Here is a 72089-nt window from a genome sequence, read left to right on the forward strand (position 1 = left end):
TTCACGGCTTTCGGGTACATAGTAATATATCTCTGACCAGGCAAGAAGACCGTTTTTTTGTAGAGCCGCGATACAGGCAAACGTGCTATTTATAATTTTTCCGACCGTGTTCCAAAAAATGGCGACGCATCAAACCTATATATATGGAAAGCCAGGAAAATTCTCCATAAGTCGTTCATAATTCAAAAGTGTACATGGCTTTCGGGTACATAGTAATATGCCTCAGACCAGGCCAGGGGACCGTTATTTTATAGATCTGCAGTACAGGCAAACGTGCCTTTTATAATTTTTCCGACCGTGTTCCGGAAGGTGGCGACGCATCAAACCTATATATTTGGAAAGCCAGAAAAATTCTCTATAAGTCGATCATAGTTAAAAAGTGTACACGGTTTTCGGGTACATAGTTATATGCTTCGTACCAGGCCAGGGGACCGTATTTTCGTAGATCCGCGGTACAGGCAAACGTGCCTTTTATAATTTTTCCGACCGTGTTCCGGAAGGTGGCGACGCATCAAACCTATATATTCGGAAAGCTAAGAAAATTCTCCATAAGTCGTTCATAGTTCAGAAGTGTACATGGCTTTCGGGTACATAGTAATATGCCTCAGACCAGGCCAGGGGACCGTTTTTTTATAGAGCTGCGGTACAGGGAAACGTATCGTTTAAAATTTTCTGACCGTGTTCTGGAAGGTGGCGACGCATCAAACCTATATATATGGAAAGCCAGGAAAATTCTCCATAAGTCGTTCATAATTCAAAAGTATACATGGCTTCCGGGTACATAGTAATATGCCTCAGACCAGGCCATGGGACTGTTATTTTTATAGAGTTGCGGTACAGGGAAACGTATTGTTTATCATTTTTCCGACCGTGTTCAAGAAGGTGGCGACACATTAAACATATATATTCAGAAAGTAAAGAAAATTCTCCATAAGTTGTTCGTAGTTCAGGAGTGTACACGGCTTTCGGGGACATAGTAATATGCCTCAGACCAGGCCAGGGGACCGTTATTTTATAGATCTGCAGTACAGGGAAACGTATCGTTTATAATTTTTCTGACCGTGTGCCGGAAAATGTCGACGCATCAAACCTATATATTTGGAAAGCCAGAAAAATTTTCCATAAGTCGTTCATGTTCAAAAGTGTTCATGGCTTTCGGGTACATAGTAATATTTCTCGGACCAGGCCAGGGGACCGTTTTTTTGTAGAGCCGTGGTACAGACAAACGTTCCATTTATAATTTATCTGACCGTGTTTTGGAAGGTGGCCACGCACCAAACCTCTATATTTGGAAAGCCAGAAAAATTCTCCATATGGCGCTCATAATTCAAAAGTGTTCACGGCTTTCGGGTACATAGTAATATGCCTCGGACCAGGCCAGGGGACAGTTTTTTTGTAGAGCCGCGGTACAGGCAAACGTGCAATTTATAATTTTTCCGACCGCGTTCCGGAAGGTGGCGACGCATCAACATATACAATTGGAAAGCCAGGAAAATTCTCTATAAGCCGATCATAGTTCAATAGTGTACAAGGCTTTCGGTGGCATAGTACTATGCGTCAGACCATGCCAGGGGACCGTTTTTTTTGTAGAGCCGCGGTACAGGCAAACGTGCCTTTTATAATTTTTCCGACCGTGTTCCGGAAGGTGGCGACGCATCAAACCTATATATTTGGAAAGCCAGAAAAATTCTCTATAAGTCGATCATAGTTAAAAAGTGTACACGGTTTTCGGGTACATAGTTATATGCTTCGTACCAGGCCAGGGGACCGTATTTTCGTAGATCCGCGGTACAGGCAAACGTGCCTTTTATAATTTTTCCGACCGTGTTCCGGAAGGTGGCGACGCATCAAACCTATATATTCGGAAAGCTAAGAAAATTCTCCATAAGTCGTTCATAGTTCAGAAGTGTACATGGCTTTCGGGTACATAGTAATATGCCTCAGACCAGGCCAGGGGACCGTTTTTTCGTAGATCCTCTTGTACAGACAAACGTGCTATTTATAATTTTTCCAACCGTGTTCCGGAAGTTTGTGACGCATTAAGCCTATATATTCGGAAAATTAGGCAAGTTCTCTATAAGTCGACCATAGTTCAAAAGTGTACAAGGCTTTCGGGGACATAGTAATATGTCTCAGACCATGCCAGGGGACTGTTTTTTTCATTAAGCTGCGGTACAGGGAAACGTATCGTTTATAATTTTTCTGACCAAGTTCCGGAAAGTGGCGACGCATTAAACCTATATATTCAGAAAGTAAAGAAAATTCTCCATAAGTTGTTCATAGTTTAGGAGTGTACACGGCTTTCGGGGACATAGTAATATGCCTCAGACCAGGCCAGGGGACCGTTATTTTATAGATCTGCGGTACAGGGAAACGTATCGTTTATAATTTTTCTGACCGTGTGCCGGAAATTGTCGACGCATTAAACCTATATATTTGGAAAGCCAGAAAAATTTTCCATAAGTCGTTCATTTTCAAAAGTGTTCATGGCTTTCGGGTACATAGTAATATATCTCGGACCAGGCCAGGGGACCGTTTTTTTTGTAGAGCCGTGGTACAGGCAAACGTGCCATTTATAAATTTTCTGACCGTGTTTTGGAAAATGGCGACGCATCAAACCTATATATTCGATAAGCCAGGAAAATTCTCCATAAGTCGTTCATAGTTTAAAAGTGTACACGGCTTTCGAAGACATAGTTATATGCCTCAGACCAGGCCAGGGGACCGTTTTTTCGTAGATCCTCTTGTACAGACAAACGTGCCATTTATAATTATTCCAACCGTGTTCCGGAAGGTTGTGACGCATTAAGCCTATATATTCGGAAAATTAGGCAAGTCCTCTATAAGACATTCATAGTTCAAAAGTGTTCACGGCTTTCGGGTACATAGTAATATACCTCAGACCAGGCAAGGGGACCGTTTTTTCGTAGATCCTCTTGTACAGACAAACGTGCCATTTATAATTATTCCAACCGTGTTCCGGAAGGTTGTGACGCATTAAGCCTATATATTCGGAAAATTAGGCAAGTTCTCTATAAGACGTTCATAGTTCAAAAGTGTTCACGGCTTTCGGGTACATAGTAATATATCTCTGACCAGGCAAGAAGACCGTTTTTTTTGTAGAGCCGCGATACAGGCAAACGTGCTATTTATAATTTTTCCGACCGTGTTCCAAAAAATGGCGACGCATCAAACCTATATATATGGAAAGCCAGGAAAATTCTCCATAAGTCGTTCATAATTCAAAAGTGTACATGGCTTTCGGGTACATAGTAATATGCCTCAGACCAGGCCAGGGGACCGTTATTTTATAGATCTGCAGTACAGGCAAACGTGCCTTTTATAATTTTTCCGACCGTGTTCCGGAAGGTGGCGACGCATCAAACCTATATATTTGGAAAGCCAGAAAAATTCTCTATAAGTCGATCATAGTTAAAAAGTGTACACGGTTTTCGGGTACATAGTTATATGCTTCGTACCAGGCCAGGGGACCGTATTTTCGTAGATCCGCGGTACAGGCAAACGTGCCTTTTATAATTTTTCCGACCGTGTTCCGGAAGGTGGCGACGCATCAAACCTATATATTCGGAAAGCTAAGAAAATTCTCCATAAGTCGTTCATAGTTCAGAAGTGTACATGGCTTTCGGGTACATAGTAATATGCCTCAGACCAGGCCAGGGGACCGTTTTTTTATAGAGCTGCGGTACAGGGAAACGTATCGTTTAAAATTTTCTGACCGTGTTCTGGAAGGTGGCGACGCATCAAACCTATATATATGGAAAGCCAGGAAAATTCTCCATAAGTCGTTCATAATTCAAAAGTATACATGGCTTCCGGGTACATAGTAATATGCCTCAGACCAGGCCATGGGACTGTTATTTTTATAGAGTTGCGGTACAGGGAAACGTATTGTTTATCATTTTTCCGACCGTGTTCAAGAAGGTGGCGACACATTAAACATATATATTCAGAAAGTAAAGAAAATTCTCCATAAGTTGTTCGTAGTTCAGGAGTGTACACGGCTTTCGGGGACATAGTAATATGCCTCAGACCAGGCCAGGGGACCGTTATTTTATAGATCTGCAGTACAGGGAAACGTATCGTTTATAATTTTTCTGACCGTGTGCCGGAAAATGTCGACGCATCAAACCTATATATTTGGAAAGCCAGAAAAATTTTCCATAAGTCGTTCATGTTCAAAAGTGTTCATGGCTTTCGGGTACATAGTAATATTTCTCGGACCAGGCCAGGGGACCGTTTTTTTGTAGAGCCGTGGTACAGACAAACGTTCCATTTATAATTTATCTGACCGTGTTTTGGAAGGTGGCCACGCACCAAACCTCTATATTTGGAAAGCCAGAAAAATTCTCCATATGGCGCTCATAATTCAAAAGTGTTCACGGCTTTCGGGTACATAGTAATATGCCTCGGACCAGGCCAGGGGACAGTTTTTTTGTAGAGCCGCGGTACAGGCAAACGTGCAATTTATAATTTTTCCGACCGCGTTCCGGAAGGTGGCGACGCATCAACATATACAATTGGAAAGCCAGGAAAATTCTCTATAAGCCGATCATAGTTCAATAGTGTACAAGGCTTTCGGTGGCATAGTACTATGCGTCAGACCATGCCAGGGGACCGTTTTTTTGTAGAGCCGCGGTACAGGCAAACGTGCCTTTTATAATTTTTCCGACCGTGTTCCGGAAGGTGGCGACGCATCAAACCTATATATTTGGAAAGCCAGAAAAATTCTCTATAAGTCGATCATAGTTAAAAAGTGTACACGGTTTTCGGGTACATAGTTATATGCTTCGTACCAGGCCAGGGGACCGTATTTTCGTAGATCCGCGGTACAGGCAAACGTGCCTTTTATAATTTTTCCGACCGTGTTCCGGAAGGTGGCGACGCATCAAACCTATATATTCGGAAAGCTAAGAAAATTCTCCATAAGTCGTTCATAGTTCAGAAGTGTACATGGCTTTCGGGTACATAGTAATATGCCTCAGACCAGGCCAGGGGACCGTTTTTTCGTAGATCCTCTTGTACAGACAAACGTGCTATTTATAATTTTTCCAACCGTGTTCCGGAAGTTTGTGACGCATTAAGCCTATATATTCGGAAAATTAGGCAAGTTCTCTATAAGTCGTCCATAGTTCAAAAGTTTACAAGGCTTTCGGGGACATAGTAATATGTCTCAGACCATGCCAGGGGACTGTTTTTTTCATTAAGCTGCGGTACAGGGAAACGTATCGTTTATAATTTTTCTGACCAAGTTCCGGAAAGTGGCGACGCATTAAACCTATATATTTGGAAAGCCAGGAAAATTCTCTATAAGCCGATCATAGTTCAATAGTGTACAAGGCTTTCGGTGGCATAGTACTATGCGTCAGACCATGCCAGGGGACCGTTTTTTTGTAGAGCCACGGTACAGGCAAACGTGCCTTTTATAATTTTTCTGACCGTGTTCCGGAAGTTTGTGACAAATTAAGCCTATATATTCGGAAAATTAGGCAAGTTCTCCATAAGTCGTTCATAGTTTAAAAGTGTACACGGCTTTCTGAGACATAGTTATATGCCTCAGACCAGGCCAGGGGACCGTTTTTTCGTAGATCCTCTTGTACAGACAAACGTGCCATTTATAATTTTTCCGACCGCGTTCCGGAAGGTGGCGACGCATCAAACCTATATATTCGGAAAGCTAAGAAAATTCTCCATAAGTCGTTCATAGTTCAGAAGTGTACATGGCTTTCGGGTACATAGTAATATGCCTCAGACCAGGCCAGGGGACCGTTTTTTTATAGAGCTGCGGTACTGGGAAACGTATCGTTTAAAATTTTCTGACCGTGTTCTGGAAGGTGGCGACGCATCAAACCTATATATATGGAAAGCCAGGAAAATTCTCCATAAGTCGTTCATAATTCAAAAGTGTACATGGCTTTCGGGTACATAGTAATATGCCTCAGACCAGGCCATGGGACTGTTATTTTTATAGAGTTGCGGTACAGGGAAACGTATTGTTTATCATTTTTCCGACCGTGTTCAAGAAGGTGGCGACACATTAAACATATATATTCAGAAAGTAAAGAAAATTCTCCATAAGTTGTTCGTAGTTCAGGAGTGTACACGGCTTTCGGGGACATAGTAATATGCCTCGGACCAGGCCAGGGGACAGTTTTTTTGTAGAGCCGCGGTACAGGCAAACGTGCAATTTATAATTTTTCCGACCGCGTTCCGGAAGGTGGCGGCGCATCAACATATACAATTGGAAAGCCAGGAAAATTCTCTATAAGCCGATCATAGTTCAATAGTGTACAAGGCTTTCGGTGGCATAGTACTATGCGTCAGACCATGCCAGGGGACCGTTTTTTTGTAGAGCCGCGGTACAGGCAAACGTGCCTTTTATAATTTTTCCGACCGTGTTCCGGAAGGTGGCGACGCATCAAACCTATATATTTGGAAAGCCAGAAAAATTCTCTATAAGTCGATCATAGTTAAAAAGTGTACACGGTTTTCGGGTACATAGTTATATGCTTCGTACCAGGCCAGGGGACCGTATTTTCGTAGATCCGCGGTACAGGCAAACGTGCCTTTTATAATTTTTCCGACCGTGTTCCGGAAGGTGGCGACGCATCAAACCTATATATTCGGAAAGCTAAGAAAATTCTCCATAAGTCGTTCATAGTTCAGAAGTGTACATGGCTTTCGGGTACATAGTAATATGCCTCAGACCAGGCCAGGGGACCGTTTTTTCGTAGATCCTCTTGTACAGACAAACGTGCTATTTATAATTTTTCCAACCGTGTTCCGGAAGTTTGTGACGCATTAAGCCTATATATTCGGAAAATTAGGCAAGTTCTCTATAAGTCGACCATAGTTCAAAAGTGTACAAGGCTTTCGGGGACATAGTAATATGTCTCAGACCATGCCAGGGGACTGTTTTTTTCATTAAGCTGCGGTACAGGGAAACGTATCGTTTATAATTTTTCTGACCAAGTTCCGGAAAGTGGCGACGCATTAAACCTATATATTCAGAAAGTAAAGAAAATTCTCCATAAGTTGTTCATAGTTTAGGAGTGTACACGGCTTTCGGGGACATAGTAATATGCCTCAGACCAGGCCAGGGGACCGTTATTTTATAGATCTGCGGTACAGGGAAACGTATCGTTTATAATTTTTCTGACCGTGTGCCGGAAATTGTCGACGCATTAAACCTATATATTTGGAAAGCCAGAAAAATTTTCCATAAGTCGTTCATTTTCAAAAGTGTTCATGGCTTTCGGGTACATAGTAATATATCTCGGACCAGGCCAGGGGACCGTTTTTTTGTAGAGCCGTGGTACAGGCAAACGTGCCATTTATAAATTTTCTGACCGTGTTTTGGAAAATGGCGACGCATCAAACCTATATATTCGATAAGCCAGGAAAATTCTCCATAAGTCGTTCATAGTTTAAAAGTGTACACGGCTTTCGAAGACATAGTTATATGCCTCAGACCAGGCCAGGGGACCGTTTTTTCGTAGATCCTCTTGTACAGACAAACGTGCCATTTATAATTATTCCAACCGTGTTCCGGAAGGTTGTGACGCATTAAGCCTATATATTCGGAAAATTAGGCAAGTCCTCTATAAGACATTCATAGTTCAAAAGTGTTCACGGCTTTCGGGTACATAGTAATATACCTCAGACCAGGCAAGGGGACCGTTTTTTCGTAGATCCTCTTGTACAGACAAACGTGCCATTTATAATTATTCCAACCGTGTTCCGGAAGGTTGTGACGCATTAAGCCTATATATTCGGAAAATTAGGCAAGTTCTCTATAAGACGTTCATAGTTCAAAAGTGTTCACGGCTTTCGGGTACATAGTAATATATCTCTGACCAGGCAAGAAGACCGTTTTTTTGTAGAGCCGCGATACAGGCAAACGTGCTATTTATAATTTTTCCGACCGTGTTCCAAAAAATGGCGACGCATCAAACCTATATATATGGAAAGCCAGGAAAATTCTCCATAAGTCGTTCATAATTCAAAAGTGTACATGGCTTTCGGGTACATAGTAATATGCCTCAGACCAGGCCAGGGGACCGTTATTTTATAGATCTGCAGTACAGGCAAACGTGCCTTTTATAATTTTTCCGACCGTGTTCCGGAAGGTGGCGACGCATCAAACCTATATATTTGGAAAGCCAGAAAAATTCTCTATAAGTCGATCATAGTTAAAAAGTGTACACGGTTTTCGGGTACATAGTTATATGCTTCGTACCAGGCCAGGGGACCGTATTTTCGTAGATCCGCGGTACAGGCAAACGTGCCTTTTATAATTTTTTCCGACCGTGTTCCGGAAGGTGGCGACGCATCAAACCTATATATTCGGAAAGCTAAGAAAATTCTCCATAAGTCGTTCATAGTTCAGAAGTGTACATGGCTTTCGGGTACATAGTAATATGCCTCAGACCAGGCCAGGGGACCGTTTTTTTATAGAGCTGCGGTACAGGGAAACGTATCGTTTAAAATTTTCTGACCGTGTTCTGGAAGGTGGCGACGCATCAAACCTATATATATGGAAAGCCAGGAAAATTCTCCATAAGTCGTTCATAATTCAAAAGTATACATGGCTTCCGGGTACATAGTAATATGCCTCAGACCAGGCCATGGGACTGTTATTTTTATAGAGTTGCGGTACAGGGAAACGTATTGTTTATCATTTTTCCGACCGTGTTCAAGAAGGTGGCGACACATTAAACATATATATTCAGAAAGTAAAGAAAATTCTCCATAAGTTGTTCGTAGTTCAGGAGTGTACACGGCTTTCGGGGACATAGTAATATGCCTCAGACCAGGCCAGGGGACCGTTATTTTATAGATCTGCAGTACAGGGAAACGTATCGTTTATAATTTTTCTGACCGTGTGCCGGAAAATGTCGACGCATCAAACCTATATATTTGGAAAGCCAGAAAAATTTTCCATAAGTCGTTCATGTTCAAAAGTGTTCATGGCTTTCGGGTACATAGTAATATTTCTCGGACCAGGCCAGGGGACCGTTTTTTTGTAGAGCCGTGGTACAGACAAACGTTCCATTTATAATTTATCTGACCGTGTTTTGGAAGGTGGCCACGCACCAAACCTCTATATTTGGAAAGCCAGAAAAATTCTCCATATGGCGCTCATAATTCAAAAGTGTTCACGGCTTTCGGGTACATAGTAATATGCCTCGGACCAGGCCAGGGGACAGTTTTTTTGTAGAGCCGCGGTACAGGCAAACGTGCAATTTATAATTTTTCCGACCGCGTTCCGGAAGGTGGCGACGCATCAACATATACAATTGGAAAGCCAGGAAAATTCTCTATAAGCCGATCATAGTTCAATAGTGTACAAGGCTTTCGGTGGCATAGTACTATGCGTCAGACCATGCCAGGGGACCGTTTTTTTGTAGAGCCGCGGTACAGGCAAACGTGCCTTTTATAATTTTTCCGACCGTGTTCCGGAAGGTGGCGACGCATCAAACCTATATATTTGGAAAGCCAGAAAAATTCTCTATAAGTCGATCATAGTTAAAAAGTGTACACGGTTTTCGGGTACATAGTTATATGCTTCGTACCAGGCCAGGGGACCGTATTTTCGTAGATCCGCGGTACAGGCAAACGTGCCTTTTATAATTTTTCCGACCGTGTTCCGGAAGGTGGCGACGCATCAAACCTATATATTCGGAAAGCTAAGAAAATTCTCCATAAGTCGTTCATAGTTCAGAAGTGTACATGGCTTTCGGGTACATAGTAATATGCCTCAGACCAGGCCAGGGGACCGTTTTTTCGTAGATCCTCTTGTACAGACAAACGTGCTATTTATAATTTTTCCAACCGTGTTCCGGAAGTTTGTGACGCATTAAGCCTATATATTCGGAAAATTAGGCAAGTTCTCTATAAGTCGTCCATAGTTCAAAAGTTTACAAGGCTTTCGGGGACATAGTAATATGTCTCAGACCATGCCAGGGGACTGTTTTTTTCATTAAGCTGCGGTACAGGGAAACGTATCGTTTATAATTTTTCTGACCAAGTTCCGGAAAGTGGCGACGCATTAAACCTATATATTTGGAAAGCCAGGAAAATTCTCTATAAGCCGATCATAGTTCAATAGTGTACAAGGCTTTCGGTGGCATAGTACTATGCGTCAGACCATGCCAGGGGACCGTTTTTTTGTAGAGCCACGGTACAGGCAAACGTGCCTTTTATAATTTTTCTGACCGTGTTCCGGAAGTTTGTGACAAATTAAGCCTATATATTCGGAAAATTAGGCAAGTTCTCCATAAGTCGTTCATAGTTTAAAAGTGTACACGGCTTTCTGAGACATAGTTATATGCCTCAGACCAGGCCAGGGGACCGTTTTTTCGTAGATCCTCTTGTACAGACAAACGTGCCATTTATAATTTTTCCGACCGCGTTCCGGAAGGTGGCGACGCATCAAACCTATATATTCGGAAAGCTAAGAAAATTCTCCATAAGTCGTTCATAGTTCAGAAGTGTACATGGCTTTCGGGTACATAGTAATATGCCTCAGACCAGGCCAGGGGACCGTTTTTTTATAGAGCTGCGGTACTGGGAAACGTATCGTTTAAAATTTTCTGACCGTGTTCTGGAAGGTGGCGACGCATCAAACCTATATATATGGAAAGCCAGGAAAATTCTCCATAAGTCGTTCATAATTCAAAAGTGTACATGGCTTTCGGGTACATAGTAATATGCCTCAGACCAGGCCATGGGACTGTTATTTTTATAGAGTTGCGGTACAGGGAAACGTATTGTTTATCATTTTTCCGACCGTGTTCAAGAAGGTGGCGACACATTAAACATATATATTCAGAAAGTAAAGAAAATTCTCCATAAGTTGTTCGTAGTTCAGGAGTGTACACGGCTTTCGGGGACATAGTAATATGCCTCGGACCAGGCCAGGGGACAGTTTTTTTGTAGAGCCGCGGTACAGGCAAACGTGCAATTTATAATTTTTCCGACCGCGTTCCGGAAGGTGGCGGCGCATCAACATATACAATTGGAAAGCCAGGAAAATTCTCTATAAGCCGATCATAGTTCAATAGTGTACAAGGCTTTCGGTGGCATAGTACTATGCGTCAGACCATGCCAGGGGACCGTTTTTTTGTAGAGCCGCGGTACAGGCAAACGTGCCTTTTATAATTTTTTCCGACCGTGTTCCGGAAGGTGGCGACGCATCAAACCTATATATTTGGAAAGCCAGAAAAATTCTCTATAAGTCGATCATAGTTAAAAAGTGTACACGGTTTTCGGGTACATAGTTATATGCTTCGTACCAGGCCAGGGGACCGTATTTTCGTAGATCCGCGGTACAGGCAAACGTGCCTTTTATAATTTTTCCGACCGTGTTCCGGAAGGTGGCGACGCATCAAACCTATATATTCGGAAAGCTAAGAAAATTCTCCATAAGTCGTTCATAGTTTAAAAGTGTACACGGCTTTCGCAGACATAGTAATATACCTCAGACCAGGCCAGGGGACCGTTTTTTCGTAGATCCTCTTGTACAGACAAACGTGCTATTTATAATTTTTCCAACCGTGTTCCGGAAGTTTGTGACGCATTAAGCCTATATATTCGGAAAATTAGGCAAGTTCTCTAGAAGTCGTCCATAGTTCAAAAGTGTACAAGGCTTTCGGGGACATAGTAATATGTCTCAGACCATGCCAGGGGACTGTTTTTTTCATTAAGCTGCGGTACAGGGAAACGTATCGTTTATAATTTTTCTGACCAAGTTCCGGAAAGTGGCGACGCATTAAACCTATATATTTGGAAAGCCAGGAAAATTCTCTATAAGCCGATCATAGTTCAATAGTGTACAAGGCTTTCGGTGGCATAGTACTATGCGTCAGACCATGCCAGGGGACCGTTTTCTTGTAGAGCCACGGTACAGGCAAACGTGCCTTTTATAATTTTTCTGACCGTGTTCCGGAAGTTTGTGACAAATTAAGCCTATATATTCGGAAAATTAGGCAAGTTCTCCATAAGTCGTTCATAGTTTAAAAGTGTACACGGCTTTCTGAGACATAGTTATATGCCTCAGACCAGGCCAGGGGACCGTTTTTTCGTAGATCCTCTTGTACAGACAAACGTGCCATTTATAATTATTCCAACCATGTTCCGGAAGGTTGTGACGCATTAAGCCTATATATTCGGAAAATTAGGCAAGTCCTCTATAAGACGTTCATAGTTCAAAAGTGTTCACGGCTTTCGGGTACATAGTAATATACCTCAGACCAGGCACGGGGACCGTTTTTTCGTAGATCCTATTGTACAGACAAACGTGCCATTTATAATTATTCCAACCGTGTTCCGGAAGGTTGTGACGCATTAAGCCTATATATTCGGAAAATTAGGCAAGTTCTCTATAAGACGTTCATAGTTCAAAAGTGTTCACGGCTTTCGGGTACATAGTAATATATCTCTGACCAGGCAAGGGGCCCGTTTTTTTGTAGAGCCGCGATACAGGCAAACGTGCTATTTATAATTTTTCCGACCGTGTTCCAAAAAATGGCGACGCATCAAACCTATATATATGGAAAGCCAGGAAAATTCTCCATAAGTCGTTCATAATTCAAAAGTGTACATGGCTTTCGGGTACATAGTACTATGCGTCAGACCATGCCAGGGGACCGTTTTTTTGTAGAGCCGCGGTACAGGCAAACGTGCCTTTTATAATTTTTCCGACCGTGTTCCGGAAGGTGGCGACGCATCAAACCTATATATTTGGAAAGCCAGAAAAATTCTCTATAAGTCGATCATAGTTAAAAAGTGTACACGGTTTTCGGGTACATAGTTATATGCTTCGTACCAGGCCAGGGGACCGTATTTTCGTAGATCCGCGGTACAGGCAAACGTGCCTTTTATAATTTTTCCGACCGTGTTCCGGAAGGTGGCGACGCATCAAACCTATATATTCGGAAAGCTAAGAAAATTCTCCATAAGTCGTTCATAGTTCAGAAGTGTACATGGCTTTCGGGTACATAGTAATATGCCTCAGACCAGGCCAGGGGACCGTTTTTTTATAGAGCTGCGGTACAGGGAAACGTATCGTTTAAAATTTTCTGACCGTGTTCTGGAAGGTGGCGACGCATCAAACCTATATATATGGAAAGCCAGGAAAATTCTCCATAAGTCGTTCATAATTCAAAAGTATACATGGCTTCCGGGTACATAGTAATATGCCTCAGACCAGGCCATGGGACTGTTATTTTTATAGAGTTGCGGTACAGGGAAACGTATTGTTTATCATTTTTCCGACCGTGTTCAAGAAGGTGGCGACACATTAAACATATATATTCAGAAAGTAAAGAAAATTCTCCATAAGTTGTTCGTAGTTCAGGAGTGTACACGGCTTTCGGGGACATAGTAATATGCCTCAGACCAGGCCAGGGGACCGTTATTTTATAGATCTGCAGTACAGGGAAACGTATCGTTTATAATTTTTCTGACCGTGTGCCGGAAATTGTCGACGCATCAAACCTATATATTTGGAAAGCCAGAAAAATTTTCCATAAGTCGTTCATGTTCAAAAGTGTTCATGGCTTTCGGGTACATAGTAATATTTCTCGGACCAGGCCAGGGGACCGTTTTTTTGTAGAGCCGTGGTACAGGCAAACGTTCCATTTATAATTTTTCTGACCGTGTTTTGGAAGGTGGCCACGCACCAAACCTATATATTTGGAAAGCCAGAAAAATTCTCCATATGGCGCTCATAATTCAAAAGTGTTCACGGCTTTCGGGTACATAGTAATATGCCTCGGACCAGGCCAGGGGACAGTTTTTTTGTAGAGCCGCGGTACAGGCAAACGTGCAATTTATAATTTTTCCGACCGCGTTCCGGAAGGTGGCGGCGCATCAACATATACAATTGGAAAGCCAGGAAAATTTTCTATAAGCCGATCATAGTTCAATAGTGTACAAGGCTTTCGGTGGCATAGTACTATGCGTCAGACCATGCCAGGGGACCGTTTTTTTGTAGAGCCGCGGTACAGGCAAACGTGCCTTTTATAATTTTTCCGACCGTGTTCCGGAAAGTGGCGACGCATCAAACCTATATATTTGGAAAGCCAGAAAAATTCTCTATAAGTCGATCATAGTTAAAAAGTGTACACGGTTTTCGGGTACATAGTTATATGCTTCGTACCAGGCCAGGGGACCGTATTTTCGTAGATCCACGGTACAGGCAAACGTGCCTTTTATAATTTTTCCGACCGTGTTCCGGAAGGTGGCGACGCATCAAACCTATATATTCGGAAAGCTAAGAAAATTCTCCATAAGTCGTTCATAGTTCAGAAGTGTACATGGCTTTCGGGTACATAGTAATATGCCTCAGACCAGGCCAGGGGACCGTTTTTTTATAGAGCTGCGGTACAGGGAAACGTATCGTTTATTATTTTTCTGACCGTGTTCCGGAAGATGACGACGCATTAAACCTATATATTTGGAAGGCCAGGAAAATTCTCCATATGTCGCTCATAATTCAAAAGTGTTCACGGCTTTCGGGTACATAGTAATATGCCTCGGACCAGGCCAGGGGACAGTTTTTTTGTAGAGCTTGGTACAGGCAAACGAGCAAATTATAATTTTTCTGACCGCGTTCCGGAAGGTGGCGACGCATCAACATATATAATTGGAAAGCCAGGAAAATTCTCTATAAGCCGATCATAGTTCAATAGTGTACAAGGCTTTCGGTGGCATAGTACTATGCGTCAGACCATGCCAGGGGACCGTTTTTTTGTAGAGCCGCGGTACAGGCAAACGTGCCATTTATAATTTTTCTGACCGTGTTTTGGAAGGTGGCCACGCACCAAACCTATATATTTGGAAAGCCAGAAAAATTCTCCATATGGCGCTCATAATTCAAAAGTGTTCACGGCTTTCGGGTACATAGTAATATGCCTCGGACCAGGCCAGGGGACAGTTTTTTTGTAGAGCCGCGGTACAGGCAAACGTGCAATTTATAATTTTTCCGACCGCGTTCCGGAAGGTGGCGGCGCATCAACATATACAATTGGAAAGCCAGGAAAATTCTCTATAAGCCGATCATAGTTCAATAGTGTACAAGGCTTTCGGTGGCATAGTACTATGCGTCAGACCATGCCAGGGGACCGTTTTTTTGTAGAGCCGCGGTACAGGCAAACGTGCCTTTTATAATTTTTCCGACCGTGTTCCGGAAGGTGGCAACGCATCAAACCTATATATTTGGAAAGCCAGAAAAATTCTCTATAAGTCGATCATAGTTAAAAAGTGTACACGGTTTTCGGGTACATAGTTATATGCTTCGTACCAGGCCAGGGGACCGTATTTTCGTAGATCCACGGTACAGGCAAACTACCTTTTATAATTTTTCCGACCGTGTTCCGGAAGGTGGCGACGCATCAAACCTATATATTCGGAAAGCTAAGAAAATTCTCCATAAGTCGTTCATAGTTCAGAAGTGTACATGGCTTTCGGGTACATAGTAATATGCCTCAGACCAGGCCAGGGGACCGTTTTTTTATAGAGCTGCGGTACAGGGAAACGTATCGTTTATTATTTTTCTGACCGTGTTCCGGAAGATGACGACGCATTAAACCTATATATTTGGAAGGCCAGGAAAATTCTCCATATGTCGCTCATAATTCAAAAGTGTTCACGGCTTTCGGGTACATAGTAATATGCCTCGGACCAGGCCAAGGGACAGTTTTTTTGTAGAGCTTGGTACAGGCAAACGAGCAAATTATAATTTTTCTGACCGCGTTCCGGAAGGTGGCGACGCATCAACATATATAATTGGAAAGCCAGGAAAATTCTCTATAAGCCGATCATAGTTCAATAGTGTACAAGGCTTTCGGTGGCATAGTACTATGCGTCAGACCATGCCAGGGGACCGTTTTTTTGTAGAGCCGCGGTACAGGCAAACGTGCCTTTTATAATTTTTCTGACCGTGTTTTGGAAGGTGGCCACGCACCAAACCTATATATTCGAAAAGCCAGGAAAATTCTCCATAAGTCGTTCATAGTTTAAAAGTGTACACGGCTTTCGGAGACATAGTTATATGCCTCAGACCAGGCCAGGGGACCGTTTTTTCGTAGATCCTCTTGTACAGACAAACGTGCCATTTATAATTATTCCAACCGTGTTCCGGAAGGTTGTGACGCATTAAGCCTATATATTCGGAAAATTAGGCAAGTTCTCTATAAGACGTTCATAGTTCAAAATTGTTCACGGCTTTCGGGTACATAGTAATATACCTCAGACCAGGCAAGGGGACCGTTTTTTTGTAGAGCCGCGATACAGGCAAACGTATTGTTTATCATTTTTCCGACCGTGTTCAAGAAGGTGGCGACACATTAAACATATATATTCAGAAAGTAAAGAAAATTCTCCATAAGTTGTTCGTAGTTCAGGAGTGTACACGGCTTTCGGGGACATAGTAATATGCCTCGGACCAGGCCAGGGGACAGTTTTTTTGTAGAGCCGCGGTACAGGCAAACGTGCAATTTATAATTTTTCCGACCGCGTTCCGGAAGGTGGCGGCGCATCAACATATACAATTGGAAAGCCAGGAAAATTCTCTATAAGCCGATCATAGTTGAATAGTGTACAAGGCTTTCGGTGGCATAGTACTATGCGTCAGACCATGCCAGGGGACCATTTTTTTGTAGAGCCGCGGTACAGGCAAACGTGCCTTTTATAATTTTTCCGACCGTGTTCCGGAAGGTGGCGACGCATCAAACCTATATATTTGGAAAGCCAGAAAAATTCTCTATAAGTCGATCATAGTTAAAAAGTGTACACGGTTTTCGGGTACATAGTTATATGCTTCGTACCAGGCCAGGGGACCGTATTTTCGTAGATCCGCGGTACAGGCAAACGTGCCTTTTATAATTTTTCCGACCGTGTTCCGGAAGGTGGCGACGCATCAAACCTATATATTCGGAAAGCTAAGAAAATTCTCCATAAGTCGTTCATAGTTTAAAAGTGTACACGGCTTTCGCAGACATAGTAATATACCTCAGACCAGGCCAGGGGACCGTTTTTTCGTAGATCCTCTTGTACAGACAAACGTGCTATTTATAATTTTTCCAACCGTGTTCCGGAAGTTTGTGACGCATTAAGCCTATATATTCGGAAAATTAGGCAAGTTCTCTATAAGTCGTCCATAGTTCAAAAGTGTACAAGGCTTTCGGGGACATAGTAATATGTCTCAGACCATGCCAGGGGACTGTTTTTTTCATTAAGCTGCGGTACAGGGAAACGTATCGTTTATAATTTTTCTGACCAAGTTCCGGAAAGTGGCGACGCATTAAACCTATATATTTGGAAAGCCAGGAAAATTCTCTATAAGCCGATCATAGTTCAATAGTGTACAAGGCTTTCGGTGGCATAGTACTATGCGTCAGACCATGCCAGGGGACCGTTTTTTTGTAGAGCCACGGTACAGGCAAACGTGCCTTTTATAATTTTTCTGACCGTGTTCCGGAAGTTTATGACGCATTAAGCCTATATATTCGGAAAATTAGGCAAGTTCTCCATAAGTCGTTCATAGTTTAAAAGTGTACACGGCTTTCTGAGACATAGTTATATGCCTCAGACCAGGCCAGGGGACCGTTTTTTCGTAGATCCTCTTGTACAGACAAACGTGCCATTTATAATTATTCCAACCATGTTCCGGAAGGTTGTGACGCATTAAGCCTATATATTCAGAAAATTAGGCAATTCCTCTATAAGACGTTCATAGTTCAAAAGTGTTCACGGCTTTCGGGTACATAGTAATATACCTCAGACCAGGCAAGGGGACCGTTTTTTCGTAGATCCTCTTGTACAGACAAACGTGCCATTTATAATTATTCCAACCATGTTCCGGAAGGTTGTGACGCATTAAGCCTATATATTCGGAAAATTAGGCAAGTTCTCTATAAGACGTTCATAGTTCAAAAGTGTTCACGGCTTTCGGGTACATAGTAATATATCTCTGACCAGGCAAGGGGCCCGTTTTTTTGTAGAGCCGCGATACAGGCAAACGTGCTATTTATAATTTTTCCGACCGTGTTCCAAAAAATGGCGACGCATCAAACCTATATATATGGAAAGCCAGGAAAATTCTCCATAAGTCGTTCATAATTCTAAAGTGTACATGGCTTTCGGGTACATAGTAATATGCCTCAGACCAGGCCAGGGGACCGTTATTTTATAGATCTGCAGTACAGGGAAACGTATCGTTTATAATTTTTCTGACCGTGTGCCGGAAATTGTCGACGCATCAAACCTATATATTTGGAAAGCCAGAAAAATTTTCCATAAGTCGTTCATGTTCAAAAGTGTTCATGGCTTTCGGGTACATAGTAATATTTCTCGGACCAGGCCAGGGGACCGTTTTTTTGTAGAGCCGTGGTACAGGCAAACGTTCCATTTATAATTTTTCTGACCGTGTTTTGGAAGGTGGCCACGCACCAAACCTATATATTTGGAAAGCCAGAAAAATTCTCCATATGTCGCTCATAATTCAAAAGTGTTCACGGCTTTCGGGTACATAGTAATATGCCTCGGACCAGGCCAGGGGACAGTTTTTTTGTAGAGCCGCGGTACAGGCAAACGTGCAATTTATAATTTTTCCGACCGCGTTCCGGAAGGTGGCGACGCATCAACATATACAATTGGAAAGCCAGGAAAATTCTCTATAAGCCGATCATAGTTCAATAGTGTACAAGGCTTTCGGTGGCATAGTACTATGCGTCAGACCATGCCAGGGGACCGTTTTTTTGTAGAGCCGCGGTACAGGCAAACGTGCCTTTTATAATTTTTCCGACCGTGTTCCGGAAGGTGGCGACGCATCAAACCTATATATTCGGAAAGCCAGAAAAATTCTCTATAAGTCGATCATAGTTAAAAAGTGTACACGGTTTTCGGGTACATAGTTATATGCTTCGTACCAAACCAGGGGACCGTATTTTCGTAGATCCGCGGTACAGGCAAACGTGCCTTTTATAATTTTTCCGACCGTGTTCCGGAAGGTGGCGACGCATCAAACCTATATATTCGGAAAGCTAAGAAAATTCTCCATAAGTCGTTCATAGTTCAGAAGTGTACATGGCTTTCGGGTACATAGTAATATGCCTCAGACCAGGCCAGGGGACCGTTTTTTTATAGAGCTGCGGTACTGGGAAACGTATCGTTTAAAATTTTCTGACCGTGTTCTGGAAGGTGGCGACGCATCAAACCTATATATATGGAAAGCCAGGAAAATTCTCCATAAGTCGTTCATAATTCAAAAGTGTACATGGCTTTCGGGTACATAGTAATATGCCTCAGACCAGGCCATGGGACTGTTATTTTTATAGAGTTGCGGTACAGGGAAACGTATTGTTTATCATTTTTCCGACCGTGTTCAAGAAGGTGGCGACACATTAAACATATATATTCAGAAAGTAAAGAAAATTCTCCATAAGTTGTTCGTAGTTCAGGAGTGTACACGGCTTTCGGGGACATAGTAATATGCCTCAGACCAGGCCAGGGGACCGTTATTTTATAGATCTGCAGTACAGGGAAACGTATCGTTTATAATTTTTCTGACCGTGTGCCGGAAATTGTCGACGCATCAAACCTATATATTTGGAAAGCCAGAAAAATTTTCCATAAGTCGTTCATGTTCAAAAGTGTTCATGGCTTTCGGGTACATAGTAATATTTCTCGGACCAGGCCAGGGGACCGTTTTTTTGTAGAGCCGTGGTACAGGCAAACGTTCCATTTATAATTTTTCTGACCGTGTTTTGGAAGGTGGCCACGCACCAAACCTATATATTTGGAAAGCCAGAAAAATTCTCCATATGGCGCTCATAATTCAAAAGTGTTCACGGCTTTCGGGTACATAGTAAGATGCCTCGGACCAGGCCAGGGGACAGTTTTTTTGTAGAGCCGCGGTACAGGCAAACGTGCAATTTATAATTTTTCCGACCGCGTTCCGGAAGGTGGCGGCGCATCAACATATACAATTGGAAAGCCAGGAAAATTCTCTATAAGCCGATCATAGTTCAATAGTGTACAAGGCTTTCGGTGGCATAGTACTATGCGTCAGACCATGCCAGGGGACCGTTTTTTTGTAGAGCCGCGGTACAGGCAAACGTGCCTTTTATAATTTTTCCGACCGTGTTCCGGAAAGTGGCGACGCATCAAACCTATATATTTGGAAAGCCAGAAAAATTCTCTATAAGTCGATCATAGTTAAAAAGTGTACACGGTTTTCGGGTACATAGTTATATGCTTCGTACCAGGCCAGGGGACCGTATTTTCGTAGATCCACGGTACAGGCAAACGTGCCTTTTATAATTTTTCCGACCGTGTTCCGGAAGGTGGCGACGCATCAAACCTATATATTCGGAAAGCTAAGAAAATTCTCCATAAGTCGTTCATAGTTCAGAAGTGTACATGGCTTTCGGGTACATAGTAATATGCCTCAGACCAGGCCAGGGGACCGTTTTTTTATAGAGCTGCGGTACAGGGAAACGTATCGTTTATTATTTTTCTGACCGTGTTCCGGAAGATGACGACGCATTAAACCTATATATTTGGAAGGCCAGGAAAATTCTCCATATGTCGCTCATAATTCAAAAGTGTTCACGGCTTTCGGGTACATAGTAATATGCCTCGGACCAGGCCAGGGGACAGTTTTTTTGTAGAGCTTGGTACAGGCAAACGAGCAAATTATAATTTTTCTGACCGCGTTCCGGAAGGTGGCGACGCATCAACATATATAATTGGAAAGCCAGGAAAATTCTCTATAAGCCGATCATAGTTCAATAGTGTACAAGGCTTTCGGTGGCATAGTACTATGCGTCAGACCATGCCAGGGGACCGTTTTTTTGTAGAGCCGTGGTACAGGCAAACGTGCCTTTTATAATTTTTCCGACCGTGTTCCGGAAGGTGGCGACGCATCAAACCTATATATTTGGAAAGCCAGAAAAATTCTCTATAAGTCGATCATAGTTAAAAAGTGTACACGGTTTTCGGGTACATAGTTATATGCTTCGTACCAGGCCAGGGGACCGTATTTTCGTAGATCCACGGTACAGGCAAACGTGCCTTTTATAATTTTTCCGACCGTGTTCCGGAAGGTGGCGACGCATCAAACCTATATATTCGGAAAGCTAAGAAAATTCTCCATAAGTCGTTCATAGTTCAGAAGTGTACATGGCTTTCGGGTACATAGTAATATGCCTCAGACCAGGCCAGGGGACCGTTTTTTTATAGAGCTGCGGTACAGGGAAACGTATCGTTTATTATTTTTCTGACCGTGTTCCGGAAAATGACGACGCATTAAACCTATATATTTGGAAGGCCAGGAAAATTCTCCATATGTCGCTCATAATTCAAAAGTGTTCACGGCTTTCGGGTACATAGTAATATGCCTCGGACCAGGCCAGGGGACAGTTTTTTTGTAGAGCTTGGTACAGGCAAACGAGCAAATTATAATTTTTCTGACCGCGTTCTGGAAGGTGGCGACGCATCAACATATATAATTGGAAAGCCAGGAAAATTCTCTATAAGCCGATCATAGTTCAATAGTGTACAAGGCTTTCGGTGGCATAGTACTATGCGTCAGACCATGCCAGGGGACCGTTTTTTTGTAGAGCCGCGGTACAGGCAAACGTGCCTTTTATAATTTTTCTGACCGTGTTTTGGAAGGTGGCCACGCACCAAACCTATATATTCGAAAAGCCAGGAAAATTCTCCATAAGTCGTTCATAGTTTAAAAGTGTACACGGCTTTCGGAGACATAGTTATATGCCTCAGACCAGGCCAGGGGACCGTTTTTTCGTAGATCCTCTTGTACAGACAAACGTGCCATTTATAATTATTCCAACCGTGTTCCGGAAGGTTGTGACGCATTAAGCCTATATATTCGGAAAATTAGGCAAGTTCTCTATAAGACGTTCATAGTTCAAAATTGTTCACGGCTTTCGGGTACATAGTAATATACCTCAGACCAGGCAAGGGGACCGTTTTTTTGTAGAGCCGCGATACAGGCAAACGTATTGTTTATCATTTTTCCGACCGTGTTCAAGAAGGTGGCGACACAATAAACATATATATTCAGAAAGTAAAGAAAATTCTCCATAAGTTGTTCGTAGTTCAGGAGTGTACACGGCTTTCGGGGACATAGTAATATGCCTCAGACCAGGCCAGGGGACCGTTATTTTATAGATCTGCGGTACAGGGAAACGTATCGTTTATAATTTTTCTGACCGTGTGCCGGAAATTGTCGACGCATAAAACCTATATATTTGGAAAGCCAGAAAAATTTTCCATAAGTCGTTCATGTTCAAAAGTGTTCATGGCTTTCGGGTACATAGTAATATTTCTCGGACCAGGCCAGGGGACCGTTTTTTTGTAGAGCCGTGGTACAGGCAAACGTGCCATTTATAATTTTTCTGACCGTGTTCCGGAAAAAGGCGACGCATCAAACCTATATATTTGGAAAGCCAGGAAAATTCTCCATAAGTCGTTCATAATTCAAAAGTGTACATGGCTTTCGGGTACATAGTAATATGCCTCAGACCAGGCCATGGGACTGTTATTTTTATAGAGCTGCGGTACAGGGAAACGTATTGTTTATCATTTTTCCGACCGTGTTCAAGAAGGTGGCGACACAATAAACATATATATTCAGAAAGTAAAGAAAATTCTCCATAAGTTGTTCGTTGTTCAGGAGTGTACACGGCTTTCGGGGACATAGTTATATGCCTCAGACCAGGCCAGGGGACCGTTATTTTATAGATCTGCGGTACAGGGAAACGTATCGTTTATAATTTTTCTGACCGTGTTCCGGAAGATGACGACGCATTAAACCTATATATTTGGAAAGCCAGGAAAATTCTCCATATGTCGCTAATAATTCAAAAGTGTTCACGGCTTTCGGGTACATAGTAATATGCCTCGGACCAGGCCAGGGGACAGTTTTTTTGTAGAGCCGCGGTACAGGCAAACGAGCAATTTATAATTTTTCCGACCGCGTTCCAGAAGGTGGCGACACATCAACATATATAATTGGAAAGCCAGGAAAATTCTCTATAAGCCGATCATAGTTCAATAGTGTACAAGGCTTTCGGTGGCATTGTACTATGCGTCAGACCATGCCAGGGGACCGTTTTTTTGTAGAGCCGCGGTACAGGCAAACGTGCCTTTTATAATTTTTCTGACCGTGTTTTGGAAGGTGACCACGCACCAAACCTATATATTCGAAAAGCCAGGAAAATTCTCCATAAGTCGTTCATAATTCAAAAGTGTACACGGCTTTCGGGGACATAGTAATATGTCTCAGACCAGGCCAGGGGACTGTTTTATTCATTAAGCTGCGGTACAGGGAAACGTATCGTTTATTATTTTTCTGACCGTGTTCCGGAAGATGACGACGCATTAAACCTATATATTTGGAAAGCCAGGAAAATTCTCCATATGTCGCTCATAATTCAAAAGTGTTCACGGCTTTCGGGTACATAGTAATATGCCTCGGACCAGGCCAGGGGACAGTTTTTTTGTAGAGCCGCGGTACAGGCAAACGAGCAATTTATAATTTTTCTGACCGCGTTCCGGAAGGTGGCGACGCATCAACATATATAATTGGAAAGCCAGGAAAATTCTCTATAAGCCGATCATAGTTCAATAGTGTACAAGGCTTTCGGTGGCATAGTACTATGCGTCAGACCATGCCAGGGGACCGTTTTTTTGTAGAGCCGCGGTACAGGCAAACGTGCCTTTTATAATTTTTCTGACCGTGTTTTGGAAGGTGGCCACGCACCAAACCTATATATTCGAAAAGCCAGGAAAATTCTCCATAAGTCGTTCATAGTTTAAAAGTGTACACGGCTTTCGGAGACATAGTTATATGCCTCAGACCAGGCCAGGGGACCGTTTTTTCGTAGATCCTCTTGTACAGACAAACGTGCCATTTATAATTATTCCAACCGTGTCCCGGAAGGTTGTGACGCATTAAGCCTATATATTCGGAAAATTAGGCAAGTTCTCTATAAGACGTTCATAGTTCAAAAGTGTTCACGGCTTTCGGGTACATAGTAATATACCTCAGACCAGGCAAGGGGACCGTTTTTTTGTAGAGCCGCGATACAGGCAAACGTGCTATTTATAATTTTTCCGACCGTGTTCCGGAAAATGGCGACGCATCAAACCTATATATTTGGAAAGCCAGGAAAATTCTCCATAAGTCGTTCATAATTCAAAAGTGTACATGGCTTTCGGGTACATAGCAATATGCCTCAGACCAGGCCATGGGACTGTTATTTTTATAGAGCTGCGGTATAGGGAAACGTATTGTTTATCATTTTTCCGACCGTGTTCAAGAAGGTGGCGACACATTAAACATATATATTCAGAAAGTAAAGAAAATTCTCCATAAGTTGTTCGTAGTTCAGGAGTGTACACGGCTTTCGGAGACATAGTTATATGCCTCAGACCAGGCCAGGGGACCGTTATTTTATAGATCTGCGGTACAGGGAAACGTATCGTTTATAATTTTTCTGACCGTGTGCCGGAAATTGTCGACGCATCAAACCTATATAATTGGAAAGCCAGGAAAATTCTCTATAAGCCGATCATAGTTCAATAGTGTACAAGGCTTTCGGTGGCATAGTACTATGCGTCAGACCATGCCAGGGGACCGTTTTTTTGTAGAGCCGCGGTACAGGCAAACGTGCCTTTTATAATTTTTCTGACCGTGTTTTGGAAGGTGGCCACGCACCAAACCTATATATTCGAAAAGCCAGGAAAATTCTCCATAAGTCGTTCATAGTTTAAAAGTGTACACGGCTTTCGGAGACATAGTTATATGCCTCAGACCAGGCCAGGGGACCGTTTTTTCGTAGATCCTCTTGTACAGACAAACGTGCCATTTATAATTATTCCAACCGTGTTCCGGAAGGTTGTGACGCATTAAGCCTATATATTCGGAAAATTAGGCAAGTTCTCTATAAGACGTTCATAGTTCAAAATTGTTCACGGCTTTCGGGTACATAGTAATATACCTCAGACCAGGCAAGGGGACCGTTTTTTTGTAGAGCCGCGATACAGGCAAACGTATTGTTTATCATTTTTCCGACCGTGTTCAAGAAGGTGGCGACACATTAAACATATATATTCAGAAAGTAAAGAAAATTCTCCATAAGTTGTTCGTAGTTCAGGAGTGTACACGGCTTTCGGGGACATAGTAATATGCCTCAGACCAGGCCAGGGGACCGTTATTTTATAGATCTGCGGTACAGGGAAACGTATCGTTTATAATTTTTCTGACCGTGTGCCGGAAATTGTCGACGCATAAAACCTATATATTTGGAAAGCCAGAAAAATTTTCCATAAGTCGTTCATGTTCAAAAGTGTTCATGGCTTTCGGGTACATAGTAATATTTCTCGGACCAGGCCAGGGGACCGTTTTTTTGTAGAGCCGTGGTACAGGCAAACGTGCCATTTATAATTTTTCTGACCGTGTTCCGGAAAAAGGCGACGCATCAAACCTATATATTTGGAAAGCCAGGAAAATTCTCCATAAGTCGTTCATAATTCAAAAGTGTACATGGCTTTCGGGTACATAGTAATATGCCTCAGACCAGGCCATGGGACTGTTATTTTTATAGAGCTGCGGTACAGGGAAACGTATTGTTTATCATTTTTCCGACCGTGTTCAAGAAGGTGGCGACACATTAAACATATATATTCAGAAAGTAAAGAAAATTCTCCATAAGTTGTTCGTTGTTCAGGAGTGTACACGGCTTTCGGGGACATAGTTATATGCCTCAGACCAGGCCAGGGGACCGTTATTTTATAGATCTGCGGTACAGGGAAACGTATCGTTTATAATTTTTCTGACCGTGTTCCGGAAGATGACGACGCATTAAACCTATATATTCGAAAAGCCAGGAAAATTCTCCATAAGTCGTTCATAATTCAAAAGTGTACACGGCTTTCGGGGACATAGTAATATGTCTCAGACCAGGCCAGGGGACTGTTTTATTCATTAAGCTGCGGTACAGGGAAACGTATCGTTTATTATTTTTCTGACCGTGTTCCGGAAGATGACGACGCATTAAACCTATATATTTGGAAAGCCAGGAAAATTCTCCATATGTCGCTCATAATTCAAAAGTGTTCACGGCTTTCGGGTACATAGTAATATGCCTCGGACCAGGCCAGGGGACAGTTTTTTTGTAGAGCCGCGGTACAGGCAAACGAGCAATTTATAATTTTTCTGACCGCGTTCCGGAAGGTGGCGACGCATCAACATATATAATTGGAAAGCCAGGAAAATTCTCTATAAGCCGATCATAGTTCAATAGTGTACAAGGCTTTCGGTGGCATAGTACTATGCGTCAGACCATGCCAGGGGACCGTTTTTTTGTAGAGCCGCGGTACAGGCAAACGTGCCTTTTATAATTTTTCTGACCGTGTTTTGGAAGGTGGCCACGCACCAAACCTATATATTCGAAAAGCCAGGAAAATTCTCCATAAGTCGTTCATAGTTTAAAAGTGTACACGGCTTTCGGAGACATAGTTATATGCCTCAGACCAGGCCAGGGGACCGTTTTTTCGTAGATCCTCTTGTACAGACAAACGTGCCATTTATAATTATTCCAACCGTGTCCCGGAAGGTTGTGACGCATTAAGCCTATATATTCGGAAAATTAGGCAAGTTCTCTATAAGACGTTCATAGTTCAAAAGTGTTCACGGCTTTCGGGTACATAGTAATATACCTCAGACCAGGCAAGGAGACCGTTTTTTTGTAGAGCCGCGATACAGGCAAACGTGCTATTTATAATTTTTCCGACCGTGTTCCGGAAAATGGCGACGCATCAAACCTATATATTTGGAAAGCCAGGAAAATTCTCCATAAGTCGTTCATAATTCAAAAGTGTACATGGCTTTCGGGTACATAGCAATATGCCTCAGACCAGGCCATGGGACTGTTATTTTTATAGAGCTGCGGTATAGGGAAACGTATTGTTTATCATTTTTCCGACCGTGTTCAAGAAGGTGGCGACACATTAAACATATATATTCAGAAAGTAAAGAAAATTCTCCATAAGTTGTTCGTAGTTCAGGAGTGTACACGGCTTTCGGGGACATAGTTATATGCCTCAGACCAGGCCAGGGGACCGTTATTTTATAGATCTGCGGTACAGGGAAACGTATCGTTTATAATTTTTCTGACCGTGTGCCGGAAATTGTCGACGCATCAAACCTATATATTTGGAAAGCCAGAAAAATTTTCCATAAGTCGTTCATGTTCAAAAGTGTTCATGGCTTTCGGGTACATAGTAATATGCCTCGGACCAGGCCAGGGGACAGTTTTTTTGTAGAGCCGCGGTACAGGCAAACGAGCAATTTATAATTTTTCTGACCGCGTTCCGGAAGGTGGCGACGCATCAACATATATAATTGGAAAGCCAGGAAAATTCTCTATAAGCCGATCATAGTTCAATAGTGTACAAGGCTTTCGGTGGCATAGTACTATGCGTCAGACCATGCCAGGGGACCGTTTTTTTGTAGAGCCGCGGTACAGGCAAACGTGCCTTTTATAATTTTTCTGACCGTGTTTTGGAAGGTGGCCACGCACCAAACCTATATATTCGAAAAGCCAGGAAAATTCTCCATAAGTCGTTCATAGTTTAAAAGTGTACACGGCTTTCGGAGACATAGTTATATGCCTCAGACCAGGCCAGGGGACCGTTTTTTCGTAGATCCTCTTGTACAGACAAACGTGCCATTTATAATTATTCCAACCGTGTCCCGGAAGGTTGTGACGCATTAAGCCTATATATTCGGAAAATTAGGCAAGTTCTCTATAAGACGTTCATAGTTCAAAAGTGTTCACGGCTTTCGGGTACATAGTAATATACCTCAGACCAGGCAAGGGGACCGTTTTTTTGTAGAGCCGCGATACAGGCAAACGTGCTATTTATAATTTTTCCGACCGTGTTCCGGAAAATGGCGACGCATCAAACCTATATATTTGGAAAGCCAGGAAAATTCTCCATAAGTCGTTCATAATTCAAAAGTGTACACGGCTTTCGGGGACATAGTAATATGTCTCAGACCAGGCCAGGGGACTGTTTTTTTCATTAAGCTGCGGTACAGGGAAACGTATCGTTTATAATTTTTCCGACCATGTTCCGGAAAATGGCGACGCATCAAACCTATATATTTGGAAAGCCAGGAAAATTCTCCATAAGTCGTTCATAATTCAAAAGTGTACATGGCTTTCGGGTACATAGCAATATGCCTCAGACCAGGCCATGGGACTGTTATTGTTATAGAGCTGCGGTACAGGGAAACGTATTGTTTATCATTTTTCCGACCGTGTTCAAGAAGGTGGCGACACATTAAACATATATATTCAGAAAGTAAAGAAAATTCTCCATAAGTTGTTTGTAGTTCAGGAGTGTACACGGCTTTCGGGGACATAGTTATATGCCTCAGACCAGGCCAGGGGACCGTTATTTTATAGATCTGCGGTACAGGGAAACGTATCGTTTATAATTTTTCTGACCGTGTTCCGGAAGATGACGACGCATTAAACCTATATATTTGGAAAGCCAGGAAAATTCTCCATATGGCGCTCATAATTCAAAAGTGTTCACGGCTTTCGGGTACATAGTAATATGCCTCGGACCAGGCCAGGGGACAGTTTTTTTGTAGAGCCGCGGTACAGGCAAACGAGCAATTTATAATTTTTCCGACCGCGTTCCAGAAGGTGGCGACACATCAACATATATAATTGGAAAGCCAGGAAAATTCTCTATAAGCCGATCATAGTTCAATAGTGTACAAGGCTTTCGGTGGCATTGTACTATGCGTCAGACCATGCCAGGGGACCGTTTTTTTGTAGAGCCGCGGTACAGGCAAACGTGCCTTTTATAATTTTTCTGACCGTGTTTTGGAAGGTGGCCACGCACCAAACCTATATATTCGAAAAGCCAGGAAAATTCTCCATAAGTCGTTCATAATTCAAAAGTGTTCACGGCTTTCGGAGACATAGTTATATGCCTCAGACCAGGCCAGGGGACCGTTTTTTCGTAGATCCTCTTGTACAGACAAACGTGCCATTTATAATTATTCCAACCGTGTCCCGGAAGGTTGTGACGCATTAAGCCTATATATTCGGAAAATTAGGCAAGTTCTCTATAAGACGTTCATAGTTCAAAAGTGTTCATGGCTTTCGGGTACATAGTAATATGCCTCGGACCAGGCCAGGGGACAGTTTTTTTGTAGAGCCGCGGTACAGGCAAACGAGCAATTTATAATTTTTCTGACCGCGTTCCGGAAGGTGGCGACGCATCAACATATATAATTGGAAAGCCAGGAAAATTCTCTATAAGCCGATCATAGTTCAAAAGTGTACAAGGCTTTCGGTGGCATAGTACTATGCGTCAGACCATGCCAGGGGACCGTTTTTTTGTAGAGCCGCGGTACAGGCAAACGTGCCTTTTATAATTTTTCTGACCGTGTTTTGGAAGGTGGCCACGCACCAAACCTATATATTCGAAAAGCCAGGAAAATTCTCCATAAGTCGTTCATAGTTTAAAAGTGTACACGGCTTTCGGAGACATAGTTATATGCCTCAGACCAGGCCAGGGGACTGTTTTTTCGTAGATCCTCTTGTACAGACAAACGTGCCATTTATAATTATTCCAACCGTGTCCCGGAAGGTTGTGACGCATTAAGCCTATATATTCGGAAAATTAGGCAAGTTCTCTATAAGACGTTCATAGTTCAAAAGTGTTCACGGCTTTCGGGTACATAGTAATATACCTCAGACCAGGCAAGGGGACCGTTTTTTTGTAGAGCCGCGATACAGGCAAACGTGCTATTTATAATTTTTCCGACCGTGTTCCGGAAAATGGCGACGCATCAAACCTATATATTTGGAAAGCCAGGAAAATTCTCCATAAGTCGTTCATAATTCAAAAGTGTACACGGCTTTCGGGGACATAGTAATATGTCTCAGACCAGGCCAGGGGACTGTTTTTTTCATTAAGCTGCGGTACAGGGAAACGTATCGCTTATAATTTTTCCGACCGTGTTCCGGAAAATGGCGACGCATCAAACCTATATATTTGGAAAGCCAGGAAAATTCTCCATAAGTCGTTCATAATTCAAAAGTGTACATGGCTTTCGGGTACATAGCAATATGCCTCAGACCAGGCCATGGGACTGTTATTTTTATAGAGCTGCGGTACAGGGAAACGTATTGTTTATCATTTTTCCGACCGTGTTCAAGAAGGTGGCGACACATTAAACATATATATTCAGAAAGTAAAGAAAATTCTCCATAAGTTGTTCGTAGTTCAGGAGTGTACACGGCTTTCGGGGACATAGTAATATGCCTCAGACCAGGCCAGGGGACCGTTATTTTATAGATCTGCGGTACAGGGAAACGTATCGTTTATAATTTTTCTGACCGTGTTCCGGAAGATGAAGACGCATTAAACCTATATATTTGGAAAGCCAGGAAAATTCTCCATATGGCGCTCATAATTCAAAAGTGTTCACGGCTTTCGGGTACATAGTAATATGCCTCGGACCAGGCCAGGGGACAGTTTTTTTGTAGAGCCGCGGTACAGGCAAACGAGCAATTTATAATTTTTCCGACCGCGTTCCAGAAGGTGGCGACACATCAACATATATAATTGGAAAGCCAGGAAAATTCTCTATAAGCCGATCATAGTTCAATAGTGTACAAGGCTTTCGGTGGCATTGTACTATGCGTCAGACCATGCCAGGGGACCGTTTTTTTGTAGAGCCGCGGTACAGGCAAACGTGCCTTTTATAATTTTTCTGACCGTGTTTTGGAAGGTGGCCACGCACCAAACCTATATATTCGAAAAGCCAGGAAAATTCTCCATAAGTCGTTCATAATTCAAAAGTGTTCACGGCTTTCGGAGACATAGTTATATGCCTCAGACCAGGCCAGGGGACCGTTTTTTCGTAGATCCTCTTGTACAGACAAACGTGCCATTTATAATTATTCCAACCGTGTCCCGGAAGGTTGTGACGCATTAAGCCTATATATTCGGAAAATTAGGCAAGTTCTCTATAAGACGTTCATAGTTCAAAAGTGTTCATGGCTTTCGGGTACATAGTAATATGCCTCGGACCAGGCCAGGGGACAGTTTTTTTGTAGAGCCGCGGTACAGGCAAACGAGCAATTTATAATTTTTCTGACCACGTTCCGGAAGGTGGCGACGCATCAACATATATAATTGGAAAGCCAGGAAAATTCTCTATAAGCCGATCATAGTTCAATAGTGTACAAGGCTTTCGGTGGCATAGTACTATGCGTCAGACCATGCCAGGGGACCGTTTTTTTGTAGAGCCGCGGTACAGGCAAACGTGCCTTTTATAATTTTTCTGACCGTGTTTTGGAAGGTGGCCACGCACCAAACCTATATATTCGAAAAGCCAGGAAAATTCTCCATAAGTCGTTCATAGTTTAAAAGTGTACACGGCTTTCGGAGACATAGTTATATGCCTCAGACCAGGCCAGGGGACCGTTTTTTCGTAGATCCTCTTGTACAGACAAACGTGCCATTTATAATTATTCCAACCGTGTCCCGGAAGGTTGTGACGCATTAAGCCTATATATTCGGAAAATTAGGCAAGTTCTCTATAAGACGTTCATAGTTCAAAAGTGTTCACGGCTTTCGGGTACATAGTAATATACCTCAGACCAGGCAAGGGGACCGTTTTTTTGTAGAGCCGCGATACAGGCAAACGTGCTATTTATAATTTTTCCGACCGTGTTCCGGAAAATGGCGACGCATCAAACCTATATATTTGGAAAGCCAGGAAAATTCTCCATAAGTCGTTCATAATTCAAAAGTGTACACGGCTTTCGGGGACATAGTAATATGTCTCAGACCAGGCCAGGGGACTGTTTTTTTCATTAAGCTGCGGTACAGGGAAACGTATCGCTTATAATTTTTCCGACCGTGTTCCGGAAAATGGCGACGCATCAAACCTATATATTTGGAAAGCCAGGAAAATTCTCCATAAGTCGTTCATAATTCAAAAGTGTACATGGCTTTCGGGTACATAGCAATATGCCTCAGACCAGGCCATGGGACTGTTATTTTTATAGAGCTGCGGTACAGGGAAACGTATTGTTTATCATTTTTCCGACCGTGTTCAAGAAGGTGGCGACACATTAAACATATATATTCAGAAAGTAAAGAAAATTCTCCATAAGTTGTTCGTAGTTCAGGAGTGTACACGGCTTTCGGGGACATAGTAATATGCCTCAGACCAGGCCAGGGGACCGTTATTTTATAGATCTGCGGTACAGGGAAACGTATCGTTTATAATTTTTCTGACCGTGTGCCGGAAATTGTCGACGCATCAAACCTATATATTTGGAAAGCCAGAAAAATTTTCCATAAGTCGTTCATGTTCAAAAGTGTTCATGGCTTTCGGGTACATAGTAATATGCCTCGGACCAGGCCAGGGGACAGTTTTTTTGTAGAGCCGCGGTACAGGCAAACGAGCAATTTATAATTTTTCTGACCGCGTTCCGGAAGGTGGCGACGCATCAACATATATAATTGGAAAGCCAGGAAAATTCTCTATAAGCCGATCATAGTTCAATAGTGTACAAGGCTTTCGGTGGCATAGTACTATGCGTCAGACCATGCCAGGGGACCGTTTTTTTGTAGAGCCGCGGTACAGGCAAACGTGCCTTTTACAATTTTTCTGACCGTGTTTTGGAAGGTGGCCACGCACCAAACCTATATATTCGAAAAGCCAGGAAAATTCTCCATAAGTCGTTCATAGTTTAAAAGTGTACACGGCTTTCGGAGACATAGTTATATGCCTCAGACCAGGCCAGGGGACCGTTTTTTCGTAGATCCTCTTGTACAGACAAACGTGCCATTTATAATTATTCCAACCGTGTTCCGGAAGGTTGTGACGCATTAAGCCTATATATTCGGAAAATTAGGCAAGTTCTCTATAAGACGTTCATAGTTCAAAAGTGTTCACGGCTTTCGGGTACATAGTAATACAGGGTGATTCTTTTATCAAACAACACTCATTATTTGAAAAAGTATTGACTTTTTTCAAAATTTTTTTTTTTCAAAATTGTAGATTTACGCTGTTCTAGAATTGAATATTTTTTTTATATTTTTCACCCTTATATTTATTAGGTAAACCACCATCAACTTTTGATTTTCAAATGGTAACCTATACTTAAAATTTCATAATTGAATAAAACTATTTTTTTTCATTAATTATTACGTTCAAATTTTCATTTTTCGTTAATCCGTTGATGAGATATTGCTCCTCAATGTTTGGTGGTTTTGGGAGGTAGTTGGGTGTGTGTACAGTAAATGTGTTATACCTCGTCAGTAGATACCGCAGTTATTAGGATTTGTATGCCCCGGGGCTAAAGATATTACATTTTAAAATCAATTCAAGTAGGTGCAGTAAGGTTGAGTTGTGCCCCTAAATGTATTGTATAATATCCATTTGGCTGGGTGTCCGCCGTTCGCCCTACTAAAGGTGATTTCGTCACTGGTCATAATAATTCTTATCGATTATAAAAACCAGAAGTTAAAAGTTTTAAATTCTATATCGTTCGAACCCAAGGTAATGATAATTGATAACTTATTGTCATAATGTCATATTTTAAGTAATTGGACCATTAGTGTCACTTGCGCATACTCGCGTGTAATTCCCTCGACCCCATTAAATACCTATTAAGTATGGAGTACCGACAATTTGTGACAACGGACACAACGATACGTGATTGTTGTCTGATTAGTGATTAGACTGATATGCGCATATATCTTATAATATCTATGGTGGATTTGCGATTAGGTAATAACAGGTACTAGATAATACCTACTATCATCTACTATGTTTATCGTGCTCTGTGCTGATATCGTGGTTCCGTGGTTACATGATATGGAAGTATACCTTATACTGGGTTAGCGTTAATCACATAACAATCCGTTAGTAGACAAATGGTTAAGATAATAACTCGGAACTAATTTAATCGTGACTCGTGGTCGTAGGTATTTTATTTTTGAAATACCTATTAGTTCTTGTATAATATAATATAATTATTGTCTTATTCACCACATATTGTATTTTACGTATTTTATTTAATAATTTAATACTTTATCAATCATATAAGTACCTAAATTTACTTATTACACTTGAATTAGATGCTTGGTGATTACATTTGTACAATTTATTGGTAAGTACTAAGTTTTACTAGTTGGTAGTGGCCAAAATTAAAATAAATAATACAATGAGTATGTCATTAACTTTAGACATTTTGATTTCAGTTTAATCATTAATACATAATACACTATTTTTGTTTAAATGTATACCTAACCAAGGAACACTGGTACTTACTGGATAATACATGAGTTGTTATACAATGAAGTGGCATAATATGACAACACAGAAATATTGCGATAATATTTCCATATTATTTAAAATTAGTCATTACAATACTCAGTGCTGGACTCTGGGTTTTTCATGAAAGTCTATACCTACTCTACAAATGTTATATCAAAATCTCCACTTTTTAGTTCCTAAACTAAAAGTGAATAGAAAATTATTTATCTACATAATATGTGATGATTCAAAATCAGTTTCACATAGGTCATTTTACCTAATTTAAATATGCCATAATGGAATCAGCTACCTATGACACACAATTCAGAAGATCCTGTATGTTAAAATTATATTCATACTGCTATGTTTAATTACATTTTAAAATGGTAACTGAAAAATAAAAATAATTTTTCACATATTGGATTTAAATATTTCAACAGACTACAGAACAAAATAAAGTATGTATAAATATTTTTAATTGTAATATTATTAAATTATTATATTGAAAATTCAATTTTTTAGATATTCAAGACAATTGCAAAGAAGTGGGAAAAATGTAGCTGGACTAAGTGCATACATATTACAAATGATGTGTATTGAAACTAAAAATGTTGTGAATGTTAATGTTTTGTACTTTGTATGATATTTTAATTAATTTAAATGAGGTGACAACATCAATCATTACAAATCAAAAGATAAAATAATGTATGTTGTGTTTAATACACACAATATAATATGTAGATTGTGTAAATCAAATAAAGAATTTAAAAAAAAATAAAATAGGTATGTGATTTATAATTATTTTTCAGTTATTACTTTAACAATAGTATAAATGCTCAATGTAAAGTATTTAAAAAAATATAAATGTATTATTATTAATATACATATATTTTTTTTAATGATATTAGTATTACATTGTATAATGATAAATACTTAATTACTTTTGTCAATGATTGGCGTTGTCATTAAATAATTGTTAGTACTAAATTCAAATAAGAATATTATTAACACCATTTTTAAATTTTACTAAGTCTGGGGTGATTGAAAAGTTTGTTTTAATTTTTTGAATACATGTTTTATCTTTACTCATATTTTGCATAACTGCAAAACGAACATTTTGATTAAACTGTATCATCATTTTGAAATAGATTTTTCATAGTCCTGGGCTTATTAAAGTAAAATTGTTTAATGGTTCACGATAATATCAGTATAAAATGTGAGAAATTCGGTCGTGAACAGGGTTTAGGGCTAAACAGAACCTAAAATCATCAAATCAAACATTTAAATAATCAAAATTAAGCAATCTAAAAAATGGTTATTCTCTCTCTAGTTTTTGTTAGTGGTTATCACTTGTATCATATTAAAGTAGAAAATAAACATTAAAAAATTTAAAATGTGTTAAAAAGAACACTCTAAAATGTGGGGTGCTATAATATTTCATATTTTAAAAACATTAAATTGATGGCATTTCACTATAATAATGATAGTTAAATCTAAAAAAACAAGGGGTGCTAAATTAGAGCTTGGCGTGCTAAAGACCCTTCTGTGACAATGGTCTCAAACCCTGTTCATGACATTGAGAATATGATTTTTTTTATAATTATTTAAGTTTATTAGTGCCTTATGTATTTGCATGTATATCATTATTATTTAAATACCTACCTATTGATTAAATTCATGTGATTGGTCAAAAAGACCTAGTCCTACCAAGTATATTACAACTATTGAAGTGACCTATGGCGAATTATTTATATTATACTAATATTTGATTTGGAATTGTAAATGCATTAAATTGAAATTGTAAACATAAAAAAAAGTTGTTTATACCTAATATTAAATTAGTTCAGAGTTATATTTATTAGGTATTATATAATATTAACTTGTTGAAAATATTATTTAAATTTATGTTGGTATTGTATTTCCAGATTTGTAATAAATTGTAATTTTAATACCACTGTACAATTAGTGTTATATTATGTGTAAAATTCATTTTTATCTTGATTCTTCGGGACTATAAAAAAAGTTAAAATGTTAAATTCTCACAGACCCTAGTGTTATGTACTTGTCAAACTTCTTTATTCGATGTGCATGTACCTAAATGATAATTTATATAAGAAGAGGTACAATATTTGATTTGTTCAAAAAAAAAAAATTATTATAAAAAATATTAAATCCTCATAGGTATTCTGGTATTTACAATATTTACATGTTTATAGTATCCATATGGTAAACAGTAGAAAATATAAATATTAAATGTATAATAATAATTAACACATTATTTTGTATTAGTTAAATCTACCAAAGCTATACACGGTTATATGTATATTATTAAAATATGTATAAAAAAAAAATTAAGTTAATTTGTTGTTAATATTATGGTACATTATATCATAATTTGTACATTTATTATTAATTGTTATTGTATACATTTATCATTGAAATACAGATTTTTAATAATTTTAGAAGTTTTATTATCAGTAATCTACTTGATTATTCAGTTATAATAGTACATGATTTTTTCCATGATTATATTAATTTATAATATATGTATATGTATAATTAATATCTCTATAATTAATATCTCTTTGCATGGTTATTACCAATGACCATAGAATTAAGGTTATTACTTTTGATAATAACATAGAATACCTAAATAACTAGAATTAATTTGGCCACTAGTGTAGTAGTGTGTAGGGTGGTAGGATTAATAAGTCCAAAGTCATATTCAGTGCTTACTGCTATATTTTTGTTTACTTTTTGCTACTATTTATTTTGTAAATACACATACTGGTAACACTGTATTTTCTTTATGATAGACAGTTGTAATGATCACGGTCTTAGATTATAAGAGTGATAATTGATAAACTATGGACAACTTATGGACTAAAATAATTCTGTATTTCCGTATGTTACTCTATGGTGTGTTGTAGTCGGCATAGAATAGAGATTAAATCGTGATCAAATCTACAAACAGAAGCAGTCCAATTAGTTAGGTATACGTATACCCAATAACATGATCGTCTGTTATTGTATGTAGATATTATCAGCTATCAGGTACAAAGATAATCACTGCTATATCTTGGGTCGAACGATATCGAATTTATTACTTATAACTTCTGGTCTTTATAATTGATAATAATTATTACGACCAATGACCAGTGCCGCAATCACCTTCGTGGGGTAAAACTGTGTGACTCCCTGAAAAATCGGCATAATAAAATACATTTAGGGGCTCTAAGTACTTTATGAACTGATTTGAAAAGTGTAATATCTTTTAACCCTGGGACATAAAAATCCTAGTAGAGATAATATCTACTGACGAGGTATAACACATTTACACACAATAACTACCTCCCAAAACCACCCAACTTTGAGGAATAATATCTCATCAACGGATTAACGAAAAATGAAAATTTGAACGTAATAATTAATGAAAAAAATAGTTTTATTCAATTATGAAATTTTAAGTATAGGTTACCATTTGAAAATCAAAAGTTGATGGTGGTTTACCTAATAAATATAAGGGTGAAAAATATAAAAAAAATATTCAATTCTAGAACAGCGTAAATCTACAATTTTGAAAAAAAAAAATTTTGAAAAAGTCAATACTTTTTCAAATAATGAGTGTTGTTTGATAAAAGAATCACCTCAGACCAGGCAAGGGGACCGTTTTTTTGTAGAGCCGCGATACAGGCAAACGTGCTATTTATAATTTTTCCGACCGTGTTCCGGAAAATGGCGACGCATCAAACCTATATATTTGGAAAGCCAGGAAAATTCTCCATAAGTCGTTCATAATTCAAAAGTGTACACGGCTTTCGGGGACATAGTAATATGTCTCAGACCAGGCCAGGGGACTGTTTTTTTCATTAAGCTGCGGTACAGGGAAACGTATCGTTTATAATTTTTCTGACCGTGTTCCGGAAGATGACGACGCATTAAACCTATATATTTGGAAAGCCAGGAAAATTCTCCATATGTCGCTCATAATTCAAAAGTGTTCAAGGCTTTCGGGTACATAGTAATATGCCTCGGACCAGGCCAGGGGACAGTTTTTTTGTAGAAACGCGGTACAGGCAAACGAGCAATTTATAATTTTTCCGACCGCGTTCCGGAAGGTGGCGACGCATCAACATATATAATTGGAAAGCCAGGAAAATTCTCTATAAGCCGATCATAGTTCAATAGTGTACAAGGCTTTCGGTGGCATAGTACTATGCGTCAGACCATGCCAGGGGACCGTTTTTTTGTAGAGCCGCGGTACAGGCAAACGTGCCTTTTATAATTTTTCTGACCATGTTTTGGAAGGTGGCCACGCACCAAACCTATATATTCGAAAAGCCAGGAAAATTCTCCATAAGTCGTTCATAGTTTAAAAGTGTACACGGCTTTCGGAGACATAGTAATATGCCTCAGACAATGCCAGGGGACCGTTTTTTTGTAGAGCCGCGGTACAGGCAAACGTATTGTTTATCATTTTTCCGACCGTGTTCTGGAAGGTGGCGACACATTAAACATATATATTCGGAAAGCTAAGAAAATTCTCCATAAGTCGTTCATAGTTCAGAAGTGTACACGGCTTTCGGGTACATAGTAATATGCCTCAGACCAGGCCATGGGACCGTTGTTTTTATAGAGCTGCGGTACAGGGAAACGTATCGTCTATCATTTTTCCGACCGTGTTCCGGAAGGTTGTGACGCATTAAGCCTATATATTCGGAAAATTAGGCAAGTTTTCTATAAGACGTTCATAGTTCAAAAGTGTTCACGGCTTTCGGGTACATAGTAATATACCTCAGACCAGGCAAGGGGACCATTTTTTTGTAGAGCCGCGATACAGGCAAACGTGCTATTTATAATTTTTCCAACCGTGTTCCTGAAAATGGCGACGCATCAAACCTATATATTTGGAAAGCCAGGAAAATTCTCCATATGTCGTTCATAATTCAAAAGTTTACACGGCTTTCGGGGACATAGTAATATGCCTCAGACCATGGCGAGGGATTGTTTTTTTTATAGAGCTGCGGTACAGGGAAACGTATAGTTTATAATTTTTCTGACCGTGTTCCGGAAGGTGGCGACGCATCAAACCTATATATTTGGAAAGCCAGAAAAATTCCCCATAAGTCGTTTATGTTCAAAAGTGTTCATGGCTTTCGGGTACATAGTAATATGCCTCGGACCAGGCCAGGGGACCGTTTTTTCGTAGAGCCTATTGTACGGGCAAACGTATTTATGATTTTTCCGACCATGTTCCGGAAGGTGGCGACTTATTAAACTTATAAATTTGGAAAGCCAGGAAAATTCCCCATAAGTCGTTCATAGTTTAAAAGTGTACACGGCTTTCGGAGACATAGTAATATGCCTCAGACCATGCCAGGGGACCATTTTTTTGTAGAGCCGCGGTACAGGCAAACGTATTGTTTATCATTTTTCAGACCGTGTTCTGGAAGGTGGCGACACATTAAACATATATATTCGGAAAGCTAAGAAAATTCTCCATAAGTCGTTCATAGTTCAGAAGTGTACACGGCTTTCGGGTACATAGTAATATGCCTCGTACCAGGCCATGGGACTGTTGTTTTTATAGAGCTGCGGTACAGGGAAACGTATCGTCTATCATTTTTCCGACCATGTTCCGGAAGGTAGCGACGCATTAAACATATATATTCGGAAAGCCAGGAAAATTCTTCATAAGTCGATCATAGTTTGAAAGTGTACACGGCTTTCGGTGACATAGTAATATGCGTCAGACCGGGCCAGGGGACCGTTTTTTCGTAGATACTCTTGTACAGACAAACGTGCCATTTATAATTATTCCAACCGTGTCCCGGAAGGTTGTGACGCATTAAGCCTATATATTCGGAAAATTAGGCAAGTTTTCTATAAGACGTTCATAGTTCAAAAGTGTTCACGGCTTTCGGGTACATAGTAATATACCTCAGACCAGGCAAGGGGACCATTTTTTTGTAGAGCCGCGATACAGGCAAACGTGCTATTTATAATTTTTCCAACCGTGTTCCTGAAAATGGCGACGCATCAAACCTAAATATTTGGAAAGCCAGGAAAATTCTCCATATGTCGTTCATAATTCAAAAGTGTACACGGCTTTCGGGGACATAGTAATATGCCTCAGACCATGGCGAGGGATTGTTTTTTTATAGAGCTGCGGTACCGGGAAACGTATCGTTTATAATTTTTCTGACCGTGTTCCGGAAGGTGGCGACGCATCAAACCTATATATTTGGAAAGCCAGAAAAATTCCCCATAAGTCGTTTATGTTCAAAAGTGTTCATGGCTTTCGGGTACATAGTAATATGCCTCGGACCAGGCCAGGGGACCGTTTTTTCGTAGAGCCTATTGTACGGGCAAACGTATTTATGATTTTTCCGACCATGTTCCGGAAGGTGGCGACTTATCAAACTTATAGATTTGGAAAGCCAGGAAAATTCTCCATAAGTCGTTCATAGTTTAAAAGTGTACACGGCTTTCGGAGACATAGTAATATGCCTCAGACCATGCCAGGGGACCGTTTTTTTGTAGAGCCGCGGTACAGGCAAACGTATTGTTTATCTATCATTTTTCAGACCGTGTTCTGGAAGGTGGCGACACATTAAACATATATATTCGGAAAGCTAAGAAAATTCTCCATAAGTCGTTCATAGTTCAGAAGTGTACACGGCTTTCGGGTACATAGTAATATGCCTCAGACCAGGCCATGGGACCGTTGTTTTTATAGAGCTGCGGTACAGGGAAACGTATCGTCTATCATTTTTCCGACCGTGTTCCGGAAGGTTGTGACGCATTAAGCCTATATATTCGGAAAATTAGGCAAGTTTTCTATAAGACGTTCATAGTTCAAAAGTGTTCACGGCTTTCGGGTACATAGTAATATACCTCAGACCAGGCAAGGGGACCATTTTTTTGTAGAGCCGCGATACAGGCAAACGTGCTATTTATAATTTTTCCAACCGTGTTCCTGAAAATGGCGACGCATCAAACCTATATATTTGGAAAGCCAGGAAAATTCTCCATATGTCGTTCATAATTCAAAAGTGTACACGGCTTTCGGGGACATAGTAATATGCCTCAGACCATGGCGAGGGATTGTTTTTTTATAGAGCTGCGGTACAGGGAAACGTATAGTTTATAATTTTTCTGACCGTGTTCCGGAAGGTGGCGACGCATCAAACCTATATATTTGGAAAGCCAGAAAAATTCCCCATAAGTCGTTTATGTTCAAAAGTGTTCATGGCTTTCGGGTACATAGTAATATGCCTCGGACCAGGCCAGGGGACCGTTTTTTCGTAGAGCCTATTGTACGGGCAAACGTATTTATGATTTTTCCGACCATGTTCCGGAAGGTGGCGACTTATTAAACTTATAAATTTGGAAAGCCAGGAAAATTCCCCATAAGTCGTTCATAGTTTAAAAGTGTACACGGCTTTCGGAGACATAGTAATATGCCTCAGACCATGCCAGGGGACCATTTTTTTGTAGAGCCGCGGTACAGGCAAACGTATTGTTTATCATTTTTCAGACCGTGTTCTGGAAGGTGGCGACACATTAAACATATATATTCGGAAAGCTAAGAAAATTCTCCATATGTCGTTCATAGTTCAGAAGTGTACACGGCTTTCGGGTACATAGTAATATGCCTCGTACCAGGCCATGGGACTGTTGTTTTTATAGAGCTGCGGTACAGGGAAACGTATCGTCTATCATTTTTCCGACCATGTTCCGGAAGGTAGCGACGCATTAAACATATATATTCGGAAAGCCAGGAAAATTCTTCATAAGTCGATCATAGTTTGAAAGTGTCACGGCTTTCGGTGACATAGTAATATGCGTCAGACCGGGCCAGGGGACCGTTTTTTCGTAGATACTCTTGTACAGACAAACGTGCCATTTATAATTATTCCAACCGTGTCCCGGAAGGTTGTGACGCATTAAGCCTATATATTCGGAAAATTAGGCAAGTTTTCTATAAGACGTTCATAGTTCAAAAGTGTTCACGGCTTTCGGGTACATAGTAATATACCTCAGACCAGGCAAGGGGACCATTTTTTTGTAGAGCCGCGATACAGGCAAACGTGCTATTTATAATTTTTCCAACCGTGTTCCTGAAAATGGCGACGCATCAAACCTAAATATTTGGAAAGCCAGGAAAATTCTCCATATGTCGTTCATAATTCAAAAGTGTACACGGCTTTCGGGGACATAGTAATATGCCTCAGACCATGGCGAGGGATTGTTTTTTTATAGAGCTGCGGTACCGGGAAACGTATCGTTTATAATTTTTCTGACCGTGTTCCGGAAGGTGGCGACGCATCAAACCTATATATTTGGAAAGCCAGAAAAATTCCCCATAAGTCGTTTATGTTCAAAAGTGTTCATGGCTTTCGGGTACATAGTAATATGCCTCGGACCAGGCCAGGGGACCGTTTTTTCGTAGAGCCTATTGTACGGGCAAACGTATTTATGATTTTTCCGACCATGTTCCGGAAGGTGGCGACTTATCAAACTTATAGATTTGGAAAGCCAGGAAAATTCTCCATAAGTCGTTCATAGTTTAAAAGTGTACACGGCTTTCGGAGACATAGTAATATGCCTCAGACCATGCCAGGGGACCGTTTTTTTGTAGAGCCGCGGTACAGGCAAACGTATTGTTTATCTATCATTTTTCAGACCGTGTTCTGGAAGGTGGCGACACATTAAACATATATATTCGGAAAGCTAAGAAAATTCTCCATAAGTCGTTCATAGTTCAGAAGTGTACACGGCTTTCGGGTACATAGTAATATGCCTCGTACCAGGCCATGGGACTGTTGTTTTTATAGAGCTGCGGTACAGGGAAACGTATCGTCTATCATTTTTCCGACCATGTTCCGGAAGGTAGCGACGCATTAAACATATATATTCGGAAAGCCAGGAAAATTCTCCATAAGTCGATCATAGTTTGAAAGTGTACACGGCTTTCGGTGACATAGTAATATGCGTCAGACCGGGCCAGAAGACCGTTATTTTATAGATCTGCGGTACAGGGAAACGTATCGTTTATAATTTTTCTGACTGTGTGCCGGAAATTGTCGACGCATTAAACCTATATATTTGGAAAGCCAGAAAAATTCTCTATAAGTCGATCATAGTTAAAAAGTGTACACGGCTTTCGTTTACATAGTAATATGCCTCAGACCAGGCCAGGGGACCGTTTTTTCGTAGATCCTCTTGTACAGACAAACGTGCCATTTATAATTATTCCAACCATGTTCCGGAAGGTTGTGACGCATGAAGCCTATATATTCGGAAAATTAGGCAAGTTCTCTATAAGACATTCATAGTTCCAAAGTGTTCACGGCTTTCGGGTACATAGTAATATACCTCAGACCAGGCAAGGGGACCATTTTTTTGTAGAGCCGCGATACAGGGAAACGTATCGTTTATAAATTCTCTGACCGTGTTCCGAAAGGTGGCGACGCATCAAACCTATATATTTGGAAAGCCAGAAAAATTCCCCATAAGTCGTTTATGTTCAAAAGTGTTCATGGCTTTCGGGTACATAGTAATATGCCTCGGACCAGGCCAGGGGACCGTTTTTTCGTAGAGCCTTTTGTACGGGCAAACGTATTTATGATTTTTCCGACCATGTTCCGGAAGGTGGCGACGTATCAAACTTATATATTTGGAAAGCCAGGAAAATTCTCCATAAGCCGTTCATAGTTTAAAAGTGTACACGGCTTTCGGAGACATAGTAATATGCCTCACACCATGCCAGGGGACCGTTTTTTTGTAGAGCCGCGGTACAGGCAAACGTATTGTTTATCATTTTTCCGACCGTGTTCTGGAAGGTGGCGACACATTAAACATATATATTTGGAAAGCCAGAAAAATTCCTCATAAGTCGTTTATGTTCAAAAGTGTTCATGGCTTTCGGGTACATAGTAATATGCCTCGGACCAGGCCAGGGGACCGTTTTTTCGTAGAGCCTATTGTACGGGCAAACGTATTTATGATTTTTCCGACCATGTTCCGGAAGGTAGCGACGCATTAAACATATATATTCAGAAAGCAAAGAAAATTCTCCATAAGTCGTTCATAGTTCAGAAGTGTACACGGCTTTCGGGTACATAGTAATATGCCTCATACCAGGCCATGGGACTGTTGTTTTTATAGAGCTGTGGTACAGGGAAACGTATCGTCTATCATTTTTCCGACCATGTTCCGGAAGGTAGCGACGCATTAAACATATATATTCAGAAAGCAAAGAAAATTCTCCATAAGTTGTTCATAGTTCAGGAGTGTACACGGTTTTTGGGGACATAGTAATATGCCTCAGACCAGGCCAGGGGACCGTTATTTTATAGATCTGCGGTACAGGGAAACGTATCGTTTATAATTTTTCTGACCGTGTGCCGGAAATTGTCGACTCATTAAACCTATATATTTGGAAAGCCAGAAAAATTCTCTATAAGTCGATCATAGTTAAAAAGTGTACACGGCTTTCGTTTACATAGTAATATGCCTCAGACCACGCCAGAGGACCGTTTTTTTCGTAGATCCTCTTGTACAGACAAACGTGTCATTTATAATTATTCCAACCGTGTTCCGGAAGGTTGTGACGCATTAAGCCTATATATTCGGAAAATTAGGCAAGTTTTCTATAAGACGTTCATAGTTCAAAAGTGTTCACGGCTTTCGGGTACATAGTAATATACCTCAGACCAGGCAAGGGGACCATTTTTTTGTAGAGCCGCGATACAGGCAAACGTGCTATTTATAATTTTTCCGACCGTGTTCCGGAAAATGGCGACGCATCAAACCTATATATTTGGAAAGCCAGGAAAATTCTCCATATGTCGTTCATAATTCAAAAGTGTACACGGCTTTCGGGGACATAGTTATATGCCTCAGACCAGGCCAAGGGACCGTTTTTTTAGAGAGCTGCGGTACAGGGAAACGTATCGTTTATAATTTTTCTGACCGTGTTCCGGAAAGTGGCGACGTATTAAACCTATATATTCGGAAAGCTAAGAAAATTCTCCATAAGTCGTTCATAGTTCAGAAGTGTACACGGCTTTCGGGTACATAGTAATATACCTCAGACCAGGCCATGGGACCGTTGTTTTTATAGAGCTGCGGTACAGGGAAACGTATCGTCTATCATTTTTCCGACCGTGTTCCGGAAGGTTGTGACGCATTAAGCCTATATATTCGGAAAATTAGGCAAGTTTTCTATAAGACGTTCATAGTTCAAAAGTGTTCACGGCTTTCGGGTACATAGTAATATACCTCAGACCAGGCAAGGGGACCATTTTTTTGTAGAGCCGCGATACAGGCAAACGTGCTATTTATAATTTTTCCAACCGTGTTCCTGAAAATGGCGACGCATCAAACCTATATATTTGGAAAGCCAGGAAAATTCTCCATATGTCGTTCATAATTCAAAAGTGTACACGGCTTTCGGGGACATAGTAATATGCCTCAGACCATGGCGAGGGATTGTTTTTTTATAGAGCTGCGGTACAGGGAAACGTATCGTTTATAATTTTTCTGACCGTGTTCCGGAAGGTGGCGACGCATCAAACCTATATATTTGGAAAGCCAGAAAAATTCCCCATAAGTCGTTCATAGTTTAAAAGTGTTCACGGCTTTCGGGTACATAGTAATATACCTCAGACCAGGCAAGGGGACCATTTTTTTGTAGAGCCGCGATACAGGGAAACGTATCGTTTATAATTTTTCTGACCGTGTTCCGAAAGGTGGCGACGCATCAAACCTATATATTTGGAAAGCCAGAAAAATTCCCCATAAGTCGTTTATGTTCAAAAGTGTTCATGGCTTTCGGGTACATAGTAATATGCCTCGGACCAGGCCAGGGGACCGTTTTTTCGTAGAGCCTTTTGTACGGGCAAACGTATTTATGATTTTTCCGACCATGTTCCGGAAGGTGGCGACGTATCAAACTTATATATTTGGAAAGCCAGGAAAATTCTCCATAAGCCGTTCATAGTTTAAAAGTGTACACGGCTTTCGGAGACATAGTAATATGCCTCACACCATGCCAGGGGACCGTTTTTTTGTAGAGCCGCGGTACAGGCAAACGTATTGTTTATCATTTTTCCGACCGTGTTCTGGAAGGTGGCGACACATTAAACATATATATTTGGAAAGCCAGAAAAATTCCTCATAAGTCGTTTATGTTCAAAAGTGTTCATGGCTTTCGGGTACATAGTAATATGCCTCGGACCAGGCCAGGGGACCGTTTTTTCGTAGAGCCTATTGTACGGGCAAACGTATTTATGATTTTTCCGACCATGTTCCGGAAGGTAGCGACGCATTAAACATATATATTCAGAAAGCAAAGAAAATTCTCCATAAGTCGTTCATAGTTCAGAAGTGTACACGGCTTTCGGGTACATAGTAATATGCCTCATACCAGGCCATGGGACTGTTGTTTTTATAGAGCTGCGGTACAGGGAAACGTATCGTCTATCATTTTTCCGACCATGTTCCGGAAGGTAGCGACGCATTAAACATATATATTCAGAAAGCAAAGAAAATTCTCCATAAGTTGTTCATAGTTCAGGAGTGTACACGGTTTTTGGGGACATAGTAATATGCCTCAGACCAGGCCAGGGGACCGTTATTTTATAGATCTGCGGTACAGGGAAACGTATCGTTTATAATTTTTCTGACCGTGTGCCGGAAATTGTCGACTCATTAAACCTATATATTTGGAAAGCCAGAAAAATTCTCTATAAGTCGATCATAGTTAAAAAGTGTACACGGCTTTCGTTTACATAGTAATATGCCTCAGACCAGGCCAGAGGACCGTTTTTTTCGTAGATCCTCTTGTACAGACAAACGTGTCATTTATAATTATTCCAACCGTGTTCCGGAAGGTTGTGACGCATTAAGCCTATATATTCGGAAAATTAGGCAAGTTTTCTATAAGACGTTCATAGTTCAAAAGTGTTCACGGCTTTCGGGTACATAGTAATATACCTCAGACCAGGCAAGGGGACCATTTTTTTGTAGAGCCGCGATACAGGCAAACGTGCTATTTATAATTTTTCCGACCGTGTTCCGGAAAATGGCGACGCATCAAACCTATATATTTGGAAAGCCAGGAAAATTCTCCATATGTCGTTCATAATTCAAAAGTGTACACGGCTTTCGGGGACATAGTAATATGCCTCAGACCAGGCCAAGGGACCGTTTTTTTAGAGAGCTGCGGTACAGGGAAACGTATCGTTTATAATTTTTCTGACCGTGTTCCGGAAAGTGGCGACGTATTAAACCTATATATTCGGAAAGCTAAGAAAATTCTCCATAAGTCGTTCATAGTTCAGAAGTGTACACGGCTTTCGGGTACATAGTAATATGCCTCAGACCAGGCCATGGGACCGTTGTTTTTATAGAGCTGCGGTACAGGGAAACGTATCGTCTATCATTTTTCCGACCGTGTTCCGGAAGGTTGTGACGCATTAAGCCTATATATTCGGAAAATTAGGCAAGTTTTCTATAAGACGTTCATAGTTCAAAAGTGTTCACGGCTTTCGGGTACATAGTAATATACCTCAGACCAGGCAAGGGGACCATTTTTTTGTAGAGCCGCGATACAGGCAAACGTGCTATTTATAATTTTTCCAACCGTGTTCCTGAAAATGGCGACGCATCAAACCTATATATTTGGAAAGCCAGGAAAATTCTCCATATGTCGTTCATAATTCAAAAGTGTACACGGCTTTCGGGGACATAGTAATATGCCTCAGACCATGGCGAGGGATTGTTTTTTTATAGAGCTGCGGTACAGGGAAACGTATCGTTTATAATTTTTCTGACCGTGTTCCGGAAGGTGGCGACGCATCAAACCTATATATTTGGAAAGCCAGAAAAATTCCCCATAAGTCGTTCATAGTTTAAAATTGTTCACGGCTTTCGGGTACATAGTAATATACCTCAGACCAGGCAAGGGGACCATTTTTTTGTAGAGCCGCGATACAGGCAAACTTGCTATTTATAATTTTTCCGACCGTGTTCCGGAAAATGGCGACGCATCAAACCTATATATTTGGAAAGCCAGAAAAATTCCCCATAAGTCGTTTATGTTCAAAAGTGTTCATGGCTTTCGGGTACATAGTAATATGCCTCGGACCAGGCCAGGGGACCGTTTTTTCGTAGAGCCTTTTGTACGGGCAAACGTATTTATGATTTTTCCGACCATGTTCCGGAAGGTGGCGACGTATCAAACTTATATATTTGGAAAGCCAGGAAAATTCTCCATAAGCCGTTCATAGTTTAAAAGTGTACACGGCTTTCGGAGACATAGTAATATGCCTCACACCATGCCAGGGGACCGTTTTTTTGTAGAGCCGCGGTACAGGCAAACGTATTGTTTATCATTTTTCCGACCGTGTTCTGGAAGGTGGCGACACATTAAACATATATATTTGGAAAGCCAGAAAAATTCCTCATAAGTCGTTTATGTTCAAAAGTGTTCATGGCTTTCGGGTACATAGTAATATGCCTCGGACCAGGCCAGGGGACCGTTTTTTCGTAGAGCCTATTGTACGGGCAAACGTATTTATGATTTTTCCGACCATGTTCCGGAAGGTAGCGACGCATTAAACATATATATTCAGAAAGCAAAGACAATTCTCCATAAGTCGTTCATAGTTCAGAAGTGTACACGGCTTTCGGGTACATAGTAATATGCCTCATACCAAGCCATGGGACTGTTGTTTTTATAGAGCTGCGGTACAGGGAAACGTATCGTCTATCATTTTTCCGACCATGTTCCGGAAGGTAGCGACGCATTAAACATATATATTCAGAAAGCAAAGAAAATTCTCCATAAGTTGTTCATAGTTCAGGAGTGTACACGGTTTTTGGGGACATAGTAATATGCCTCAGACCAGGCCAGGGGACCGTTATTTTATAGATCTGCGGTACAGGGAAACGTATCGTTTATAATTTTTCTGACCGTGTGCCGGAAATTGTCGACTCATTAAACCTATATATTTGGAAAGCCAGAAAAATTCTCTATAAGTCGATCATAGTTAAAAAGTGTACACGGCTTTCGTTTACATAGTAATATGCCTCAGACCAGGCCAGAGGACCGTTTTTTTGTAGAGCCGCGGTACAGGGAAACGTATCGTCTATCATTTTTCCGACCATGTTCCGGAAGGTAGCGACGCATTAAACATATATATTCAGAAAGCAAAGAAAATTCTCCATAAGTCGTTCATAGTTCAGAAGTGTACACGGCTTTCGGGTACATAGTAATATGCCTCATACCAGGCCATGGGACTGTTGTTTTTATAGAGCTGCGGTACAGGGAAACGTATCGTCTATCATTTTTCCGACCATGTTCCGGAAGGTAACGACGCATTAAACATATATATTCAGAAAGCAAAGAAAATTCTCCATAAGTTGTTCATAGTTCAGGAGTGTACACGGTTTTTGGGGACATAGTAATATGCCTCAGACCAGGCCAGGGGACCGTTATTTTATAGATCTGCGGTACAGGGAAACGTATCGTTTATAATTTTTCTGACCGTGTGCCGGAAATTGTCGACTCATTAAACCTATATATTTGGAAAGCCAGAAAAATTCTCTATAAGTCGATCATAGTTAAAAAGTGTACACGGCTTTCGTTTACATAGTAATATGCCTCAGACCAGGCCAGAGGACCGTTTTTTTCGTAGATCCTCTTGTACAGACAAACGTGTCATTTATAATTATTCCAACCGTGTTCCGGAAGGTTGTGACGCATTAAGCCTATATATTCGGAAAATTAGGCAAGTTTTCTATAAGACGTTCATAGTTCAAAAGTGTTCACGGCTTTCGGGTACATAGTAATATACCTCAGACCAGGCAAGGGGACCATTTTTTTGTAGAGCCGCGATACAGGGAAACGTATCGTTTATAATTTTTCTGACCGTGTTCCGAAAGGTGGCGACGCATCAAACCTATATATTTGGAAAGCCAGAAAAATTCCCCATAAGTCGTTTATGTTCAAAAGTGTTCATGGCTTTCGGGTACATAGTAATATGCCTCGGACCAGGCCAGGGGACCGTTTTTTCCTAGAGCCTTTTGTACGGGCAAACGTATTTATGATTTTTCCGACCATGTTCCGGAAGGTGGCGACGTATCAAACTTATATATTTGGAAAGCCAGGAAAATTCTCCATAAGCCGTTCATAGTTTAAAAGTGTACACGGCTTTCGGAGACATAGTAATATGCCTCACACCATGCCAGGGGACCGTTTTTTTGTAGAGCCGCGGTACAGGCAAACGTATTGTTTATCATTTTTCCGACCGTGTTCTGGAAGGTGGCGACACATTAAACATATATATTTGGAAAGCCAGAAAAATTCCTCATAAGTCGTTTATGTTCAAAAGTGTTCATGGCTTTCGGGTACATAGTAATATGCCTCGGACCAGGCCAGGGGACCGTTTTTTCGTAGAGCCTATTGTACGGGCAAACGTATTTATGATTTTTCCGACCATGTTCCGGAAGGTAGCGACGCATTAAACATATATATTCAGAAAGCAAAGAAAATTCTCCATAAGTCGTTCATAGTTCAGAAGTGTACACGGCTTTCGGGTACATAGTAATATGCCTCATACCAGGCCATGGGACTGTTGTTTTTATAGAGCTGCGGTACAGGGAAACGTATCGTCTATCATTTTTCCGACCATGTTCCGGAAGGTAGCGACGCATTAAACATATATATTCAGAAAGCAAAGAAAATTCTCCATAAGTTGTTCATAGTTCAGGAGTGTACACGGTTTTTGGGGACATAGTAATATGCCTCAGACCAGGCCAGGGGACCGTTATTTTATAGATCTGCGGTACAGGGAAACGTATCGTTTATAATTTTTCTGACCGTGTGCCGGAAATTGTCGACTCATTAAACCTATATATTTGGAAAGCCAGAAAAATTCTCTATAAGTCGATCATAGTTAAAAAGTGTACACGGCTTTCGTTTACATAGTAATATGCCTCAGACCAGGCCAGAGGACCGTTTTTTTCGTAGATCCTCTTGTACAGACAAACGTGTCATTTATAATTATTCCAACCGTGTTCCGGAAGGTTGTGACGCATTAAGCCTATATATTCGGAAAATTAGGCAAGTTTTCTATAAGACGTTCATAGTTCAAAAGTGTTCACGGCTTTCGGGTACATAGTAATATACCTCAGACCAGGCAAGGGGACCATTTTTTTGTAGAGCCGCGATACAGGGAAACGTATCGTTTATAATTTTTCTGACCGTGTTCCGAAAGGTGGCGACGCATCAAACCTATATATTTGGAAAGCCAGAAAAATTCCCCATAAGTCGTTTATGTTCAAAAGTGTTCATGGCTTTCGGGTACATAGTAATATGCCTCGGACCAGGCCAGGGGACCGTTTTTTCGTAGAGCCTTTTGTACGGGCAAACGTATTTATGATTTTTCCGACCATGTTCCGGAAGGTGGCGACGTATCAAACTTATATATTTGGAAAGCCAGGAAAATTCTCCATAAGCCGTTCATAGTTTAAAAGTGTACACGGCTTTCGGAGACATAGTAATATGCCTCACACCATGCCAGGGGACCGTTTTTTTGTAGAGCCGCGGTACAGGCAAACGTATTGTTTATCATTTTTCCGACCGTGTTCTGGAAGGTGGCGACACATTAAACATATATATTTGGAAAGCCAGAAAAATTCCTCATAAGTCGTTTATGTTCAAAAGTGTTCATGGCTTTCGGGTACATAGTAATATGCCTCGGACCAGGCCAGGGGACCGTTTTTTCGTAGAGCCTATTGTACGGGCAAACGTATTTATGATTTTTCCGACCATGTTCCGGAAGGTAGCGACGCATTAAACATATATATTCAGAAAGCAAAGAAAATTCTCCATAAGTCGTTCATAGTTCAGAAGTGTACACGGCTTTCGGGTACATAGTAATATGCCTCATACCAGGCCATGGGACTGTTGTTTTTATAGAGCTGCGGTACAGGGAAACGTATCGTCTATCATTTTTCCGACCATGTTCCGGAAGGTAGCGACGCATTAAACATATATATTCAGAAAGCAAAGAAAATTCTCCATAAGTTGTTCATAGTTCAGGAGTGTACACGGTTTTTGGGGACATAGTAATATGCCTCAGACCAGGCCAGGGGACCGTTATTTTATAGATCTGCGGTACAGGGAAACGTATCGTTTATAATTTTTCTGACCGTGTGCCGGAAATTGTCGACTCATTAAACCTATATATTTGGAAAGCCAGAAAAATTCTCTATAAGTCGATCATAGTTAAAAAGTGTACACGGCTTTCGTTTACATAGTAATATGCCTCAGACCAGGCCAGAGGACCGTTTTTTTCGTAGATCCTCTTGTACAGACAAACGTGTCATTTATAATTATTCCAACCGTGTTCCGGAAGGTTGTGACGCATTAAGCCTATATATTCGGAAAATTAGGCAAGTTTTCTATAAGACGTTCATAGTTCAAAAGTGTTCACGGCTTTCGGGTACATAGTAATATACCTCAGACCAGGCAAGGGGACCATTTTTTTGTAGAGCCGCGATACAGGGAAACGTATCGTTTATAATTTTTCTGACCGTGTTCCGAAAGGTGGCGACGCATCAAACCTATATATTTGGAAAGCCAGAAAAATTCCCCATAAGTCGTTTATGTTCAAAAGTGTTCATGGCTTTCGGGTACATAGTAATATGCCTCGGACCAGGCCAGGGGACCGTTTTTTCGTAGAGCCTTTTGTACGGGCAAACGTATTTATGATTTTTCCGACCATGTTCCGGAAGGTGGCGACGTATCAAACTTATATATTTGGAAAGCCAGGAAAATTCTCCATAAGCCGTTCATAGTTTAAAAGTGTACACGGCTTTCGGAGACATAGTAATATGCCTCACACCATGCCAGGGGACCGTTTTTTTGTAGAGCCGCGGTACAGGCAAACGTATTGTTTATCATTTTTCCGACCGTGTTCTGGAAGGTGGCGACACATTAAACATATATATTTGGAAAGCCAGAAAAATTCCTCATAAGTCGTTTATGTTCAAAAGTGTTCATGGCTTTCGGGTACATAGTAATATGCCTCGGACCAGGCCAGGGGACCGTTTTTTCGTAGAGCCTATTGTACGGGCAAACGTATTTATGATTTTTCCGACCATGTTCCGGAAGGTAGCGACGCATTAAACATATATATTCAGAAAGCAAAGAAAATTCTCCATAAGTCGTTCATAGTTCAGAAGTGTACACGGCTTTCGGGTACATAGTAATATGCCTCATACCAGGCCATGGGACTGTTGTTTTTATAGAGCTGCGGTACAGGGAAACGTATCGTCTATCATTTTTCCGACCATGTTCCGGAAGGTAGCGACGCATTAAACATATATATTCAGAAAGCAAAGAAAATTCTCCATAAGTTGTTCATAGTTCAGGAGTGTACACGGTTTTTGGGGACATAGTAATATGCCTCAGACCAGGCCAGGGGACCGTTATTTTATAGATCTGCGGTACAGGGAAACGTATCGTTTATAATTTTTCTGACCGTGTGCCGGAAATTGTCGACTCATTAAACCTATATATTTGGAAAGCCAGAAAAATTCTCTATAAGTCGATCATAGTTAAAAAGTGTACACGGCTTTCGTTTACATAGTAATATGCCTCAGACCAGGCCAGAGGACCGTTTTTTTCGTAGATCCTCTTGTACAGACAAACGTGTCATTTATAATTATTCCAACCGTGTTCCGGAAGGTTGTGACGCATTAAGCCTATATATTCGGAAAATTAGGCAAGTTTTCTATAAGACGTTCATAGTTCAAAAGTGTTCACGGCTTTCGGGTACATAGTAATATACCTCAGACCAGGCAAGGGGACCAATTTTTTGTAGAGCCGCGATACAGGCAAACGTGCTATTTATAATTTTTCCGACCGTGTTCCGGAAAATGGCGACGCATCAAACCTATATATTTGGAAAGCCAGGAAAATTCTCCATATGTCGTTCATAATTCAAAAGTGTACACGGCTTTCGGGGACATAGTAATATGCCTCAGACCAGGCCAAGGGACCGTTTTTTTAGAGAGCTGCGGTACAGGGAAACGTATCGTTTATAATTTTTCTGACCGTGTTCCGGAAAGTGGCGACGTATTAAACCTATATATTCGGAAAGCTAAGAAAATTCTCCATAAGTCGTTCATAGTTCAGAAGTGTACACGGCTTTCGGGTACATAGTAATATGCCTCAGACCAGGCCATGGGACCGTTGTTTTTATAGAGCTGCGGTACAGGGAAACGTATCGTCTATCATTTTTCCGACCGTGTTCCGGAAGGTTGTGACGCATTAAGCCTATATATTCGGAAAATTAGGCAAGTTTTCTATAAGACGTTCATAGTTCAAAAGTGTTCACGGCTTTCGGGTACATAGTAATATACCTCAGACCAGGCAAGGGGACCATTTTTTTGTAGAGCCGCGATACAGGCAAACGTGCTATTTATAATTTTTCCAACCGTGTTCCTGAAAATGGCGACGCATCAAACCTATATATTTGGAAAGCCAGGAAAATTCTCCATATGTCGTTCATAATTCAAAAGTGTACACGGCTTTCGGGGACATAGTAATATGCCTCAGACCATGGCGAGGGATTGTTTTTTTATAGAGCTGCGGTACAGGGAAACGTATCGTTTATAATTTTTCTGACCGTGTTCCGGAAGGTGGCGACGCATCAAACCTATATATTTGGAAAGCCAGAAAAATTCCCCATAAGTCGTTCATAGTTTAAAATTGTTCACGGCTTTCGGGTACATAGTAATATACCTCAGACCAGGCAAGGGGACCATTTTTTTGTAGAGCCGCGATACAGGCAAACTTGCTATTTATAATTTTTCCGACCGTGTTCCGGAAAATGGCGACGCATCAAACCTATATATTTGGAAAGCCAGAAAAATTCCCCATAAGTCGTTTATGTTCAAAAGTGTTCATGGCTTTCGGGTACATAGTAATATGCCTCGGACCAGGCCAGGGGACCGTTTTTTCGTAGAGCCTATTGTACGGGCAAACGTATTTATGATTTTTTCGACCATGTTCCGGATTGTGGCGACGTATCAAACTTATATATTTGGAAAGCCAGGAAAATTCTCCATAAGCCGTTCATAGTTTAAAAGTGTACACGGCTTTCGGAGACATAGTAATATGCCTCAGACCATGCCAGGGGACCGTTTTTTTGTAGAGCCGCGGTACAGGGAAACGTATCGTCTATCATTTTTCCGACCATGTTCCGGAAGGTAGCGACGCATTAAACATATATATTCAGAAAGCAAAGAAAATTCTCCATAAGTTGTTCATAGTTCAGGAGTGTACACGGTTTTTGGGGACATAGTAATATGCCTCAGACCAGGCCAGGGGACCGTTATTTTATAGATCTGCGGTACAGGGAAACGTATCGTTTATAATTTTTCTGACCGTGTGCCGGAAATTGTCGACTCATTAAACCTATATATTTGGAAAGCCAGAAAAATTCTCTATAAGTCGATCATAGTTAAAAAGTGTACACGGCTTTCGTTTACATAGTAATATGCCTCAGACCAGGCCAGAGGACCGTTTTTTTCGTAGATCCTCTTGTACAGACAAACGTGTCATTTATAATTATTCCAACCGTGTTCCGGAAGGTTGTGACGCATTAAGCCTATATATTCGGAAAATTAGGCAAGTTTTCTATAAGACGTTCATAGTTCAAAAGTGTTCACGGCTTTCGGGTACATAGTAATATACCTCAGACCAGGCAAGGGGACCATTTTTTTGTAGAGCCGCGATACAGGCAAACGTGCTATTTATAATTTTTCCGACCGTGTTCCGGAAAATGGCGACGCATCAAACCTATATATTTGGAAAGCCAGGAAAATTCTCCATATGTCGTTCATAATTCAAAAGTGTACACGGCTTTCGGGGACATAGTAATATGCCTCAGACCAGGCCAAGGGACCGTTTTTTTAGAGAGCTGCGGTACAGGGAAACGTATCGTTTATAATTTTTCTGACCGTGTTCCGGAAAGTGGCGACGTATTAAACCTATATATTCAAAAAGCCAGGAAAATTCTCCATAAGTCGATCATAGATTGAAAGTGTACACGGCTTTCGGTGACATAGTAATATGCGTCAGACCGGGCCAGAAGACCGTTATTTTATAGATCTGCGGTACAGGGAAACGTATCGTTTATAATTTTTCTGACTGTGTGCCGGAAATTGTCGACGCATTAAACCTATATATTTGGAAAGCCAGAAAAATTCTCTATAAGTCGATCATAGTTAAAAAGTGTACACGGCTTTCGTTTACATTGTAATATGCCTCAGACCAGGCCAGGGGACCGTTTTTTCGTAGATCCTCTTGTACAGACAAACGTGCCATTTATAATTATTCCAACCGTGTTCCGGAAGGTTGTGACGCATGAAGCCTATATATTCGGAAAATTAGGCAAGTTCTCTATAAGACGTTCATAGTTCAAAAGTGTTCACGGCTTTCGGGTACATAGTAATATACCTCAGACCATGCAAGGGGACCATTTTTTTGTAGAGCCGCGATACAGGCAAACTTGCTATTTATAATTTTTTCGACCGTGTTCCGGAAAATGGCTTCGCATCAAACCTATATATTTGGAAAGCCAGGAAAATTCTCCATATGTCGTTCATAATTCAAAAGTGTACACGGCTTTCGGGTACATAGTAATATGCCTCGGACCAGGCCATGGGACTGTTGTTTTTATAGAGCTGCGGTACAGGGAAACGTATCGTCTATCATTTTTCCGACCATGTTCCGGAAGGTAGCGACGCAATAAACATATATATTCGGAAAGCCAGGAAAATTCTCCATAAGTCGATCATAGTTTGAAAGTGTACACGGCTTTCGGTGACATAGTAATATGCGTCAGACCGGGCCAGAAGACCGTTATTTTATAGATCTGCGGTACAGGGAAACGTATCGTTTATAATTTTTCTGACTGTGTGCCGGAAATTGTCGACGCATTAAACCTATATATTTGGAAAGCCAGAAAAATTCTCTATAAGTCGATCATAGTTAAAAAGTGTACACGGCTTTCGTTTACATAGTAATATGCCTCAGACCAGGCCAGGGGACCGTTTTTTCGTAGATCCTCTTGTACAGACAAACGTGCCATTTATAATTATTCCAACCGTGTTCCGGAAGGTTGTGACGCATGAAGCCTATATATTCGGAAAATTAGGCAAGTTCTCTATAAGACGTTCATAGTTCAAAAGTGTTCACGGCTTTCGGAGACATAGTAATATGCCTCACACCATGCCAGGGGACCGTTTTTTTGTAGAGCCGCGGTACAGGCAAACGTATTGTTTATCATTTTTCCGACCGTGTTCAGGAAGGTGGCGACACATTAAACATATATATTTGGAAAGCCAGATAAATTCCTCATAAGTCGTTTATGTTCAAAAGTGTTCATGGCTTTCGGGTACATAGTAATATGCCTCGGACCAGGCCAGGGGACCGTTTTTTCGTAGAGTCTTTTGTACGGGCAAACGTATTTATGATTTTTCCGACCATGTTCCGGAAGGTGGCGACGTATCAAATTTATATATTTGGAAAGCCAGGAAAATTCTCCATAAGCCGTTCATAGTTTAAAAGTGTACACGGCTTTCGGAGACATAGTAATATGCCTCACACCATGCCAGGGGACCGTTTTTTTGTAGAGCCGCGGTACAGGCAAACGTATTGTTTATCATTTTTCCGACCGTGTTCAGGAAGGTGGCGACACATTAAACATATATATTTGGAAAGCCAGATAAATTCCTCATAAGTCGTTTATGTTCAAAAGTGTTCATGGCTTTCGGGTACATAGTAATATGCCTCGGACCAGGCCAGGGGACCGTTTTTTCGTAGAGCCTATTGTACGGGCAAACGTATTTATGATTTTTCCGACCATGTTCCGGAAAGTGGCGACGTATTAAACCTATATATTTGGAAAGCCAGGAAAATTCTCCATATGTCGTTCATAATTCAAAAGTGTACACGGCTTTCGGGGACATAGTAATATGCCTCAGACCAGGCCAAGGGACCGTTTTTTTAGAGAGCTGCGGTACAGGGAAACGTATCGTTTATAATTTTTCTGACCGTGTTCCGGAAAGTGGCGACGTATTAAACCTATATATTCGGAAAGCCAGGAAAATTTTCCATAAGTCGATCATAGTTTGAAAGTGTACACGGCTTTCGGTGACATAGTAATATGCGTCAGAGCGGGCCAGAAGACCGTTATTTTATAGATCTGCAGTACAGGGAAACGTATCGTTTATAATTTTTCTGACTGTGTGCCGGAAATTGTCGACGCATTAAACCTATATATTTGGAAAGCCAGAAAAATTCTCTATAAGTCGATCATAGTTAAAAAGTGTACACGGCTTTCGTTTACATAGTAATATGCCTCAGACCAGGCCAGGGGACCGTTTTTTCGTAGATCCTCTTGTACAGAAAAACGTGCCATTTATAATTATTCCAACCGTGTTCCGGAAGGTTGTGACGCATGAAGCCTATATATTCGGAAAATTAGGCAAGTTCTCTATAAGACGTTCATAGTTCAAAAGTGTTCACGGCTTTCGGGTACATAGTAATATACCTCAGACCAGGCAAGGGGACCATTTTTTTGTAGAGCCGCGATACAGGGAAACGTATCGTTTATAATTTTTCTGACCGTGTTCCGAAAGGTGGCGACGCATCAAACCTATATATTTGGAAAGCCAGAAAAATTCCCCATAAGTCGTTTATGTTCAAAAGTGTTCATGGCTTTCGGGTACATAGTAATATGCCTCGGACCAGGCCAGGGGACCGTTTTTTCGTAGAGTCTTTTGTACGGGCAAACGTATTTATGATTTTTCCGACCATGTTCCGGAAGGTGGCGACGTATCAAACTTATATATTTGGAAAGCCAGGAAAATTCTCCATAAGCCGTTCATAGTTTAAAAGTGTACACGGCTTTCGGAGACATAGTAATATGCCTCACACCATGCCAGGGGACCGTTTTTTTGTAGAGCCGCGGTACAGGCAAACGTATTGTTTATCATTTTTCCGACCGTGTTCAGGAAGGTGGCGACACATTAAACATATATATTTGGAAAGCCAGATAAATTCCTCATAAGTCGTTTATGTTCAAAAGTGTTCATGGCTTTCGGGTACATAGTAATATGCCTCGGACCAGGCCAGGGGACCGTTTTTTCGTAGAGCCTATTGTACGGGCAAACGTATTTATGATTTTTCCGACCATGTTCCGGAAAGTGGCGACGTATTAAACCTATATATTTGGAAAGCCAGGAAAATTCTCCATATGTCGTTCATAATTCAAAAGTGTACACGGCTTTCGGGTACATAGTAATATGCCTCGGACCAGGCCATGGGACTGTTGTTTTTATAGAGCTGCGGTACAGGGAAACGTATCGTCTATCATTTTTCCGACCATGTTCCGGAAGGTAGCGACGCAATAAACATATATATTCGGAAAGCCAGGAAAATTCTCCATAAGTCGATCATAGTTTGAAAGTGTACACGGCTTTCGGTGACATAGTAATATGCGTCAGACCGGGCCAGAAGACCGTTATTTTATAGATCTGCGGTACAGGGAAACGTATCGTTTATAATTTTTCTGACTGTGTGCCGGAAATTGTCGACGCATTAAACCTATATATTTGGAAAGCCAGAAAAATTCTCTATAAGTCGATCATAGTTAAAAAGTGTACACGGCTTTCGTTTACATAGTAATATGCCTCAGACCAGGCCAGGGGACCGTTTTTTCGTAGATCCTCTTGTACAGAAAAACGTGCCATTTATAATTATTCCAACCGTGTTCCGGAAGGTTGTGACGCATGAAGCCTATATATTCGGAAAATTAGGCAAGTTCTCTATAAGACGTTCATAGTTCAAAAGTGTTCACGGCTTTCGGGTACATAGTAATATACCTCAGACCAGGCAAGGGGACCATTTTTTTGTAGAGCCGCGATACAGGGAAACGTATCGTTTATAATTTTTCTGACCGTGTTCCGGAAGGTGGCGACGCATCAAACCTAAATATTTGGAAAGCCAGAAAAATTCCCCATAAGTCGTTTATGTTCAAAAGTGTTCATGGCTTTCGGGTACATAGTAATATGCCTCGGACCAGGCCAGGGGACCGTTTTTTCGTAGAGCCTATTGTACGGGCAAACGTATTTATGATTTTTTCGACCATGTTCCGGATTGTGGCGACGTATCAAACTTATATATTTGGAAAGCCAGGAAAATTCTCCATAAGCCGTTCATAGTTTAAAAGTGTACACGGCTTTCGGAGACATAGTAATATGCCTCAGACCATGCCAGGGGACCGTTTTTTTGTAGAGCCGCGGTACAGGGAAACGTATCGTCTATCATTTTTCCGACCATGTTCCGGAAGGTAGCGACGCATTAAACATATATATTCAGAAAGCAAAGAAAATTCTCCATAAGTCGTTCATAGTTCAGAAGTGTACACGGCTTTCGGGTACATAGTAATATGCCTCATACCAGGCCATGGGACTGTTGTTTTTATAGAGCTGCGGTACAGGGAAACGTATCGTCTATCATTTTTCCGACCATGTTCCGGAAGGTAGCGACGCATTAAACATATATATTCAGAAAGCAAAGAAAATTCTCCATAAGTTGTTCATAGTTCAGGAGTGTACACGGTTTTTGGGGACATAGTAATATGCCTCAGACCAGGCCAGGGGACCGTTATTTTATAGATCTGCGGTACAGGGAAACGTATCGTTTATAATTTTTCTGACCGTGTGCCGGAAATTGTCGACGCATTAAACCTATATATTTGGAAAGCCAGAAAAATTCTCTATAAGTCGATCATAGTTAAAAAGTGTACACGGCTTTCGTTTACATAGTAATATGCCTCAGACCAGGCCAGAGGACCGTTTTTTTCGTAGATCCTCTTGTACAGACAAACGTGTCATTTATAATTATTCCAACCGTGTTCCGGAAGGTTGTGACGCATTAAGCCTATATATTCGGAAAATTAGGCAAGTTTTCTATAAGACGTTCATAGTTCAAAAGTGTTCACGGCTTTCGGGTACATAGTAATATACCTCAGACCAGGCAAGGGGACCATTTTTTTGTAGAGCCGCGATACAGGCAAACGTGCTATTTATAATTTTTCCGACCGTGTTCCGGAAAATGGCGACGCATCAAACCTATATATTTGGAAAGCCAGGAAAATTCTCCATATGTCGTTCATAATTCAAAAGTGTACACGGCTTTCGGGGACATAGTAATATGCCTCAGACCAGGCCAAGGGACCGTTTTTTTAGAGAGCTGCGGTACAGGGAAACGTATCGTTTATAATTTTTCTGACCGTGTTCCGGAAAGTGGCGACGTATTAAACCTATATATTCAAAAAGCCAGGAAAATTCTTCATAAGTCGATCATAGATTGAAAGTGTACACGGCTTTCGGTGACATAGTAATATGCGTCAGACCGGGCCAGAAGACCGTTGTTTTATAGATCTGCGGTACAGGGAAACGTATCGTTTATAATTTTTCTGACTGTGTGCCGGAAATTGTCGACGCAATAAACCTATATATTTGGAAAGCCAGAAAAATTCTCTATAAGTCGATCATAGTTAAAAAGTGTACACGGCTTTCGTTTACATTGTAATATGCCTCAGACCAGGCCAGGGGACCGTTTTTTCGTAGATCCTCTTGTACAGACAAACGTGCCATTTATAATTATTCCAACCGTGTTCCGGAAGGTTGTGACGCATGAAGCCTATATATTCGGAAAATTAGGCAAGTTCTCTATAAGACGTTCATAGTTCAAAAGTGTTCACGGCTTTCGGGTACATAGTAATATACCTCAGACCATGCAAGGGGACCATTTTTTTGTAGAGCCGCGATACAGGCAAACTTGCTATTTATAATTTTTCCGACCGTGTTCCGGAAAATGGCTTCGCATCAAACCTATATATTTGGAAAGCCAGGAAAATTCTCCATATGTCGTTCATAATTCAAAAGTGTACACGGCTTTCGGGTACATAGTAATATGCCTCGGACCAGGCCATGGGACTGTTGTTTTTATAGAGCTGCGGTACAGGGAAACGTATCGTCTATCATTTTTCCGACCATGTTCCGGAAGGTAGCGACGCAATAAACATATATATTCGGAAAGCCAGGAAAATTCTCCATAAGTCGATCATAGTTTGAAAGTGTACACGGCTTTCGGTGACATAGTAATATGCGTCAGACCGGGCCAGAAGACCGTAATTTTATAGATCTGCGGTACAGGGAAACGTATCGTTTATAATTTTTCTGACTGTGTGCCGGAAATTGTCGACGCATTAAACCTATATATTTGGAAAGCCAGAAAAATTCTCTATAAGTCGATCATAGTTAAAAAGTGTACACGGCTTTCGTTTACATAGTAATATGCCTCAGACCAGGCCAGGGGACCGTTTTTTCGTAGATCCTCTTGTACAGACAAACGTGCCATTTATAATTATTCCAACCGTGTTCCGGAAGGTTGTGACGCATGAAGCCTATATATTCGGAAAATTAGGCAAGTTCTCTATAAGACGTTCGTAGTTCAAAAGTGTTCACGGCTTTCGGGTACATAGTAATATACCTCAGACCAGGCAAGGGGACCATTTTTTTGTAGAGCCGCGATACAGGGAAACGTATCGTTTATAATTTTTCTGACCGTGTTCCGAAAGGTGGCGACGCATCAAACCTATATATTTGGAAAGCCAGAAAAATTCCCCATAAGTCGTTTATGTTCAAAAGTGTTCATGGCTTTCGGGTACATAGTAATATGCCTCGGACCAGGCCAGGGGACCGTTTTTTCGTAGAGTCTTTTGTACGGGCAAACGTATTTATGATTTTTCCGACCATGTTCCGGAAGGTGGCGACGTATCAAACTTATATATTTGGAAAGCCAGGAAAATTCTCCATAAGCCGTTCATAGTTTAAAAGTGTACACGGCTTTCGGAGACATAGTAATATGCCTCACACCATGCCAGGGGACCGTTTTTTTGTAGAGCCGCGGTACAGGCAAACGTATTGTTTATCATTTTTCCGACCGTGTTCAGGAAGGTGGCGACACATTAAACATATATATTTGGAAAGCCAGATAAATTCCTCATAAGTCGTTTATGTTCAAAAGTGTTCATGGCTTTCGGGTACATAGTAATATGCCTCGGACCAGGCCAGGGGACCGTTTTTTCGTAGAGCCTATTGTACGGGCAAACGTATTTATGATTTTTCCGACCATGTTCCGGAAAGTGGCGACGTATTAAACCTATATATTCGGAAAGCCAGGAAAATTTTCCATAAGTCGATCATAGTTTGAAAGTGTACACGGCTTTCGGTGACATAGTAATATGTGTCAGACCGGGCCAGAAGACCGTTATTTTATAGATCTGCGGTACAGGGAAACGTATCGTTTATAATTTTTCTAACTGCGTGCCGGAAATTGTCGACGCATTAAACCTATATATTTGGAAAGCCAGAAAAATTCTCTATAAGTCGATCATAGTTAAAAAGTGTACACGGCTTTCGTTTACATAGTAATATGCCTCAGACCAGGCCAGGGGACCGTTTTTTTGTAGAGCCGCGGTACAGGCAAACGTATTGTTTATCATTTTTCCGACCGTGTTCTGGAAGGTGGCGACACATTAAACATATATATTTGGAAATCCAGAAAAATTCCTCATAAGTCGTTTATGTTCAAAAGTGTTCATGGCTTTCGGGTACATAGTAATATGCCTCGGACCAGGCCAGGGGACCGTTTTTTCGTAGAGCCTATTGTACGGGCAAACGTATTTATGATTTTTCCGACCATGTTCCGGATTGTGGCGACGTATCAAACTTATATATTTGGAAAGCCAGGAAAATTCTCCATAAGCCGTTCATAGTTTAAAAGTGTACACGGCTTTCGGAGACATAGTAATATGCCTCAGACCATGCCAGGGGACCGTTTTTTTGTAGAGCCACGGTACAGGGAAACGTATCGTCTATCATTTTTCCGACCATGTTCCGGAAGGTAGCGACGCATTAAACATATATATTCAGAAAGCAAAGAAAATTTTCCATAAGTCGTTCATAGTTCAGAAGTGTACACGGCTTTCGGGTACATAGTAATATGCCTCATACCAGGCCATGGGACTGTTGTTTTTATAGAGCTGCGGTACAGGGAAACGTATCGTCTATCATTTTTCCGACCATGTTCCGGAAGGTAGCGACGCATTAAACATATATATTCAGAAAGCAAAGAAAATTCTCCATAAGTTGTTCATAGTTCAGGAGTGTACACGGTTTTTGGGGACATAGTAATATGCCTCAGACCAGGCCAGGGGACCGTTATTTTATAGATCTGCGGTACAGGGAAACGTATCGTTTATAATTTTTCTGACCGTGTGCCGGAAATTGTCGACGCATTAAACCTATATATTTGGAAAGCCAGAAAATTTTCTATAAGTCGATCATAGTTAAAAAGTGTACACGGCTTTCGTTTACATAGTAATATGCCTCAGACCAGGCCAGAGGACCGTTTTTTTCGTAGATCCTCTTGTACAGACAAACGTGTCATTTATAATTATTCCAACCGTGTTCCGGAAGGTTGTGACGCATTAAGCCTATATATTCGGAAAATTAGGCAAGTTTTCTATAAGACGTTCATAGTTCAAAAGTGTTCACGGCTTTCGGGTACATAGTAATATACCTCAGACCAGGCAAGGGGACCATTTTTTTGTAGAGCCGCGATACAGGCAAACGTGCAATTTATAATTTTTCCGACCGTGTTCCGGAAAATGGCGACGCATCAAACCTATATATTTGGAAAGCCAGGAAAATTCTCCATATGTCGTTCATAATTCAAAAGTGTACACGGCTTTCGGGGACATAGTAATATGCCTCAGACCAGGCCAAGGGACCGTTTTTTTAGAGAGCTGCGGTACAGGGAAACGTATCGTTTATAATTTTTCTGACCGTGTTCCGGAAAGTGGCGACGTATTAAACCTATATATTCAAAAAGCCAGGAAAATTCTCCATATGTCGTTCATAATTCAAAAGTGTACACGGCTTTCGGGGACATAGTAATATGCCTCAGACCAGGCAAGGGGACCATTTTTTTGTAGAGCCGCGATACAGGCAAACTTGCTATTTATAATTTTTCCGACCGTGTTCCGGAAAATGGCTTCGCATCAAACCTATATATTTGGAAAGCCAGGAAAATTCTCCATATGTCGTTCATAATTCAAAAGTGTACACGGCTTTCGGGGACATAGTAATATGCCTCAGACCAGGGCAAGGGATTGTTTTTTTATAGAGCTGCGGTACAGGGAAACGTATCGTTTATAATTTTTCCGACCAAGTTCCGGAAGGTGGCGACGTATCAAACTTATATATTTGGAAAGCCAGGAAAATTCTCCATAAGTCGTTCATAATTCAAAAGTGTACACGGCTTTCGGGGACATAGTAATATGCCTCAGACCAGGCCAAGGGACCGTTTTTTTGTAGAGCCGCGGTACAGGCAAACGTATTGTTTATCATTTTTCCGACCGTGTTCTGTAAGGTGGCGACACATTAAACATATATATTCGGAAAGCTAAGAAAATTCTCCATAAGTCGTTCATAGTTCAGAAGTGTACACGGCTTTCGGATACATAGTAATATGCGTCAGACCGGGCCAGGGGACCGTTTTTTCGTAGAGCCTATTGTACGGGCAAACGTAGTTATGATTTTTCCGACCGTGTTCCGGAAGGTGGCGACGTATCAATCCTATATATTTGGAAAGCCAGGAAAATTCTCCATAAGTCGTTCTTAATTCAAAAGTGTACACGGCTTTCGGGGACATAGTAATATTCCTCAGACCAGGCCAGGGGACCGTTTTTTTATAGAGCTGCGGTACAGGGAAACGTATCGTTTATAATTTTTTTGACCGTGTGCCGGAAATTGTCGACGCATTAAACCTATATATTTGGAAAGCCAGAAAAATTCTCTATAAGTCGATCATAGTTAAAAAGTGTACACGGCTTTCGTTTACATAGTAATATGCCTCAGACCAGGCCAGGGGACCGTTTTTTCGTAGATCCTCTTGTACAGACAAACGTGTCATTTATAATTATTCCAACCGTGTTCCGGAAGGTTGTGACGCATGAAGCCTATATATTCGGAAAATTAGGCAAGTTCTCTATAAGACGTTCATAGTTCAAAAGTGTTCACGGCTTTCGGGTACATAGTAATATACCTCAGACCAGGCAAGGGGACCATTTTTTTGTAGAGCCGCGATACAGGCAAACGTGCAATTTATAATTTTTCCGACCGTGTTCCGGAAAATGGCGACGCATCAAACCTATATATTTGGAAAGCCAGGAAAATTCTCCATATGTCGTTCATAATTCAAAAGTGTACACGGCTTTCGGGGACATAGTAATATGCCTCAGACCAGGCCAAGGGACCGTTTTTTTAGAGAGCTGCGGTACAGGGAAACGTATCGTTTATAATTTTTCTGACCGTGTTCCGGAAAGTGGCGACGTATTAAACCTATATATTCAAAAAGCCAGGAAAATTCTCCATATGTCGTTCATAATTCAAAAGTGTACACGGCTTTCGGGGACATAGTAATATGCCTCAGACCAGGCAAGGGGACCATTTTTTTGTAGAGCCGCGATACAGGCAAACTTGCTATTTATAATTTTTCCGACCGTGTTCCGGAAAATGGCTTCGCATCAAACCTATATATTTGGAAAGCCAGGAAAATTCTCCATATGTCGTTCATAATTCAAAAGTGTACACGGCTTTCGGGGACATAGTAATATGCCTCAGACCAGGGCAAGGGATTGTTTTTTTATAGAGCTGCGGTACAGGGAAACGTATCGTTTATAATTTTTCCGACCAAGTTCCGGAAGGTGGCGACGTATCAAACTTATATATTTGGAAAGCCAGGAAAATTCTCCATAAGTCGTTCATAATTCAAAAGTGTACACGGCTTTCGGGGACATAGTAATATGCCTCAGACCAGGCCAAGGGACCGTTTTTTTGTAGAGCCGCGGTACAGGCAAACGTATTGTTTATCATTTTTCCGACCGTGTTCTGTAAGGTGGCGACACATTAAACATATATATTCGGAAAGCTAAGAAAATTCTCCTTAAGTCGTTCATAGTTCAGAAGTGTACACGGCTTTCGGATACATAGTAATATGCGTCAGACCGGGCCAGGGGACCGTTTTTTCGTAGAGCCTATTGTACGGGCAAACGTAGTTATGATTTTTCCGACCGTGTTCCGGAAGGTGGCGACGTATCAATCCTATATATTTGGAAAGCCAGGAAAATTCTCCATAAGTCGTTCTTAATTCAAAAGTGTACACGGCTTTCGGGGACATAGTAATATTCCTCAGACCAGGCCAGGGGACCGTTTTTTTATAGAGCTGCGGTACAGGGAAACGTATCGTTTATAATTTTTTTGACCGTGTGCCGGAAATTGTCGACGCATTAAACCTATATATTTGGAAAGCCAGAAAAATTCTCTATAAGTCGATCATAGTTAAAAAGTGTACACGGCTTTCGTTTACATAGTAATATGCCTCAGACCAGGCCAGGGGACCGTTTTTTCGTAGATCCTCTTGTACAGACAAACGTGCCATTTATAATTATTCCAACCGTGTTCCGGAAGGTTGTGACGCATGAAGCCTATATATTCGGAAAATTAGGCAAGTTCTCTATAAGACGTTCATAGTTCAAAAGTGTTCACGGCTTTCGGGTACATAGTAATATACCTCAGACCAGGCAAGGGGACCATTTTTTTGTAGAGCCGCGATACAGGGAAACGTATCGTTTATAATTTTTCTGACCGTGTTCCGAAAGGTGGCGACGCATCAAACCTATATATTTGGAAAGCCAGAAAAATTCCCCATAAGTCGTTTATGTTCAAAAGTGTTCATGGCTTTCGGGTACATAGTAATATGCCTCGGACCAGGCCAGGGGACCGTTTTTTCGTAGAGCCTTTTGTACGGGCGAACGTATTTATGATTTTTCCGACCATGTTCCGGAAGGTGGCGACGTATCAAACTTATATATTTGGAAAGCCAGGAAAATTCTCCATAAGCCGTTCATAGTTTAAAAGTGTACACGGCTTTCGGAGACATAGTAATATGCCTCACACCATGCCAGGGGACCGTTTTTTTGTAGAGCCGCGGTACAGGCAAACGTATTGTTTATCATTTTTCCGACCGTGTTCTGGAAGGTGGCGACACATTAAACATATATATTTGGAAATCCAGAAAAATTCCTCATAAGTCGTTTATGTTCAAAAGTGTTCATGGCTTTCGGGTACATAGTAATATGCCTCGGACCAGGCCAGGGGACCGTTTTTTCGTAGAGCCTATTGTACGGGCAAACGTATTTATGATTTTTCCGACCATGTTCCGGATTGTGGCGACGTATCAAACTTATATATTTGGAAAGCCAGGAAAATTCTCCATAAGCCGTTCATAGTTTAAAAGTGTACACAGCTTTCGGAGACATAGTAATATGCCTCAGACCATGCCAGGGGACCGTTTTTTTGTAGAGCCGCGGTACAGGGAAACGTATCGTCTATCATTTTTCCGACCATGTTCCGGAAGGTAGCGACGCATTAAACATATATATTCAGAAAGCAAAGAAAATTCTCCATAAGTCGTTCATAGTTCAGAAGTGTACACGGCTTTCGGGTACATAGTAATATGCCTCATACCAGGCCATGGGACTGTTGTTTTTATAGAGCTGCGGTACAGGGAAACGTATCGTCTATCATTTTTCCGACCATGTTCCGGAAGGTAGCGACGCATTAAACATATATATTCAGAAAGCAAAGAAAATTCTCCATAAGTTGTTCATAGTTCAGGAGTGTACACGGTTTTTGGGGACATAGTAATATGCCTCAGACCAGGCCAGGGGACCGTTATTTTATAGATCTGCGGTACAGGGAAACGTATCGTTTATAATTTTTCTGACCGTGTGCCGGAAATTGTCGACGCATTAAACCTATATATTTGGAAAGCCAGAAAAATTCTCTATAAGTCGATCATAGTTAAAAAGTGTACACGGCTTTCGTTTACATAGTAATATGCCTCAGACCAGGCCAGAGGACCGTTTTTTTCGTAGATCCTCTTGTACAGACAAACGTGTCATTTATAATTATTCCAACCGTGTTCCGGAAGGTTGTGACGCATTAAGCCTATATATTCGGAAAATTAGGCAAGTTTTCTATAAGACGTTCATAGTTCAAAAGTGTTCACGGCTTTCGGGTACATAGTAATATACCTCAGACCAGGCAAGGGGACCATTTTTTTGTAGAGCCGCGATACAGGCAAACGTGCTATTTATAATTTTTCCGACCGTGTTCCGGAAAATGGCGACGCATCAAACCTATATATTTGGAAAGCCAGGAAAATTCTCCATATGTCGTTCATAATTCAAAAGTGTACACGGCTTTCGGGGACATAGTAATATGCCTCAGACCAGGCCAAGGGACCGTTTTTTTAGAGAGCTGCGGTACAGGGAAACGTATCGTTTATAATTTTTCTGACCGTGTTCCGGAAAGTGGCGACGTATTAAACCTATATATTCAAAAAGCCAGGAAAATTCTTCATAAGTCGATCATAGATTGAAAGTGTACACGGCTTTCGGTGACATAGTAATATGCGTCAGACCGGGCCAGAAGACCGTTGTTTTATAGATCTGCGGTACAGGGAAACGTATCGTTTATAATTTTTCTGACTGTGTGCCGGAAATTGTCGACGCAATAAACCTATATATTTGGAAAGCCAGAAAAATTCTCTATAAGTCGATCATAGTTAAAAAGTGTACACGGCTTTCGTTTACATTGTAATATGCCTCAGACCAGGCCAGGGGACCGTTTTTTCGTAGATCCTCTTGTACAGACAAACGTGCCATTTATAATTATTCCAACCGTGTTCCGGAAGGTTGTGACGCATGAAGCCTATATATTCGGAAAATTAGGCAAGTTCTCTATAAGACGTTCATAGTTCAAAAGTGTTCACGGCTTTCGGGTACATAGTAATATACCTCAGACCATGCAAGGGGACCATTTTTTTGTAGAGCCGCGATACAGGCAAACTTGCTATTTATAATTTTTCCGACCGTGTTCCGGAAAATGGCTTCGCATCAAACCTATATATTTGGAAAGCCAGGAAAATTCTCCATATGTCGTTCATAATTCAAAAGTGTACACGGCTTTCGGGTACATAGTAATATGCCTCGGACCAGGCCATGGGACTGTTGTTTTTATAGAGCTGCGGTACAGGGAAACGTATCGTCTATCATTTTTCCGACCATGTTCCGGAAGGTAGCGACGCAATAAACATATATATTCGGAAAGCCAGGAAAATTCTCCATAAGTCGATCATAGTTTGAAAGTGTACACGGCTTTCGGTGACATAGTAATATGCGTCAGACCGGGCCAGAAGACCGTTATTTTATAGATCTGCGGTACAGGGAAACGTATCGTTTATAATTTTTCTGACTGTGTGCCGGAAATTGTCGACGCATTAAACCTATATATTTGGAAAGCCAGAAAAATTCTCTATAAGTCGATCATAGTTAAAAAGTGTACACGGCTTTCGTTTACATAGTAATATGCCTCAGACCAGGCCAGGGGACCGTTTTTTCGTAGATCCTCTTGTACAGACAAACGTGCCATTTATAATTATTCCAACCGTGTTCCGGAAGGTTGTGACGCATGAAGCCTATATATTCGGAAAATTAGGCAAGTTCTCTATAAGACGTTCGTAGTTCAAAAGTGTTCACGGCTTTCGGGTACATAGTAATATACCTCAGACCAGGCAAGGGGACCATTTTTTTTGTAGAGCCGCGATACAGGGAAACGTATCGTTTATAATTTTTCTGACCGTGTTCCGAAAGGTGGCGACGCATCAAACCTATATATTTGGAAAGCCAGAAAAATTCCCCATAAGTCGTTTATGTTCAAAAGTGTTCATGGCTTTCGGGTACATAGTAATATGCCTCGGACCAGGCCAGGGGACCGTTTTTTCGTAGAGTCTTTTGTACGGGCAAACGTATTTATGATTTTTCCGACCATGTTCCGGAAGGTGGCGACGTATCAAACTTATATATTTGGAAAGCCAGGAAAATTCTCCATAAGCCGTTCATAGTTTAAAAGTGTACACGGCTTTCGGAGACATAGTAATATGCCTCACACCATGCCAGGGGACCGTTTTTTTGTAGAGCCGCGGTACAGGCAAACGTATTGTTTATCATTTTTCCGACCGTGTTCAGGAAGGTGGCGACACATTAAACATATATATTTGGAAAGCCAGATAAATTCCTCATAAGTCGTTTATGTTCAAAAGTGTTCATGGCTTTCGGGTACATAGTAATATGCCTCGGACCAGGCCAGGGGACCGTTTTTTCGTAGAGCCTATTGTACGGGCAAACGTATTTATGATTTTTCCGACCATGTTCCGGAAAGTGGCGACGTATTAAACCTATATATTCGGAAAGCCAGGAAAATTTTCCATAAGTCGATCATAGTTTGAAAGTGTACACGGCTTTCGGTGACATAGTAATATGTGTCAGACCGGGCCAGAAGACCGTTATTTTATAGATCTGCGGTACAGGGA

Source organism: Metopolophium dirhodum, chromosome 1 (assembly GCF_019925205.1).
Source record: "Metopolophium dirhodum isolate CAU chromosome 1, ASM1992520v1, whole genome shotgun sequence".
NCBI lineage: Eukaryota > Metazoa > Arthropoda > Insecta > Hemiptera > Aphididae > Metopolophium > Metopolophium dirhodum.